The following is a 70,803-nucleotide window of genomic DNA, read 5'->3' as shown; positions in this document are numbered from 1 at the left end:
CCATTCAGCGCCGAGGTCGATGGTATTTGCAGAAGGAGGTGATGAAAGGTCTTTGCTCGAACATGTCTACAAGCTCCGTCGGTGCGTTTTGCAGGTGAGCTCTGTTGAAAGCTCAGGCTTGTCAAACGAGCTTTGAGCACTTCAGTTTCTTGCAGCTAAGAGAAACGGGACCTGCTAACAACAAAAGCGTGAGATTGACTACCATGCCGGTGTTATTCCCACCGCCGCAAAAGAAGGCGGTAGGGCTGCATAGTCCGCCATTGCGTATATCATTCAGCGCCGAGGTGGACGGTATTGGCAGAAGGTGGTGATGAAAAGTCTTTTCTCGAACCTGTCTACAAGCTCCGTCGGTGCGTTTTGCAGGTGAGCTCTGTTGAAAGCTCAGGCTTGTCAAACGAGCTTTGAGCACTTCAGTTTCTTGCAGCTAAAAGAAACGGGACCTGCTAACAACAAAAGCGTGAGATTGACTACCATGCCGGTGTTATTCCCACCGCCGCAAATGAAGGTGGTAGGGCTGCATAGTCCGCCATTGCGTATACCATTCAGCGCCGAGGTCGATGGTATTGGCAGAAGGTGGTGATGAAAGGTCTTTTCTCGAACCTGTCTACAAGCTCCGTCGGTGCGTTTTGCAGGTGAGCTCTGTTGAAAGCTCAGGCTTGTCAAACGAGCTTTGAGCACTTCAGTTTCTTGCAGCTAAGAGAAACGGGACCTGCTAACAACAAAAGCGTGAGATTGACTACCATGCCGGTGTTATTCCCACCGCCGCAAATGAAGGTGGTAGGGCTGCATAGTCCGCCATTGCGTATACCATTCAGCGCCGAGGTCGATGGTATTTGCAGAAGGAGGTGATGAAAGGTCTTTGCTCGAACATGTCTACAAGCTCCGTCGGTGCGTTTTGCAGGTGAGCTCTGTTGAAAGCTCAGGCTTGTCAAACGAGCTTTGAGCACTTCAGTTTCTTGCAGCTAAGAGAAACGGGACCTGCTAACAACAAAAGCGTGAGATTGACTACCATGCCGGTGTTATTCCCACCGCCGCAAATGAAGGCGGTAGGGCTGCATAGTCCGCCATTGCGTATACCATTCAGCGCCGAGGTCGATGGTATTTGCAGAAGGAGGTGATGAAAGGTCTTTTCTCGAACATGTCTACAAGCTCCGTCGGTGCGTTTTGCAGGTGAGCTCTGTTGAAAGCTCAGGCTTGTCAAACGAGCTTTGAGCACTTCAGTTTCTTGCAGCTAAGAGAAACGGGACCTGCTAACAACAAAAGCGTGAGATTGACTACCATGCCGGTGTTATTCCCACCGCCGCAAATGAAGGCGGTAGGGCTGCATAGTCCGCCATTGCGTATACCATTCAGCGCCAAGGTCGACGGTATTGGCAGAAGGAGGTGATGAAAGGCCTTTGCTCGAACATGTCTACAAGCTCCGTCGGTGCGTTTTGCAGGTGAGCTCTGTTGAAAGCTCAGGCTTGTCAAACGAGCTTTGAGCACTTCAGTTTCTTGCAGCTAAGAGAAACGGGACCTGCTAACAACAAAAGCGTGAGATTGACTACCATGCCGGTGTTATTCCCACCGCCGCAAATGAAGGCGGTAGGGCTGCATAGTCCGCCATTGCGTATACCATTCAGCGCCGAGGTCGACGGTATTGGCAGAAGGAGGTGATGAAAGGCCTTTGCTCGAACATGTCTACAAGCTCCGTCGGTGCGTTTTGCAGGTGAGCTCTGTTGAAAGCTCAGGCTTGTCAAACGAGCTTTGAGCACTTCAGTTTCTTGCAGCTAAGAGAAACGGGACCTGCTAACAACAAAAGCGTGAGATTGACTACCATGCCGGTGTTATTCCCACCGCCGCAAATGAAGGCGGTAGGGCTGCATAGTCCGCCATTGCGTATATCATTCAGCGCCGAGGTGGACGGTATTGGCAGAAGGTGGTGATGAAAAGTCTTTTCTCGAACCTGTCTACAAGCTCCGTCGGTGCGTTTTGCAGGTGAGCTCTGTTGAAAGCTCAGGCTTGTCAAACGAGCTTTGAGCACTTCAGTTTCTTGCAGATAAGAGAAACGGGACCTGCTAACAACAAAAGCGTGAGATTGACTACCATGCCGGTGTTATTCCCACCGCCGCAAATGAAGGCGGTAGGGCTGCATAGTCCGCCATTGCGTATACCATTCAGCGCCAAGGTCGACGGTATTTGCAGAAGGAGGTGATGAAAGGTCTTTTCTCGAACCTGTCTACAAGCTCCGTCGGTGCGTTTTGCAGGTGAGCTCTGTTGAAAGCTCAGGCTTGTCAAACGAGCTTTGAGCACTTCAGTTTCTTGCAGCTAAGAGAAACGGGACCTGCTAACAACAAAAGCGTGAGATTGACTACCATGCCGGTGTTATTCCCACCGCCGCAAATGAAGGCGGTAGGGCTGCATAGTCCGCCATTGCGTATATCATTCAGCGCCGAGGTGGACGGTATTGGCAGAAGGTGGTGATGAAAAGTCTTTTCTCGAACCTGTCTACAAGCTCCGTCGGTGCGTTTTGCAGGTGAGCTCTGTTGAAAGCTCAGGCTTGTCAAACGAGCTTTGAGCACTTCAGTTTCTTGCAGCTAAGAGAAACGGGACCTGCTAACAACAAAAGCGTGAGATTGACTACCATGCCGGTGTTATTCCCACCGCCGCAAATGAAGGTGGTAGGGCTGCATAGTCCGCCATTGCGTATATCATTCAGCGCCGAGGTGGACGGTATTGGCAGAAGGTGGTGATGAAAAGTCTTTTCTCGAACCTGTCTACAAGCTCCGTCGGTGCGTTTTGCAGGAGAGCTCTGTTGAAAGCTCAGGCTTGTCAAACGAGCTTTGAGCACTTCAGTTTCTTGCAGCTAAGAGAAACGGGACCTGCTAACAACAAAAGCGTGAGATTGACTACCATGCCGGTGTTATTCCCACCGCCGCAAATGAAGGTGGTAGGGCTGCATAGTCCGCCATTGCGTATACCATTCAGCGCCGAGGTCGACGGTATTGGCAGAAGGAGGTGATGAAAGGCCTTTGCTCGAACATGTCTACAAGCTCCGTCGGTGCGTTTTGCAGGTGAGCTCTGTTGAAAGCTCAGGCTTGTCAAACGAGCTTTGAGCACTTCAGTTTCTTGCAGCTAAGAGAAACGGGACCTGCTAACAACAAAAGCGTGAGATTGACTACCATGCCGGTGTTATTCCCACCGCCGCAAATGAAGGTGGTAGGGCTGCATAGTCCGCCATTGCGTATATCATTCAGCGCCGAGGTGGACGGTATTGGCAGAAGGTGGTGATGAAAAGTCTTTTCTCGAACCTGTCTACAAGCTCCGTCGGTGCGTTTTGCAGGTGAGCTCTGTTGAAAGCTCAGGCTTGTCAAACGAGCTTTGAGCACTTCAGTTTCTTGCAGCTAAGAGAAACGGGACCTGCTAACAACAAAAGCGTGAGATTGACTACCATGCCGGTGTTATTCCCACCGCCGCAAAAGAAGGCGGTAGGGCTGCATAGTCCGCCATTGCGTATATCATTCAGCGCCGAGGTGGACGGTATTGGCAGAAGGTGGTGATGAAAAGTCTTTTCTCGAACCTGTCTACAAGCTCCGTCGGTGCGTTTTGCAGGTGAGCTCTGTTGAAAGCTCAGGCTTGTCAAACGAGCTTTGAGCACTTCAGTTTCTTGCAGCTAAGAGAAACGGGACCTGCTAACAACAAAAGCGTGAGATTGACTACCATGCCGGTGTTATTCCCACCGCCGCAAATGAAGGTGGTAGGGCTGCATAGTCCGCCATTGCGTATACCATTCAGCGCCGAGGTCGATGGTATTGGCAGAAGGTGGTGATGAAAGGTCTTTTCTCGAACCTGTCTACAAGCTCCGTCGGTGCGTTTTGCAGGTGAGCTCTGTTGAAAGCTCAGGCTTGTCAAACGAGCTTTGAGCACTTCAGTTTCTTGCAGCTAAGAGAAACGGGACCTGCTAACAACAAAAGCGTGAGATTGACTACCATGCCGGTGTTATTCCCACCGCCGCAAATGAAGGTGGTAGGGCTGCATAGTCCGCCATTGCGTATACCATTCAGCGCCGAGGTGGACGGTATTGGCAGAAGGTGGTGATGAAAAGTCTTTTCTCGAACCTGTCTACAAGCTCCGTCGGTGCGTTTTGCAGGAGAGCTCTGTTGAAAGCTCAGCCTTGTCAAACGAGCTTTGAGCACTTCAGTTTCTTGCAGCTAAGAGAAACGGGACCTGCTAACAACAAAAGCGTGAGATTGACTACCATGCCGGTGTTATTCCCACCGCCGCAAATGAAGGTGGTAGGGCTGCATAGTCCGCCATTGCGTATACCATTCAGCGCCGAGGTCGACGGTATTGGCAGAAGGAGGTGATGAAAGGCCTTTGCTCGAACATGTCTACAAGCTCCGTCGGTGCGTTTTGCAGGTGAGCTCTGTTGAAAGCTCAGGCTTGTCAAACGAGCTTTGAGCACTTCAGTTTCTTGCAGCTAAGAGAAACGGGACCTGCTAACAACAAAAGCGTGAGATTGACTACCATGCCGGTGTTATTCCCACCGCCGCAAATGAAGGTGGTAGGGCTGCATAGTCCGCCATTGCGTATATCATTCAGCGCCGAGGTGGACGGTATTGGCAGAAGGTGGTGATGAAAAGTCTTTTCTCGAACCTGTCTACAAGCTCCGTCGGTGCGTTTTGCAGGTGAGCTCTGTTGAAAGCTCAGGCTTGTCAAACGAGCTTTGAGCACTTCAGTTTCTTGCAGCTAAGAGAAACGGGACCTGCTAACAACAAAAGCGTGAGATTGACTACCATGCCGGTGTTATTCCCACCGCCGCAAAAGAAGGCGGTAGGGCTGCATAGTCCGCCATTGCGTATATCATTCAGCGCCGAGGTGGACGGTATTGGCAGAAGGTGGTGATGAAAAGTCTTTTCTCGAACCTGTCTACAAGCTCCGTCGGTGCGTTTTGCAGGTGAGCTCTGTTGAAAGCTCAGGCTTGTCAAACGAGCTTTGAGCACTTCAGTTTCTTGCAGCTAAGAGAAACGGGACCTGCTAACAACAAAAGCGTGAGATTGACTACCATGCCGGTGTTATTCCCACCGCCGCAAATGAAGGTGGTAGGGCTGCATAGTCCGCCATTGCGTATACCATTCAGCGCCGAGGTCGATGGTATTGGCAGAAGGTGGTGATGAAAGGTCTTTTCTCGAACCTGTCTACAAGCTCCGTCGGTGCGTTTTGCAGGTGAGCTCTGTTGAAAGCTCAGGCTTGTCAAACGAGCTTTGAGCACTTCAGTTTCTTGCAGCTAAGAGAAACGGGACCTGCTAACAACAAAAGCGTGAGATTGACTACCATGCCGGTGTTATTCCCACCGCCGCAAATGAAGGTGGTAGGGCTGCATAGTCCGCCATTGCGTATACCATTCAGCGTCGAGGTGGACGGTATTGGCAGAAGGTGGTGATGAAAAGTCTTTTCTCGAACCTGTCTACAAGCTCCGTCGGTGCGTTTTGCAGGTGAGCTCTGTTGAAAGCTCAGCCTTGTCAAACGAGCTTTGAGCACTTCAGTTTCTTGCAGCTAAGAGAAACGGGACCTGCTAACAACAAAAGCGTGAGATTGACTACCATGCCGGTGTTATTCCCACCGCCGCAAAAGAAGGCGGTAGGGCTGCATAGTCCGCCATTGCGTATACCATTCAGCGCCGAGGTGGACGGTATTGGCAGAAGGTGGTGATGAAAAGTCTTTTCTCGAACCTGTCTACAAGCTCCGTCGGTGCGTTTTGCAGGTGAGCTCTGTTGAAAGCTCAGGCTTGTCAAACGAGCTTTGAGCACTTCAGTTTCTTGCAGCTAAGAGAAACGGGACCTGCTAACAACAAAAGCGTGAGATTGACTACCATGCCGGTGTTATTCCCACCGCCGCAAATGAAGGTGGTAGGGCTGCATAGTCCGCCATTGCGTATACCATTCAGCGCCGAGGTCGATGGTATTGGCAGAAGGTGGTGATGAAAGGTCTTTGCTCGAACATGTCTACAAGCTCCGTCGGTGCGTTTTGCAGGTGAGCTCTGTTGAAAGCTCAGGCTTGTCAAACGAGCTTTGAGCACTTCAGTTTCTTGCAGCTAAGAGAAACGGGACCTGCTAACAACAAAAGCGTGAGATTGACTACCATGCCGGTGTTATTCCCACCGCCGCAAATGAAGGCGGTAGGGCTGCATAGTCCGCCATTGCGTATACCATTCAGCGCCGAGGTCGACGGTATTGGCAGAAGGAGGTGATGAAAGGCCTTTGCTCGAACATGTCTACAAGCTCCGTCGGTGCGCTTTGCAGGTGAGCTCTGTTGAAAGCTCAGGCTTGTCAAACGAGCTTTGAGCACTTCAGTTTCTTGCAGCTAAGAGAAACGGGACCTGCTAACAACAAAAGCGTGAGATTGACTACCATGCCGGTGTTATTCCCACCGCCGCAAATGAAGGCGGTAGGGCTGCATAGTCCGCCATTGCGTATACCATTCAGCGCCGAGGTCGACGGTATTGGCAGAAGGAGGTGATGAAAGGCCTTTGCTCGAACATGTCTACAAGCTCCGTCGGTGCGTTTTGCAGGTGAGCTCTGTTGAAAGCTCAGGCTTGTCAAACGAGCTTTGAGCACTTCAGTTTCTTGCAGCTAAGAGAAACGGGACCTGCTAACAACAAAAGCGTGAGATTGACTACCATGCCGGTGTTATTCCCACCGCCGCAAATGAAGGTGGTAGGGCTGCATAGTCCGCCATTGCGTATATCATTCAGCGCCGAGGTGGACGGTATTGGCAGAAGGTGGTGATGAAAAGTATTTTCTCGAACCTGTCTACAAGCTCCGTCGGTGCGTTTTGCAGGTGAGCTCTGTTGAAAGCTCAGGCTTGTCAAACGAGCTTTGAGCACTTCAGTTTCTTGCAGCTAAGAGAAACGGGACCTGCTAACAACAAAAGCGTGAGATTGACTACCATGCCGGTGTTATTCCCACCGCCGCAAAAGAAGGCGGTAGGGCTGCATAGTCCGCCATTGCGTATATCATTCAGCGCCGAGGTGGACGGTATTGGCAGAAGGTGGTGATGAAAAGTCTTTTCTCGAACCTGTCTACAAGCTCCGTCGGTGCGTTTTGCAGGTGAGCTCTGTTGAAAGCTCAGGCTTGTCAAACGAGCTTTGAGCACTTCAGTTTCTTGCAGCTAAGAGAAACGGGACCTGCTAACAACAAAAGCGTGAGATTGACTACCATGCCGGTGTTATTCCCACCGCCGCAAATGAAGGTGGTAGGGCTGCATAGTCCGCCATTGCGTATACCATTCAGCGCCGAGGTCGATGGTATTGGCAGAAGGTGGTGATGAAAGGTCTTTTCTCGAACCTGTCTACAAGCTCCGTCGGTGCGTTTTGCAGGTGAGCTCTGTTGAAAGCTCAGGCTTGTCAAACGAGCTTTGAGCACTTCAGTTTCTTGCAGCTAAGAGAAACGGGACCTGCTAACAACAAAAGCGTGAGATTGACTACCATGCCGGTGTTATTCCCACCGCCGCAAATGAAGGTGGTAGGGCTGCATAGTCCGCCATTGCGCATACCATTCAGCGCCGAGGTGGACGGTATTGGCAGAAGGTGGTGATAAAAAGTCTTTTCTCGAACCTGTCTACAAGCTCCGTCGGTGCGTTTTGCAGGTGAGCTCTGTTGAAAGCTCAGCCTTGTCAAACGAGCTTTGAGCACTTCAGTTTCTTGCAGCTAAGAGAAACGGGACCTGCTAACAACAAAAGCGTGAGATTGACTACCATGCCGGTGTTATTCCCACCGCCGCAAAAGAAGGCGGTAGGGCTGCATAGTCCGCCATTGCGTATACCATTCAGCGCCGAGGTGGACGGTATTGGCAGAAGGTGGTGATGAAAAGTCTTTTCTCGAACCTGTCTACAAGCTCCGTCGGTGCGTTTTGCAGGTGAGCTCTGTTGAAAGCTCAGGCTTGTCAAACGAGCTTTGAGCACTTCAGTTTCTTGCAGCTAAGAGAAACGGGACCTGCTAACAACAAAAGCGTGAGATTGACTACCATGCCGGTGTTATTCCCACCGCCGCAAATGAAGGTGGTAGGGCTGCATAGTCCGCCATTGCGTATACCATTCAGCGCCGAGGTCGATGGTATTGGCAGAAGGTGGTGATGAAAGGTCTTTGCTCGAACATGTCTACAAGCTCCGTCGGTGCGTTTTGCAGGTGAGCTCTGTTGAAAGCTCAGGCTTGTCAAACGAGCTTTGAGCACTTCAGTTTCTTGCAGCTAAGAGAAACGGGACCTGCTAACAACAAAAGCGTGAGATTGACTACCATGCCAGTGTTATTCCCACCGCCGCAAAAGAAGGCGGTAGGGCTGCATAGTCCGCCATTGCGTATACCATTCAGCGCCGAGGTCGACGGTATTGGCAGAAGGTGGTGATGAAAGGTCTTTGCTCGAACATGTCTACAAGCTCCGTCGGTGCATTTTGCAGGTGAGCTCTGTTGAAAGCTCAGGCTTGTCAAACGAGCTTTGAGCACTTCAGTTTCTTGCAGCTAAGAGAAACGGGACCTGCTAACAACAAAAGCGTGAGATTGACTACCATGCCGGTGTTATTCCCACCGCCGCAAATGAAGGTGGTAGGGCTGCATAGTCCGCCATTGCGTATATCATTCAGCGCCTAGGTGGACGGTATTGGCAGAAGGTGGTGATGAAAAGTCTTTTCTCGAACCTGTCTACAAGCTCCGTCGGTGCGTTTTGCAGGTGAGCTCTGTTGAAAGCTCAGGCTTGTCAAACGAGCTTTGAGCACTTCAGTTTCTTGCAGCTAAGAGAAACGGGACCTGCTAACAACAAAAGCGTGAGATTGACTACCATGCCGGTGTTATTCCCACCGCCGCAAAAGAAGGCGGTAGGGCTGCATAGTCCGCCATTGCGTATATCATTCAGCGCCGAGGTGGACGGTATTGGCAGAAGGTGGTGATGAAAAGTCTTTTCTCGAACCTGTCTACAAGCTCCGTCGGTGCGCTTTGCAGGTGAGCTCTGTTGAAAGCTCAGGCTTGTCAAACGAGCTTTGAGCACTTCAGTTTCGTGCAGCTAAGAGAAACGGGACCTGCTAACAACAAAAGCGTGAGATTGACTACCATGCCAGTGTTATTCCCACCGCCGCAAATGAAGGTGGTAGGGCTGCATAGTCCGCCATTGCGTATACCATTCAGCGCTGAGGTCGATGGTATTGGCAGAAGGTGGTGATGAAAAGTCTTTTCTCGAACCTGTCTACAAGCTCCGTCGGTGCGTTTTGCAGGTGAGCTCTGTTGAAAGCTCAGGCTTGTCAAACGAGCTTTGAGCACTTCAGTTTCTTGCAGCTAAGAGAAACGGGACCTGCTAACAACAAAAGCGTGAGATTGACTACCATGCCGGTGTTATTCCCACCGCCGCAAATGAAGGTGGTAGGGCTGCATAGTCCGCCATTGCGTATACCATTCAGCGCCGAGGTCGATGGTATTGGCAGAAGGTGGTGATGAAAGGTCTTTGCTCGAACATGTCTACAAGCTCCGTCGGTGCGTTTTGCAGGTGAGCTCTGTTGAAAGCTCAGGCTTGTCAAACGAGCTTTGAGCACTTCAGTTTCTTGCAGCTAAGAGAAACGGGACCTGCTAACAACAAAAGCGTGAGATTGACTACCATGCCGGTGTTATTCCCACCGCCGCAAAAGAAGGCGGTAGGGCTGCATAGTCCGCCATTGCGTATATCATTCAGCGCCGAGGTGGACGGTATTGGCAGAAGGTGGTGATGAAAAGTCTTTTCTCGAACCTGTCTACAAGCTCCGTCGGTGCGTTTTGCAGGTGAGCTCTGTTGAAAGCTCAGGCTTGTCAAACGAGCTTTGAGCACTTCAGTTTCTTGCAGCTAAGAGAAACGGGACCTGCTAGCAACAAAAGCGTGAGATTGACTACCATGCCGGTGTTATTCCCACCGCCGCAAAAGAAGGCGGTAGGGCTGCATAGTCCGCCATTGCGTATATCATTCAGCGCCGAGGTGGACGGTATTGGCAGAAGGTGGTGATGAAAAGTCTTTTCTCGAACCTGTCTACAAGCTCCGTCGGTGCGTTTTGCAGGTGAGCTCTGTTGAAAGCTCAGGCTTGTCAAACGAGCTTTGAGCACTTCAGTTTCTTGCAGCTAAGAGAAACGGGACCTGCTAACAACAAAAGCGTTAGATTGACTACCATGCCGGTGTTATTCCCACCGCCGCAAAAGAAGGTGGTAGGGCTGCATAGTCCGCCGTTGCGTATACCATTCAGCGCCGAGGTCGACGGTATTGGCAGAAGGAGGTGATGAAAAGTCTTTTCTCGAACCTGTCTACAAGCTCCGTCGGTGTGTTTTGCAGGTGAGCTGTGTTGAAAACTCAGGCTTGTCAAACGAGCTTTGAGCACTTCAGTTTCTTGCAGCTAAGAGAAACGGGACCTGCTAACAACAAAAGCGTGAGATTGACTACCATGCCGGTGTTATTCCCACCGCCGCAAATGAAGGTGGTAGGGCTGCATAGTCCGCCATTGCGTATACCATTCAGCGCCGAGGTCGATGGTATTGGCAGAAGGTGGTGATGAAAGGTCTTTTCTCGAACCTGTCTACAAGCTCCGTCGGTGCGTTTTGCAGGTGAGCTCTGTTGAAAGCTCAGGCTTGTCAAACGAGCTTTGAGCACTTCAGTTTCTTGCAGCTAAGAGAAACGGGACCTGCTAACAACAAAAGCGTGAGATTGACTACCATGCCGGTGTTATTCCCACCGCCGCAAATGAAGGTGGTAGGGCTGCATAGTCCGCCATTGCGTATACCATTCAGCGCCGAGGTGGACGGTATTGGCAGAAGGAGGTGATGAAAAGTCTTTTCTCGAACCTGTCTACAAGCTCCGTCGGTGCGTTTTGCAGGTGAGCTCTGTTGAAAGCTCAGCCTTGTCAAACGAGCTTTGAGCACTTCAGTTTCTTGCAGCTAAGAGAAACGGGACCTGCTAACAACAAAAGCGTGAGATTGACTACCATGCCGGTGTTATTCCCACCGCCGCAAAAGAAGGCGGTAGGGCTGCATAGTCCGCCATTGCGTATACCATTCAGCGCCGAGGTCGATGGTATTGGCAGAAGGTGGTGATGAAAGGTCTTTGCTCGAACATGTCTACAAGCTCCGTCGGTGCGTTTTGCAGGTGAGCTCTATTGAAAGCTCAGGCTTGTCAAACGAGCTTTGAGCACTGCAGTTTCTTGCAGCTAAGAGAAACGGGACCTGCTAACAACAAAAGCGTGAGATTGACTACCATGCCGGTGTTATTCCCACCGCCGCAAATGAAGGCGGTAGGGCTGCATAGTCCGCCATTGCGTATACCATTCAGCGCCGAGGTCGACGGTATTGGCAGAAGGAGGTGATGAAAGGCCTTTGCTCGAACATGTCTACAAGCTCCGTCGGTGCGTTTTGCAGGTGAGCTCTGTTGAAAGCTCAGGCTTGTCAAACGAGCTTTGAGCACTTCAGTTTCTTGCAGCTAAGAGAAACGGGACCTGCTAACAACAAAAGCGTGAGATTGACTACCATGCCGGTGTTATTCCCACCGCCGCAAATGAAGGCGGTAGGGCTGCATAGTCCGCCATTGCGTATACCATTCAGCGCCGAGGTGGACGGTATTGGCAGAAGGAGGTGATGAAAAGTCTTTTCTCGAACCTGTCTACAAGCTCCGTCGGTGCGTTTTGCAGGTGAGCTCTGTTGAAAGCTCAGCCTTGTCAAACGAGCTTTGAGCACTTCAGTTTCTTGCAGCTAAGAGAAACGGGACCTGCTAACAACAAAAGCGTGAGATTGACTACCATGCCGGTGTTATTCCCACCGCCGCAAATGAAGGTGGTAGGGCTGCATAGTCCGCCATTGCGTATACCATTCAGCGCCGAGGTCGACGGTATTGGCAGAAGGAGGTGATGAAAAGTCTTTTCTCGAACCTGTCTACAAGCTCCGTCGGTGCGTTTTGCAGGTGAGCTCTGTTGAAAGCTCAGCCTTGTCAAACGAGCTTTGAGCACTTCAGTTTCTTGCAGCTAAGAGAAACGGGACCTGCTAACAACAAAAGCGTGAGATTGACTACCATGCCGGTGTTATTCCCACCGCCGCAAAAGAAGGCGGTAGGGCTGCATAGTCCGCCATTGCGTATACCATTCAGCGCCGAGGTGGACGGTATTGGCAGAAGGTGGTGATGAAAAGTCTTTTCTCGAACCTGTCTACAAGCTCCGTCGGTGCGTTTTGCAGGTGAGCTCTGTTGAAAGCTCAGGCTTGTCAAACGAGCTTTGAGCACTTCAGTTTCTTGCAGCTAAGAGAAACGGGACCTGCTAACAACAAAAGCGTGAGATTGACTACCATGCCGGTGTTATTCCCACCGCCGCAAATGAAGGTGGTAGGGCTGCATAGTCCGCCATTGCGTATACCATTCAGCGCCGAGGTCGATGGTATTGGCAGAAGGTGGTGATGAAAGGTCTTTGCTCGAACATGTCTACAAGCTCCGTCGGTGCGTTTTGCAGGTGAGCTCTGTTGAAAGCTCAGGCTTGTCAAACGAGCTTTGAGCACTTCAGTTTCTTGCAGCTAAGAGAAACGGGACCTGCTAACAACAAAAGCGTGAGATTGACTACCATGCCGGTGTTATTCCCACCGCCGCAAATGAAGGCGGTAGGGCTGCATAGTCCGCCATTGCGTATACCATTCAGCGCCGAGGTCGACGGTATTGGCAGAAGGAGGTGATGAAAGGCCTTTGCTCGAACATGTCTACAAGCTCCGTCGGTGCGTTTTGCAGGTGAGCTCTATTGAAAGCTCAGGCTTGTCAAACGAGCTTTGAGCACTGCAGTTTCTTGCAGCTAAGAGAAACGGGACCTGCTAACAACAAAAGCGTGAGATTGACTACCATGCCGGTGTTATTTCCACCGCCGCAAATGAAGGCGGTAGGGCTGCATAGTCCGCCATTGCGTATACCATTCAGCGCCGAGGTCGACGGTATTGGCAGAAGGAGGTGATGAAAGGCCTTTGCTCGAACATGTCTACAAGCTCCGTCGGTGCGTTTTGCAGGTGAGCTCTGTTGAAAGCTCAGGCTTGTCAAACGAGCTTTGAGCACTTCAGTTTCTTGCAGCTAAGAGAAACGGGACCTGCTAACAACAAAAGCGTGAGATTGACTACCATGCCGGTGTTATTCCCACCGCCGCAAATGAAGGCGGTAGGGCTGCATAGTCCGCCATTGCGTATACCATTCAGCGCCGAGGTCGACGGTATTGGCAGAAGGAGGTGATGAAAGGCCTTTGCTCGAACATGTCTACAAGCTCCGTCGGTGCGTTTTGCAGGTGAGCTCTATTGAAAGCTCAGGCTTGTCAAACGAGCTTTGAGCACTTCAGTTTCTTGCAGCTAAGAGAAACGGGACCTGCTAACAACAAAAGCGTGAGATTGACTACCATGCCGGTGTTATTCCCACCGCCGCAAAAGAAGGCGGTAGGGCTGCATAGTCCGCCATTGCGTATACCATTCAGCGCCGAGGTCGACGGTATTGGCAGAAGGAGGTGATGAAAGGCCTTTGCTCGAACATGTCTACAAGCTCCGTCGGTGCGTTTTGCAGGTGAGCTCTATTGAAAGCTCAGGCTTGTCAAACGAGCTTTGAGCACTTCAGTTTCTTGCAGCTAAGAGAAACGGGACCTGCTAACAACAAAAGCGTGAGATTGACTACCATGCCGGTGTTATTCCCACCGCCGCAAATGAAGGCGGTAGGGCTGCATAGTCCGCCATTGCGTATACCATTCAGCGCCGAGGTCGACGGTATTGGCAGAAGGAGGTGATGAAAGGCCTTTGCTCGAACATGTCTACAAGCTCCGTCGGTGCGTTTTGCAGGTGAGCTCTATTGAAAGCTCAGGCTTGTCAAACGAGCTTTGAGCACTTCAGTTTCTTGCAGCTAAGAGAAACGGGACCTGCTAACAACAAAAGCGTGAGATTGACTACCATGCCGGTGTTATTCCCACCGCCGCAAATGAAGGTGGTAGGGCTGCATAGTCCGCCATTGCGTATACCATTCAGCGCCGAGGTCGACGGTATTGGCAGAAGGAGGTGATGAAAGGCCTTTGCTCGAACATGTCTACAAGCTCCGTCGGTGCGCTTTGCAGGTGAGCTCCGTTGAAAGCTCAGGCTTGTCAAACGAGCTTTGAGCACTTCAGTTTCTTGCAGCTAAGAGAAACGGGACCTGCTAACAACAAAAGCGTGAGATTGACTACCATGCCGGTGTTATTCCCACCGCCGCAAATGAAGGTGGTAGGGCTGCATAGTCCGCCATTGCGTATACCATTCAGCGCCGAGGTAGATGGTATTGGCAGAAGGTGGTGATGAAAGGTCTTTGCTCGAACATGTCTACAAGCTCCGTCGGTGCGTTTTGCAGGTGAGCTCTATTGAAAGCTCAGGCTTGTCAAACGAGCTTTGAGCACTTCAGTTTCTTGCAGCTAAGAGAAACGGGACCTGCTAACAACAAAAGCGTGAGATTGACTACCATGCCGGTGTTATTCCCACCGCCGCAAATGAAGGTGGTAGGGCTGCATAGTCCGCCATTGCGTATACCATTCAGCGCCGAGGTCGATGGTATTGGCAGAAGGTGGTGATGAAAGGTCTTTGCTCGAACATGTCTACAAGCTCCGTCGGTGCCTTTTGCAGGTGAGCTCTGTTGAAAGCTCAGGCTTGTCAAACGAGCTTTGAGCACTTCAGTTTCTTGCAGCTAAGAGAAACGGGACCTGCTAACAACAAAAGCGTGAGATTGACTACCATGCCGGTGTTATTCCCACCGCCGCAAATGAAGGTGGTAGGGCTGCATATTCCGCCATTGCGTATACCATTCAGCGCCGAGGTCGACGGTATTGGTAGAAGGAGGTGATGAAAGGCCTTTGCTCGAACATGTCTACAAGCTCCGTCGGTGCGTTTTGCAGGTGAGCTCTATTGAAAGCTCAGGCTTGTCAAACGAGCTTTGAGCACTTCAGTTTCTTGCAGCTAAGAGAAACGGGACCTGCTAACAACAAAAGCGTGAGATTGACTACCATGCCGGTGTTATTCCCACCGCCGCAAATGAAGGTGGTAGGGCTGCATAGTCCGCCATTGCGTATACCATTCAGCGCCGAGGTCGATGGTATTGGCAGAAGGTGGTGATGAAAAGTCTTTTCTCGAACCTGTCTACAAGCTCCGTCGGTGCGTTTTGCAGGTGAGCTCTGTTGAAAGCTCAGGCTTGTCAAACGAGCTTTGAGCACTTCAGTTTCTTGCAGCTAAGAGAAACGGGACCTGCTAACAACAAAAGCGTGAGATTGACTACCATGCCGGTGTTATTCCCACCGCCGCAAATGAAGGTGGTAGGGCTGCATAGTCCGCCATTGCGTATACCATTCAGCGCCGAGGTCGATGGTATTGGCAGAAGGTGGTGATGAAAGGTCTTTGCTCGAACATGTCTACAAGCTCCGTCGGTGCGTTTTGCAGGTGAGCTCTATTGAAAGCTCAGGCTTGTCAAACGAGCTTTGAGCACTTCAGTTTCTTGCAGCTAAGAGAAACGGGACCTGCTAACAACAAAAGCGTGAGATTGACTACCATGCCAGTGTTATTCCCACCGCCGCAAAAGAAGGCGGTAGGGCTGCATAGTCCGCCATTGCGTATACCATTCAGCGCCGAGGTCGATGGTATTGGCAGAAGGTGGTGATGAAAGGTCTTTGCTCGAACATGTCTACAAGCTCCGTCGGTGCGTTTTGCAGGTGAGCTCTATTGAAAGCTCAGGCTTGTCAAACGAGCTTTGAGCACTTCAGTTTCTTGCAGCTAAGAGAAACGGGACCTGCTAACAACAAAAGCGTGAGATTGACTACCATGCCAGTGTTATTCCCACCGCCGCAAAAGAAGGCGGTAGGGCTGCATAGTCCGCCATTGCGTATACCATTCAGCGCCGAGGTCGATGGTATTGGCAGAAGGTGGTGATGAAAGGTCTTTGCTCGAACATGTCTACAAGCTCCGTGGGTGCGTTTTGCAGGTGAGCTCTATTGAAAGCTCAGGCTTGTCAAACGAGCTTTGAGCACTTCAGTTTCTTGCAGCTAAGAGAAACGGGACCTGCTAACAACAAAAGCGTGAGATTGACTACCATGCCGGTGTTATTCCCACCGCGGCAAATGAAGGTGGTAGGGCTGCATAGTCCGCCATTGCGTATACCATTCAGCGCCGAGGTCGATGGTATTGGCAGAAGGAGGTGATGAAAGGCCTTTGCTCGAACATGTCTACAAGCTCCGTCGGTGCGTTTTGCAGGTGAGCTCTGTTGAAAGCTCAGGCTTGTCAAACGAGCTTTGAGCACTTCAGTTTCTTGCAGCTAAGAGAAACGGGACCTGCTAACAACAAAAGCGTGAGATTGACTACCATGCCGGTGTTATTCCCACCGCCACAAAAGAAGGCGGTAGGGCTGCATAGTCCGCCATTGCGTATACCATTCAGCGCCGAGGTCGACGGTATTGGCAGAAGGAGGTGATGAAAGGTCTTTGCTCGAACATGTCTACAAGCTCCGTCGGAGCGTTTAGCAGGTGAGCTCTGTTGAAAGCTCAGGCTTGTCAAACGAGCTTTTAGCACTTCAGTTTCTTGCAGCTAAGAGAAACGGGACCTGCTAACAACAAAAGCGTGAGATTGACTACCATGCCGGTGTTATTCCCACCGCCACAAGAGAAGGCGGTAGGGCTGCATAGTCCGCCATTGCGTATACCATTCAGCGCCGAGGTCGACGGTATTGGCAGAAGGAGGTGATGAAAGGCCTTTGCTCGAACATGTCTACAAGCTCCGTCGGAGCCTTTAGCAGGTGAGCTCTGTTGAAAGCTCAGGCTTGTCAAACGAGCTTTTAGCACTTCAGTTTCTTGCAGCTAAGAGAAACGGGACCTGCTAACAACAAAAGCGTGAGATTGACTACCATGCCGGTGTTATTCCCACCGCCACAAAAGAAGGCGGTAGGGCTGCATAGTCCGCCATTGCGTATACCATTCAGCGCCGAGGTCGACGGTATTGGCAGAAGGAGGTGATGAAAGGTCTTTGCTCGAACATTTCTACAAGCTCCGTCGGAGCGTTTTGCAGGTGAGCTCTGTTGAAAGCTCAGGCTTGTCAAACGAGCTTTTAGCACTTCAGTTTCTTGCAGCTAAGAGAAACGGGACCTGCTAACAACAAAAGCGTGAGATTGACTACCATGCCGGTGTTATTCCCACCGCCACAAAAGAAGGCGGTAGGGCTGCATAGTCCGCCATTGCGTATACCATTCAGCGCCGAGGTCGATGGTATTGGCAGAAGGAGGTGATGAAAGGTCTTTGCTCGAACATGTCTACAAGCTCCGTCGGAGCCTTTAGCAGGTGAGCTCTGTTGAAAGCTCAGGCTTGTCAAACGAGCTTTGAGCACTTCAGTTTCTTGCAGCTAAGAGAAACGGGACCTGCTAACAACAAAAGCGTGAGATTGACTACCATGCCGGTGTTATTCCCACCGCCGCAAATGAAGGCGGTAGGGCTGCATAGTCCGCCATTGCGTATACCATTGAACGCCGAGGTCGACGGTATTGGCAGAAGGAGGTGATGAAAGGCCTTTGCTCGAACATGTCTACAAGCTCCGTCGGTGCGTTTTGCAGGTGAGCTCTATTGAAAGCTCAGGCTTGTCAAACGAGCTTTGAGCACTTCAGTTTCTTGCAGCTAAGAGAAACGGGACCTGCTAACAACAAAAGCGTGAGATTGACTACCATGCCGGTGTTATTCCCACCGCCGCAAATGAAGGCGGTAGGGCTGCATAGTCCGCCATTGCGTATACCATTCAGCGCCGAGGTCGATGGTATTGGCAGAAGGTGGTGATGAAAGGACTTTGCTCGAACATGTCTACAAGCTCCGTCGGTGCGTTTTGCAGGTGAGCTCTATTGAGAGCTCAGGCTTGTCAAACGAGCTTTGAGCACTTCAGTTTCTTGCAGCTAAGAGAAACGGGACCTGCTAACAACAAAAGCGTGAGATTGACTACCATGCCGGTGTTATTCCCACCGCCGCAAATGAAGGCGGTAGGGCTGCATAGTCCGCCATTGCGTATACCATTCAGCGCCGAGGTCGATGGTATTGGCAGAAGGAGGTGATGAAAGGCCTTTGCTCGAACATGTCTACAAGCTCCGTCGGTGCGTTTTGCAGGTGAGCTCTATTGAAAGCTCAGGCTTGTCAAACGAGCTTTGAGCACTTCAGTTTCTTGCAGCTAAGAGAAACGGGACCTGCTAACAACAAAAGCGTGAGATTGACTACCATGCCGGTGTTATTCCCACCGCCGCAAATGAAGGCGGTAGGGCTGCATAGTCGGCCATTGCGTATACCATTCAGCGCCGATGTCGACGGTATTGGCAGAAGGAGGTGATGAAAGGCCTTTGCTCGAACATGTCTACAAGCTCCGTCGGTGCGTTTTGCAGGTGAGCTCTGTTGAAAGCTCAGGCTTGTCAAACGAGCTTTGAGCACTTCAGTTTCTTGCAGCTAAGAGAAACGGGACCTGCTAACAACAAAAGCGTGAGATTGACTACCATGCCAGTGTTATTCCCACCGCCGCAAAAGAAGGCGGTAGGGCTGCATAGTCCGCCATTGCGTATACCATTCAGCGCCGAGGTCGACGGTATTGGCAGAAGGAGGTGATGAAAGGCCTTTGCTCGAACATGTCTACAAGCTCCGTCGGTGCGTTTTGCAGGTGAGCTCTATTGAAAGCTCAGGCTTGTCAAACGAGCTTTGAGCACTTCAGTTTCTTGCAGCTAAGAGAAACGGGACCTGCTAACAACAAAAGCGTGAGATTGACTACCATGCCGGTGTTATTCCCACCGCCGCAAATGAAGGCGGTAGGGCTGCATAGTCCGCCATTGCGTATACCATTCAGCGCCGAGGTCGACGGTATTGGCAGAAGGTGGTGATGAAAGGCCTTTTCTCGAACATGTCTACAAGCTCCGTCGGTGCGTTTTGCAGGTGAGCTCTATTGAAAGCTCAGGCTTGTCAAACGAGCTTTGAGCACTTCAGTTTCTTGCAGCTAAGAGAAACGGGACCTGCTAACAACAAAAGCGTGAGATTGACTACCATGCCGGTGTTATTCCCACCGCCGCAAATGAAGGCGGTAGGGCTGCATAGTCCGCCATTGCGTATACCATTCAGCGCCGAGGTCGATGGTATTGGCAGAAGGAGGTGATGAAAGGCCTTTGCTCGAACATGTCTACAAGCTCCGTCGGTGCGTTTTGCAGGTGAGCTCTGTTGAAAGCTCAGGCTTGTCAAACGAGCTTTGAGCACTTCAGTTTCTTGCAGCTAAGAGAAACGGGACCTGCTAACAACAAAAGCGTGAGATTGACTACCATGCCGGTGTTATTCCCACCGCCGCAAATGAAGGTGGTAGGGCTGCATAGTCCGCCATTGCGTATACCATTCAGCGCCGAGGTCGATGGTATTGGCAGAAGGTAGTGATGAAAGGTCTTTGCTCGAACATGTCTACAAGCTCCGTCGGTGCGTTTTGCAGGTGAGCTCTGTTGAAAGCTCAGGCTTGTCAAACGAGCTTTGAGCACTTCAGTTTCTTGCAGCTAAGAGAAACGGGACCTGCTAACAACAAAAGCGTGAGATTGACTACCATGCCAGTGTTATTCCCACCGCCGCAAAAGAAGGCGGTAGGGCTGCATAGTCCGCCATTGCGTATACCATTCAGCGCCGAGGTCGACAGTATTGGCAGAAGGATGTGATGAAAGGCCTTTGCTCGAACATGTCTACAAGCTCCGTCGGTGCGTTTTGCAGGTGAGCTCTACTGAAAGCTCAGGCTTGTCAAACGAGCTTTGAGCACTTCAGTTTCTTGCAGCTAAGAGAAACGGGACCTGCTAACAACAAAAGCGTGAGATTGACTACCATGCCGGTGTTATTCCCACCGCCACAAAAGAAGGCGGTAGGGCTGCATAGTCCGCCATTGCGTATACCATTCAGCGCCGAGGTCGAGGGTATTGGCAGAAGGATGTGATGAAAGGCCTTTGCTCGAACATGTCTACAAGCTCCGTCGGTGCGTTTTGCAGGTGAGCTCTGTTGAAAGCTCAGGCTTGTCAAACGAGCTTTGAGCACTTCAGTTTCTTGCAGCTAAGAGAAACGGGACCGGCTAACAACAAAAGCGTGAGATTGACTACCATGCCGGTGTTATTCCCACCGCCGCAAATGAAGGCGGTAGGGCTGCATAGTCCGCCATTGCGTATACCATTCAGCGCCGAGGTCGACGGTATTGGCAGAAGGAGGTGATGAAAGGCCTTTGCTCGAACATGTCTACAAGCTCCGTCGGTGCGTTTTGCAGGTGAGCTCTATTGAAAGCTCAGGCTTGTCAAACGAGCTTTGAGCACTTCAGTTTCTTGCAGCTAAGAGAAACGGGACCTGCTAACAACAAAAGCGTGAGATTGACTACCATGCCGGTGTTATTCCCACCGCCGCAAATGAAGGTGGTAGGGCTGCATAGTCCGCCATTGCGTATACCATTCAGCGCCGAGGTCGATGGTATTGGCAGAAGGTGGTGATGAAAGGTCTTTGCTCGAACATGTCTACAAGCTCCGTCGGTGCGTTTTGCAGGTGAGCTCTATTGAAAGCTCAGGCTTGTCAAACGAGCTTTGAGCACTTCAGTTTCTTGCAGCTAAGAGAAACGGGACCTGCTAACAACAAAAGCGTGAGATTGACTACCATGCCGGTGTTATTCCCACCGCCGCAAATGAAGGCGGTAGGGCTGCATAGTCCGCCATTGCGTATACCATTCAGCGCCGAGGTCGACGGTATTGGCAGAAGGATGTGATGAAAGGCCTTTGCTCGAACATGTCTACAAGCTCCGTCGGTGCGTTTTGCAGGTGAGCTCTATTGAAAGCTCAGGCTTGTCAAACGAGCTTTGAGCACTTCAGTTTCTTGCAGCTAAGAGAAACGGGACCTGCTAACAACAAAAGCGTGAGATTGACTACCATGCCGGTGTTATTCCCACCGCCACAAAAGAAGGCGGTAGGGCTGCATAGTCCGCCATTGCGTATACCATTCAGCGCCGAGGTCGACGGTATTGGCAGAAGGATGTGATGAAAGGCCTTTGCTCGAACATGTCTACAAGCTCCGTCGGTGTGTTTTGCAGGTGAGCTCTGTTGAAAGCTCAGGCTTGTCAAACGAGCTTTGAGCACTTCAGTTTCTTGCAGCTAAGAGAAACGGGACCGGCTAACAACAAAAGCGTGAGATTGACTACCATGCCGGTGTTATTCCCACCGCCGCAAATGAAGGCGGTAGGGCTGCATAGTCCGCCATTGCGTATACCATTCAGCGCCGAGGTCGACGGTATTGGCAGAAGGAGGTGATGAAAGGCCTTTGCTCGAACATGTCTACAAGCTCCGTCGGTGCGTTTTGCAGGTGAGCTCTATTGAAAGCTCAGGCTTGTCAAACGAGCTTTGAGCACTTCAGTTTCTTGCAGCTAAGAGAAACGGGACCTGCTAACAACAAAAGCGTGAGATTGACTACCATGCCGGTGTTATTCCCACCGCCGCAAATGAAGGTGGTAGGGCTGCATAGTCCGCCATTGCGTATACCATTCAGCGCCGAGGTCGATGGTATTGGCAGAAGGTGGTGATGAAAGGTCTTTGCTCGAACATGTCTACAAGCTCCGTCGGTGCGTTTTGCAGGTGAGCTCTATTGAAAGCTCAGGCTTGTCAAACGAGCTTTGAGCACTTCAGTTTCTTGCAGCTAAGAGAAACGGGACCTGCTAACAACAAAAGCGTGAGATTGACTACCATGCCGGTGTTATTCCCACCGCCGCAAATGAAGGCGGTAGGGCTGCATAGTCCGCCATTGCGTATACCATTCAGCGCCGATGTCGACGGTATTGGCAGAAGGAGGTGATGAAAGGCCTTTGCTCGAACATGTCTACAAGCTCCGTCGGTGCGTTTTGCAGGTGAGCTCTATTGAAAACTCAGGCTTGTCAAACGAGCTTTGAGCACTTCAGTTTCTTGCAGCTAAGAGAAACGGGACCTGCTAACAACAAAAGCGTGAGATTGACTACCATGCCGGTGTTATCCCCACCGCCGCAAAGAAGGCGGTAGGGCTGCATAGTCCGCCATTGCGTATACCATTCAGCGCCGAGGTCGATGGTATTGGCAGAAGGTGGTGATGAAAGGTCTATGCTCGAACATGTCTACAAGCTCCGTCGGTGCGTTTTGCAGGTGAGCTCTGTTGAAAGCTCAGGCTTGTCAAACGAGCTTTGAGCACTTCAGTTTCTTGCAGCTAAGAGAAATGGGACCTGCTAACAACAAAAGCGTGAGATTGACTACCATGCCGGTGTTATTCCCACCGCCGCAAATGAAGGTGGTAGGGCTGCATAGTCCGCCATTGCGTATACCATTCAGCGCCGAGGTCGATGGTATTGGCAGAAGGTGGTGATGAAAGGTCTTTGCTCGAACATGTCTACAAGCTCCGTCGGTGCGTTTTGCAGGTGAGCTCTGTTGAAAGCTCAGGCTTGTCAAACGAGCTTTGAGCACTTCAGTTTCTTGCAGCTAAGAGAAACGGGACCTGCTAACAACAAAAGCGTGAGATTGACTACCATGCCAGTGTTATTCCCACCGCCGCAAAAGAAGGCGGTAGGGCTGCATAGTCCGCCATTGCGTATACCATTCAGCGCCGAGGTCGACGGTATTGGCAGAAGGAGGTGATGAAAGGCCTTTGCTCGAACATGTCTACAAGCTCCGTCGGTGCGTTTTGCAGGTGAGCTCAGTTGAAAGCTCAGGCTTGTCAAACGAGCTTTGAGCACTTCAGTTTCTTGCAGCTAAGAGAAACGGGACCTGCTAACAACAAAAGCGTGAGATTGACTACCATGCCGGTGTTATTCCCACCGCCGCAAATGAAGGCGGTAGGGCTGCATAGTCCGCCATTGCGTATACCAGTCAGCGCCGAGGTCGACGGTATTGGCAGAAGGAGGTGATGAAAGGCCTTTGCTCGAACATGTCTACAAGCTCCGTCGGAGCGTTTTGTTGGTGAGCTCTGTTGAAAGCTCAGGCTTGTCAAACGAGCTTTGAGCACTTCAGTTTCTTGCAGCTAAGAGAAACGGGACCTGCTAACAACAAAAGCGTGAGATTGACTACCATGCCGGTGTTATTCCCACCGCCGCAAATGAAGGCGGTAGGGCTGCATAGTCCGCCATTGCGTATACCAGTCAGCGCCGAGGTCGACGGTATTGGCAGAAGGTGGTGATGAAAGGTCTTTGCTCGAACATGTCTACAAGCTCCGTCGGAGCGTTTAGCAGGTGAGCTCTGTTGAAAGCTCAGGCTTGTCAAACGAGCTTTGAGCACTTCAGTTTCTTGCAGCTAAGAGAAACGGGACCTGCTAACAACAAAAGCGTGAGATTGACTACCATGCCGCTGTTATTCCCACCGCCGCAAATGAAGGTGGTAGGGCTGCATAGTCCGCCATTGCGTATACCATTCAGCGCCGAGGTCGACGGTATTGGCAGAAGGTGGTGATGAAAGGTCTTTGCTCGAACATGTCTACAAGCTCCGTCGGAGCGTTTAGCAGGTGAGCTCTATTGAAAGCTCAGGCTTGTCAAACGAGCTTTGAGCACTTCAGTTTCTTGCAGCTAAGAGAAACGGGACCTGCTAATAACAAAAGCGTGAGATTGACTACCATGCCGGTGTTATTCCCACCGCCGCAAATGAAGGCGGTAGGGCTGCATAGTCCGCCATTGCGTATACCATTCAGCGCCGAGGTCGACGGTATTGGCAGAAGGTGGTGATGAAAGGTCTTTGCTCGAACATGTCTACAAGCTCCGTCGGAGCGTTCAGCAGGTGAGCTCTGTTGAAAGCTCAGGCTTGTCAAACGAGCTTTGAGCACTTCAGTTTCTTGCAGCTAAGAGAAACGGGACCTGCTAACAACAAAAGCGTGAGATTGACTACCATGCCGGTGTTATTCCCACCGCCGCAAATGAAGGCGGTAGGGCTGCATAGTCCGCCATTGCGTATACCATTCAGCGCCGAGGTCGACGGTATTGGCAGAAGGTGGTGATGAAAGGTCTTTGCTCGAACATGTCTACAAGCTCCGTCGGAGCGTTTTGTTGGTGAGCTCTGTTGAAAGCTCAGGCTTGTCAAACGAGCTTTGAGCACTTCAGTTTCTTGCAGCTAAGAGAAACGGGACCTGCTAACAACAAAAGCGTGAGATTGACTACCATGCCGGTGTTATTCCCACCGCCGCAAAAGAAGGCGGTAGGGCTGCATAGTCCGCCATTGCGTATACCATTCAGCGCCGAGGTCGACGAGTATTGGCAGAAGGTGGTGATGAAAGGTCTTTGCTCGAACATGTCTACAAGCTCCGTCGGAGCGTTTTGCAGGTGAGCTCTGTTGAAAGCTCAGGCTTGTCAAACGAGCTTTGAGCACTTCAGTTTCTTGCAGCTAAGAGAAACGGGACCTGCTAACAACAAAAGCGTGAGATTGACTACCATGCCGGTGTTATTCCCACCGCCGCAAATGAAGGCGGTAGGGCTGCATAGTCCGCCATTGCGTATACCATTCAGCGCCGAGGTCGACGGTATTGGCAGAAGGAGGTGATGAAAGGTCTTTGCTCGAACATGTCTACAAGCTCCGTCGGAGCGTTCAGCAGGTGAGCTCTGTTGAAAGCTCAGGCTTGTCAAACGAGCTTTGAGCACTTCAGTTTCTTGCAGCTAAGAGAAACGGGACCTGCTAACAACAAAAGCGTGAGATTGACTACCATGCCGGTGTTATTCCCACCGCCGCAAAAGAAGGCGGTAGGGCTGCATAGTCCGCCATTGCGTATACCATTCAGCGCCGAGGTCGACGGTATTGGCAGAAGGAGGTGATGAAAGGTCTTTGCTCGAACATGTCTACAAGCTCCGTCGGAGCGTTTTGCAGGTGAGCTCTGTTGAAAGCTCAGGCTTGTCAAACGAGCTTTGAGCACTTCAGTTTCTTGCAGCTAAGAGAAACGGGACCTGCTAACAACAAAAGCGTGAGATTGACTACCATGCCGGTGTTATTCCCACCGCCGCAAAAGAAGGCGGTAGGGCTGCATAGTCCGCCATTGCGTATACCATTCAGCGCCGAGGTCGACGGTATTGGCAGAAGGTGGTGATGAAAGGTCTTTGCTCGAACATGTCTACAAGCTCCGTCGGAGCGTTCAGCAGGTGAGCTCTGTTGAAAGCTCAGGCTTGTCAAACGAGCTTTGAGCACTTCAGTTTCTTGCAGCTAAGAGAAACTGAAGTGCTCAAAGCTCGTTTGACAAGCCTGAGCTTTCAACAGAGCTCACCTGCTGAACGCTCCGACGGAGCTTGTAGACTCCGTCGGAGCGTTCAGCAGGTGAGCTCTGTTGAAAGCTCAGGCTTGTCAAACGAGCTTTGAGCACTTCAGTTTCTTGCAGCTAAGAGAAACGGGACCTGCTAACAACAAAAGCGTGAGATTGACTACCATGCCGGTGTTATTCCCACCGCCGCAAATGAAGGCGGTAGGGCTGCATAGTCCGCCATTGCGTATACCATTCAGCGCCGAGGTCGACGGTATTGGCAGAAGGTGGTGATGAAAGGTCTTTGCTCGAACATGTCTACAAGCTCCGTCGGAGCGTTTTGTTGGTGAGCTCTGTTGAAAGCTCAGGCTTGTCAAACGAGCTTTGAGCACTTCAGTTTCTTGCAGCTAAGAGAAACGGGACCTGCTAACAACAAAAGCGTGAGATTGACTACCATGCCGGTGTTATTCCCACCGCCGCAAATGAAGGCGGTAGGGCTGCATAGGCCGCCATTGCGTATACCAGTCAGCGCCGAGGTCGACGGTATTGGCAGAAGGTGGTGATGAAAGGTCTTTGCTCGAACATGTCTACAAGCTCCGTCGGAGCGTTTTGCAGGTGAGCTCTGTTGAAAGCTCAGGCTTGTCAAACGAGCTTTGAGCACTTCAGTTTCTTGCAGCTAAGAGAAACGGGACCTGCTAACAACAAAAGCGTGAGATTGACTACCATGCCGGTGTTATTCCCACCGCCGCAAAAGAAGGCGGTAGGGCTGCATAGTCCGCCATTGCGTATACCATTCAGCGCCGAGGTCGACGGTATTGGCAGAAGGTGGTGATGAAAGGTCTTTGCTCGAACATGTCTACAAGCTCCGTCGGAGCGTTCAGCAGGTGAGCTCTGTTGAAAGCTCAGGCTTGTCAAACGAGCTTTGAGCACTTCAGTTTCTTGCAGCTAAGAGAAACGGGACCTGCTAACAACAAAAGCGTGAGATTGACTACCATGCCGGTGTTATTCCCACCGCCGCAAATGAAGGTGGTAGGGCTGCATAGTCCGCCATTGCGTATACCATTCAGCGCCGAGGTCGACGGTATTGGCAGAAGGTGGTGATGAAAGGTCTTTGCTCGAACATGTCTACAAGCTCCGTCGGTGCGTTTTGCAGGTGAGCTCTATTGAAAGCTCAGGCTTGTCAAACGAGCTTTGAGCACTTCAGTTTCTTGCAGCTAAGAGAAACGGGACCTGCTAACAACAAAAGCGTGAGATTGACTACCATGCCGGTGTTATTCCCACCGCCGCAAATGAAGGCGGTAGGGCTGCATAGTCCGCCATTGCGTATACCATTCAGCGCCGAGGTCGACGGTATTGGCAGAAGGTGGTGATGAAAGGTCTTTGCTCGAACATGTCTACAAGCTCCGTCGGAGCGTTTAGCAGGTGAGCTCTACTGAAAGCTCAGGCTTGTCAAACGAGCTTTGAGCACTTCAGTTTCTTGCAGCTAAGAGAAACGGGACCTGCTAACAACAAAAGCGTGAGATTGACTACCATGCCGGTGTTATTCCCACCGCCGCAAAAGAAGGCGGTAGGGCTGCATAGTCCGCCATTGCGTATACCATTTAGCGCCGAGGTCGACGGTATTGGCAGAAGGAGGTGATGAAAGGTCTTTGCTCGAACATGTCTACAAGCTCCGTCGGAGCGTTTTGCAGGTGAGCTCTGTTGAAAGCTCAGGCTTGTCAAACGAGCTTTGAGCACTTCAGTTTCTTGCAGCAAAGAGAAACGGGACCTGCTAACAACAAAAGCGTGAGATTGACTACGATGCCGGTGTTATTCCCACCGCCGCAAATGAAGGCGGTAGGGCTGCATAGTCCGCCATTGCGTATACCATTCAGCGCCGAGGTCGACAGTATTGACAGAAGGTGGTGATGAAAGGTCTTTGCTCGAACATGTCTACAAGCTCCGTCGGAGCGTTTTGCAGGTGAGCTCTGTTGAAAGCTCAGGCTTGTCAAACGAGCTTTGAGCACTTCAGTTTCTTGCAGCTAAGAGAAACGGGACCTGCTAACAACAAAAGCGTGAGATTGACTACCATGCCGGTGTTATTCCCACCGCCGCAAAAGAAGGCGGTAGGGCTGCATAGTCCGCCATTGCGTATACCATTCAGCGCCGAGGTCGACGGTATTGGCAGAAGGTGGTGATGAAAGGTCTTTGCTCGAACATGTCTACAAGCTCCGTCGGAGCGTTCAGCAGGTGAGCTCTGTTGAAAGCTCAGGCTTGTCAAACGAGCTTTGAGCACTTCAGTTTCTTGCAGCTAAGAGAAACGGGACCTGCTAACAACAAAAGCGTGAGATTGACTACCATGCCGGTGTTATTCCCACCGCCGCAAATGAAGGCGGTAGGGCTGCATAGTCCGCCATTGCGTATACCATTCAGCGCCGAGGTCGACGGTATTGGCAGAAGGTGGTGATGAAAGGTCTTTGCTCGAACATGTCTACAAGCTCCGTCGGTGCGTTTTGCAGGTGAGCTCTGTTGAAAGCTCAGGCTTGTCAAACGAGCTTTGAGCACTTCAGTTTCTTGCAGCTAAGAGAAATGGGACCTGCTAACAACAAAAGCGTGAGATTGACTACCATGCCGGTGTTATTCCCACCGCCGCAAATGAAGGTGGTAGGGCTGCATAGTCCGCCATTGCGTATACCATTCAGCGCCGAGGTCGACGGTATTGGCAGAAGGTGGTGATGAAAGGTCTTTGCTCGAACATGTCTACAAGCTCCGTCGGTGCGTTTTGCAGGTGAGCTCTGTTGAAAGCTCAGGCTTGTCAAACGAGCTTTGAGCACTTCAGTTTCTTGCAGCTAAGAGAAACGGGACCTGCTAACAACAAAAGCGTGAGATTGACTACCATGCCAGTGTTATTCCCACCGCCGCAAAAGAAGGCGGTAGGGCTGCATAGTCCGCCATTGCGTATACCATTCAGCGCCGAGGTCGACGGTATTGGCAGAAGGAGGTGATGAAAGGCCTTTGCTCGAACATGTCTACAAGCTCCGTCGGTGCGTTTTGCAGGTGAGCTCTGTTGAAAGCTCAGGCTTGTCAAACGAGCTTTGAGCACTTCAGTTTCTTGCAGCTAAGAGAAACGGGACCTGCTAACAACAAAAGCGTGAGATTGACTACCATGCCGGTGTTATTCCCACCGCCACAAAAGAAGGCGGTAGGGCTGCATAGTCCGCCATTGCGTATACCATTCAGCGCCGAGGTCGACGGTATTGGCAGAAGGAGGTGATGAAAGGCCTTTGCTCGAACATGTCTACAAGCTCCGTCGGTGCGTTTTGCAGGTGAGCTCTGTTGAAAGCTCAGGCTTGTCAAACGAGCTTTGAGCACTTCAGTTTCTTGCAGCTAAGAGAAACGGGACCTGCTAACAACAAAAGCGTGAGATTGACTACCATGCCGGTGTTATTCCCACCGCCGCAAATGAAGGCGGTAGGGCTGCATAGTCCGCCATTGCGTATACCATTCAGCGCCGAGGTCGACGGTATTGGCAGAAGGAGGTGATGAAAGGCCTTTGCTCGAACATGTCTACAAGCTCCGTCGGTGCGTTTTGCAGGTGAGCTCTGTTGAAAGCTCAGGCTTGTCAAACGAGCTTTGAGCACTTCAGTTTCTTGCAGCTAAGAGAAACGGGACCTGCTAACAACAAAAGCGTGAGATTGACTACCATGCCGGTGTTATTCCCACCGCCGCAAATGAAGGTGGTAGGGCTGCATAGTCCGCCATTGCGTATACCATTCAGCGCCGAGGTCGACGGTATTGGCAGAAGGAGGTGATGAAAGGCCTTTGCTCGAACATGTCTACAAGCTCCGTCGGTGCGTTTTGCAGGTGAGCTCTGTTGAAAGCTCAGGCTTGTCAAACGAGCTTTGAGCACTTCAGTTTCTTGCAGCTAAGAGAAACGGGACCTGCTAACAACAAAAGCGTGAGATTGACTACCATGCCGGTGTTATTCCCACCGCCGCAAATGAAGGTGGTAGGGCTGCATAGTCCGCCATTGCGTATACCATTCAGCGCCGAGGTCGACGGTATTGGCAGAAGGTGGTGATGAAAGGTCTTTGCTCGAACATGTCTACAAGCTCCGTCGGAGCGTTCAGCAGGTGAGCTCTGTTGAAAGCTCAGGCTTGTCAAACGAGCTTTGAGCACTTCAGTTTCTTGCAGCTAAGAGAAACGGGACCTGCTAACAACAAAAGCGTGAGATTGACTACCATGCCGGTGTTATTCCCACCGCCGCAAAAGAAGGCGGTAGGGCTGCATAGTCCGCCATTGCGTATACCATTCAGCGCCGAGGTCGACGGTATTGGCAGAAGGAGGTGATGAAAGGCCTTTGCTCGAACATGTCTACAAGCTCCGTCGGAGCGTTTTGCAGGTGAGCTCTGTTGAAAGCTCAGGCTTGTCAAACGAGCTTTGAGCACTTCAGTTTCTTGCAGCAAAGAGAAACGGGACCTGCTAACAACAAAAGCGTGAGATTGACTACGATGCCGGTGTTATTCCCACCGCCGCAAATGAAGGCGGTAGGGCTGCATAGTCCGCCATTGCGTATACCATTCAGCGCCGAGGTCGACGGTATTGGCAGAAGGTGGTGATGAAAGGTCTTTGCTCGAACATGTCTACAAGCTCCGTCGGAGCGTTTTGCAGGTGAGCTCTGTTGAAAGCTCAGTCTTGTCAAACGAGCTTTGAGCACTTCAGTTTCTTGCAGCAAAGAGAAACGGGACCTGCTAACAACAAAAGCGTGAGATTGACTACCATGCCGGTGTTATTCCCACCGCCGCAAATGAAGGCGGTAGGGCTGCATAGTCCGCCATTGCGTATACCATTCAGCGCCGAGGTCGACGGTATTGGCAGAAGGTGGTGATGAAAGGTCTTTGCTCGAACATGTCTACAAGCTCCGTCGGAGCGTTTTGCAGGTGAGCTCTGTTGAAAGCTCAGGCTTGTCAAACGAGCTTTGAGCACTTTAGTTTCTTGCAGCTAAGAGAAACGGGACCTGCTAACAACAAAAGCGTGAGATTGACTACCATGCCGGTGTTATTCCCACCGCCGCAAAAGAAGGTGGTAGGGCCGCATAGTCCGCCATTGCGTATACCATTCAGCGCCGAGGTCGACGGTATTGGCAGAAGGAGGTGATGAAAGGCCTTCGCTCGAACATGTCTACAAGCTCCGTCGGTGCGTTTTGCAGGTGAGCTCTGTTGAAAGCTCAGGCTTGTCAAACGAGCTTTGAGCACTTCAGTTTCTTGCAGCCAAGAGAAACGGGACCTGCTAACAACAAAAGCGTGAGATTGACTACGATGCCGGTGTTATTCCCACCGCCGCAAATGAAGGCGGTAGGGCTGCATAGTCCGCCATTGCGTATACCATTCAGCGCCGAGGTCGACTGTATTGGCAGAAGGTGGTGATGAAAGGTCTTTGCTCGAACATGTCTACAAGCTCCGTCGGAGCGTTTTGCAGGTGAGCTCTGTTGAAAGCTCAGGCTTGTCAAACGAGCTTTGAGCACTTCAGTTTCTTGCAGCTAAGAGAAACGGGACCTGCTAACAACAAAAGCGTGAGATTGACTACCATGCCGGTGTTATTCCCACCGCCGCAAATGAAGGCGGTAGGGCTGCATAGTCCGCCATTGCGTATACCATTCAGCGCCGAGGTCGACGGTATTGGCAGAAGGTGGTGATGAAAGGTCTTTGCTCGAACATGTCTACAAGCTCCGTCGGAGCGTTTTGCAGGTGAGCTCTGTTGAAAGCTCAGGCTTGTCAAACGAGCTTTGAGCACTTCAGTTTCTTGCAGCTAAGAGAAACGGGACCTGCTAACAACAAAAGCGTGAGATTGACTACCATGCCGGTGTTATTCCCACCGCCGCAAAAGAAGGCGGTAGGGCTGCATAGTCCGCCATTGCGTATACCATTCAGCGCCGAGGTCGACGGTATTGGCAGAAGGAGGTGATGAAAGGCCTTTGCTCGAACATGTCTACAAGCTCCGTCGGTGCGTTTTGCAGGCGAGCTCTATTGAAAGCTCATGCTTGTCAAACGAGCTTTGAGCACTTCAGTTTCTTGCAGCTAAGAGAAACGGGACCTGCTAACAACAAAAGCGTGAGATTGACTACCATGCCGGTGTTATTCCCACCGCCGCAAATGAAGGCGGTAGGGCTGCATAGTCCGCCATTGCGTATACCATTCAGCGCCGAGGTCGACGGTATTGGCAGAAGGTGGTGATGAAAGGTCTTTGCTCGAACATGTCTACAAGCTCCGTCGGAGCGTTTTGCAGGTGAGCTCTGTTGAAAGCTCAGGCTTGTCAAACGAGCTTTGAGCACTTCAGTTTCTTGCAGCTAAGAGAAACGGGACCTGCTAACAACAAAAGCGTGAGATTGACTACCATGCCGGTGTTATTCCCACCGCCGCAAAAGAAGGCGGTAGGGCTGCATAGTCCGCCATTGCGTATACCATTCAGCGCCGAGGTCGACGGTATTGGCAGAAGGAGGTGATGAAAGGCCTTTGCTCGAACATGTCTACAAGCTCCGTCGGTGCGTTTTGCAGGCGAGCTCTATTGAAAGCTCATGCTTGTCAAACGAGCTTTGAGCACTTCAGTTTCTTGCAGCTAAGAGAAACGGGACCTGCTAACAACAAAAGCGTGAGATTGACTACCATGCCGGTGTTATTCCCACCGCCGCAAATGAAGGCGGTAGGGCTGCATAGTCCGCCATTGCGTATACCATTCAGCGCCGAGGTCGACGGTATTGGCAGAAGGTGGTGATGAAAGGTCTTTGCTCGAACATGTCTACAAGCTCCGTCGGAGCGTTTTGCAGGTGAGCTCTGTTGAAAGCTCAGGCTTGTCAAACGAGCTTTGAGCACTTCAGTTTCTTGCAGCTAAGAGAAACGGGACCTGCTAACAACAAAAGCGTGAGATTGACTACCATGCCGGTGTTATTCCCACCGCCGCAAAAGAAGGCGGTAGGGCTGCATAGTCCGCCATTGCGTATACCATTCAGCGCCGAGGTCGACGGTATTGGCAGAAGGAGGTGATGAAAGGCCTTTGCTCGAACATGTCTACAAGCTCCGTCGGTGCGTTTTGCAGGCGAGCTCTATTGAAAGCTCATGCTTGTCAAACGAGCTTTGAGCACTTCAGTTTCTTGCAGCTAAGAGAAACGGGACCTGCTAACAACAAAAGCGTGAGATTGACTACCATGCCGGTGTTATTCCCACCGCCGCAAATGAAGGCGGTAGGGCTGCATAGTCCGCCATTGCGTATACCATTCAGCGCCGAGGTCGACGGTATTGGCAGAAGGAGGTGATGAAAGGTCTTTGCTCGAACATGTCTACAAGCTCCGTCGGAGCGTTTTGCAGGTGAGCTCTGTTGAAAGCTCAGGCTTGTCAAACGAGCTTTGAGCACTTTGTTTCTTGCAGCTAAGAGAAACGGGACCTGCTAACAACAAAAGCGTGACATTGACTACCATGCCGGTGTTATTCCCACCGGCGCAAATGAAGGCGGTAGGGCTGCATAGTCCGCCATTGCGTATACCATTCAGCGCCGAGGTCGACGGTATTGGCAGAAGGTGGTGATGAAAGGTCTTTGCTCGAGCATGTCTACAAGCTCCGTCGGAGCGTTTTGCAGGTGAGCTCTGTTGAAAGCTCAGGCTTGTCAAACGAGCTTTGAGCACTTCAGTTTCTTGCAGCTAAGAGAAACGGGACCTGCTAACAACAAAAGCGTGAGATTGACTACCATGCCGGTGTTATTCCCACCGCCGCAAAAGAAGGCGGTAGGGCTGCATAGTCCGCCATTGCGTATACCATTCAGCGCCGAGGTCGACGGTATTGGCAGAAGGTGGTGATGAAAGGTCTTTGCTCGAGCATGTCTACAAGCTCCGTCGGTGCGTTTTGCAGGTGAGCTCTATTGAAAGCTCATGCTTGTCAAACGAGCTTTGAGCACTTCAGTTTCTTGCAGCTAAGAGAAACGGGACCTGCTAACAACAAAAGCGTGAGATTGACTACCATGCCGGTGTTATTCCCACCGCCGCAAATGAAGGCGGTAGGGCTGCATAGTCCGCCATTGCGTATACCATTCAGCGCCGAGGTCGACGGTATTGGCAGAAGGTGGTGATGAAAGGTCTTTGCTCGAACATGTCTACAAGCTCCGTCGGAGCGTTTAGCAGGTGAGCTCTATTGAAAGCTCAGGCTTGTCAAACGAGCTTTGAGCACTTCAGTTTCTTGCAGCTAAGAGAAACGGGACCTGCTAATAACAAAAGCGTGAGATTGACTACCATGCCGGTGTTATTCCCACCGCCGCAAATGAAGGCGGTAGGGCTGCATAGGCCGCCATTGCGTATACCATTCAGCGCCGAGGTCGACGGTATTGGCAGAAGGAGGTGATGAAAGGCCTTTGCTCGAACATGTCTACAAGCTCCGTCGGTGCGTTTTGCAGGTGAGCTCTATTGAAAGCTCAGGCTTGTCAAACGAGCTTTGAGCACTTCAGTTTCTTGCAGCTAAGAGAAACGGGACCTGCTAACAACAAAAGCGTGAGATTGACTATCATGCCGGTGTTATTCCCACCGCCGCAAATGAAGGCGGTAGGGCTGCATAGGCCGCCATTGCGTATACCATTCAGCGCCGAGGTCTCGACGGTATTGGCAGAAGGAGGTGATGAAAGGCCTTTGCTCGAACACTTCTACAAGCTCCGTCGGTGCGTTTTGCAGGTGAGCTCTATTGAAAGCTCAGGCTTGTCAAACGAGCTTTGAGCACTTCAGTTTCTTGCAGCTAAGAGAAACGGGACCTGCTAACAACAAAAGCGTGAGATTGACTACCATGCCGGTGTTATTCCCACCGCCGCAAATGAAGGCGGTAGGGCTGCATAGGCCGCCATTGCGTATACCATTCAGCGCCGAGGTCGACGGTATTGGCAGAAGGAGGTGATGAAAGGCCTTTGCTCGAACATGTCTACAAGCTCCGTCGGTGCGTTTTGCAGGTGAGCTCTATTGAAAGCTCAGGCTTGTCAAACGAGCTTTGAGCACTTCAGTTTCTTGCAGCTAAGAGAAACGGGACCTGCTAACAACAAAAGCGTGAGATTGACTACCATGCCGGTGTTATTCCCACCGCCGCAAATGAAGGCGGTAGGGCTGCATAGGCCGCCATTGCGTATACCATTCAGCGCCGAGGTCGACGGTATTGGCAGAAGGAGGTGATGAAAGGCCTTTGCTCGAACATGTCTACAAGCTCCGTCGGTGCGTTTTGCAGGTGAGCTCTATTGAAAGCTCAGGCTTGTCAAACGAGCTTTGAGCACTTCAGTTTCTTGCGGCTAAGAGAAACGGGACCTGCTAACAACAAAAGCGTGAGATTGACTACCATGCCGGTGTTATTCCCACCGCCGCAAAAGAAGGCGGTAGGGCTGCATAGTCCGCCATTGCGTATACCATTCAGCGCCGAGGTCGACGGTATTGGCAGAAGGAGGTGATGAAAGGCCTTTGCTCGAACATGTCTACAAGCTCCGTCGGTGCGTTTTGCAGGTGAGCTCTATTGAAAGCTCATGCTTGTCAAACGAGCTTTGAGCACTTCAGTTTCTTGCAGCTAAGAGAAACGGGACCTGCTAACAACAAAAGCGTGAGATTGACTACCATGCCGGTGTTATTCCCACCGCCGCAAATGAAGGCGGTAGGGCTGCATAGTCCGCCATTGCGTATACCATTCAGCGCCGAGGTCGACGGTATTGGCAGAAGGTGGTGATGAAAGGTCTTTGCTCGAACATGTCTACAAGCTCCGTCGGAGCGTTTAGCAGGTGAGCTCTATTGAAAGCTCAGGCTTGTCAAACGAGCTTTGAGCACTTCAGTTTCTTGCAGCTAAGAGAAACGGGACCTGCTAATAACAAAAGCGTGAGATTGACTACCATGCCGGTGTTATTCCCACCGCCGCAAATGAAGGTGGTAGGGCTGCATAGGCCGCCATTGCGTATACCATTCAGCGCCGAGGTCGACGGTATTGGCAGAAGGAGGTGATGAAAGGCCTTTGCTCGAACATGTCTACAAGCTCCGTCGGTGCGTTTTGCAGGTGAGCTCTATTGAAAGCTCAGGCTTGTCAAACGAGCTTTGAGCACTTCAGTTTCTTGCAGCTAAGAGAAACGGGACCTGCTAACAACAAAAGCGTGAGATTGACTATCATGCCGGTGTTATTCCCACCGCCGCAAATGAAGGCGGTAGGGCTGCATAGGCCGCCATTGCGTATACCATTCAGCGCCGAGGTCGACGGTATTGGCAGAAGGAGGTGATGAAAGGCCTTTGCTCGAACATGTCTACAAGCTCCGTCGGTGCGTTTTGCAGGTGAGCTCTATTGAAAGCTCAGGCTTGTCAAACGAGCTTTGAGCACTTCAGTTTCTTGCAGCTAAGAGAAACGGGACCTGCTAACAACAAAAGCGTGAGATTGACTACCATGCCGGTGTTATTCCCACCGCCGCAAATGAAGGCGGTAGGGCTGCATAGGCCGCCATTGCGTATACCATTCAGCGCCGAGGTCGACGGTATTGGCAGAAGGAGGTGATGAAAGGCCTTTGCTCGAACATGTCTACAAGCTCCGTCGGTGCGTTTTGCTGGTGAGCTCTATTGAAAGCTCATGCTTGTCAAACGAGCTTTGAGCACTTCAGTTTCTTGCAGCTAAGAGAAACGGGACCTGCTAACAACAAAAGCGTGAGATTGACTACCATGCCGGTGTTATTCCCACCGCCGCAAATGAAGGCGGTAGGGCTGCATAGGCCGCCATTGCGTATACCATTCAGCGCCGAGGTCGACGGTATTGGCAGAAGGAGGTGATGAAAGGCCTTTGCTCGAACATGTCTACAAGCTCCGTCGGTGCGTTTTGCAGGTGAGCTCTATTGAAAGCTCAGGCTTGTCAAACGAGCTTTGAGCACTTCAGTTTCTTGCGGCTAAGAGAAACGGGACCTGCTAACAACAAAAGCGTGAGATTGACTACCATGCCGGTGTTATTCCCACCGCCGCAAAAGAAGGCGGTAGGGCTGCATAGTCCGCCATTGCGTATACCATTCAGCGCCGAGGTCGACGGTATTGGCAGAAGGAGGTGATGAAAGGCCTTTGCTCGAACATGTCTACAAGCTCCGTCGGTGCGTTTTGCAGGTGAGCTCTATTGAAAGCTCATGCTTGTCAAACGAGCTTTGAGCACTTCAGTTTCTTGCAGCTAAGAGAAACGGGACCTGCTAACAACAAAAGCGTGAGATTGACTACCATGCCGGTGTTATTCCCACCGCCGCAAATGAAGGCGGTAGGGCTGCATAGGCCGCCATTGCGTATACCATTCAGCGCCGAGGTCGACGGTATTGGCAGAAGGAGGTGATGAAAGGCCTTTGCTCGAACATGTCTACAAGCTCCGTCGGTGCGTTTTGCAGGTGAGCTCTGTTGAAAGCTCAGGCTTGTCAAACGAGCTTTGAGCACTTCAGTTTCTTGCAGCTAAGAGAAACGGCACCTGCTAACAACAAAAGCGTGAGATTGACTACCATGCCGGTGTTATTCCCACCGCCGCAAATGAAGGCGGTAGGGCTGCATAGGCCGCCATTGCGTATACCATTCAGCGCCGAGGTCGACGGTATTGGCAGAAGGAGGTGATGAAAGGCCTTTGCTCGAACATGTCTACAAGCTCCGTCGGTGCGTTTTGCAGGTGAGCTCTATTGAAAGCTCATGCTTGTCAAACGAGCTTTGAGCACTTCAGTTTCTTGCAGCTAAGAGAAACGGGACCTGCTAACAACAAAAGCGTGAGATTGACTACCATGCCGGTGTTATTCCCACCGCCGCAAATGAAGGCGGTAGGGCTGCATAGGCCGCCATTGCGTATACCATTCAGCGCCGAGGTCGACGGTATTGGCAGAAGGAGGTGATGAAAGGCCTTTGCTCGAACATGTCTACAAGCTCCGTCGGTGCGTTTTGCAGGTGAGCTCTGTTGAAAGCTCAGGCTTGTCAAACGAGCTTTGAGCACTTCAGTTTCTTGCAGCTAAGAGAAACGGCACCTGCTAACAACAAAAGCGTGAGATTGACTACCATGCCGGTGTTATTCCCACCGCCGCAAATGAAGGCGGTAGGGCTGCATAGGCCGCCATTGCGTATACCATTCAGCGCCGAGGTCGACGGTATTGGCAGAAGGAGGTGATGAAAGGCCTTTGCTCGAACATGTCTACAAGCTCCGTCGGTGCGTTTTGCTGGTGAGCTCTGTTGAAAGCTCAGGCTTGTCAAACGAGCTTTGAGCACTTCAGTTTCTTGCAGCTAAGAGAAACGGGACCTGCTAACAACAAAAGCGTGAGATTGACTACCATGCCGGTGTTATTCCCACCGCCGCAAATGAACGTGGTAGGGCTGCATAGTCCGCCATTGCGTATACCATTCAGCGCCGAGGTCGACGGTATTGGCAGAAGGAGGTGATGAAAGGCCTTTGCTCGAACATGTCTACAAGCTCCGTCGGTGCGTTTTGCTGGTGAGCTCTATTGAAAGCTCAGGCTTGTCAAACGAGCTTTGAGCACTTCAGTTTCTTGCAGCTAAGAGAAACGGGACCTGCTAACAACAAAAGCGTGAGATTGACTACCATGCCGGTGTTATTCCCACCGCCGCAAATGAAGGCGGTAGGGCTGCATAGGCCGCCATTGCGTATACCATTCAGCGCCGAAGTCGACGGTATTGGCAGAAGGAGGTGATGAAAGGCCTTTGCTCGAACATGTCTACAAGCTCCGTCGGTGCGTTTTGCAGGTGAGCTCTATTGAAAGCTCATGCTTGTCAAACGAGCTTTGAGCACTTCAGTTTCTTGCAGCTAAGAGAAACGGGACCTGCTAACAACAAAAGCGTGAGATTGACTACCATGCCGGTGTTATTCCCACCGCCGCAAATGAAGGCGGTAGGGCTGCATAGGCCGCCATTGCGTATACCATTCAGCGCCGAGGTCGACGGTATTGGCAGAAGGAGGTGATGAAAGGCCTTTGCTCGAACATGTCTACAAGCTCCGTCGGTGCGTTTTGCTGGTGAGCTCTATTGAAAGCTCAGGCTTGTCAAACGAGCTTTGAGCACTTCAGTTTCTTGCAGCTAAGAGAAACGGGACCTGCTAACAACAAAAGCGTGAGATTGACTACCATGCCGGTGTTATTCCCACCGCCGCAAATGAAGGCGGTAGGGCTGCATAGGCCGCCATTGCGTATACCATTCAGCGCCGAGGTCGACGGTATTGGCAGAAGGAGGTGATGAAAGGTCTTTGCTCGAACATGTCTACAAGCTCCGTCGGTGCGTTTTGCAGGTGAGCTCTATTGAAAGCTCAGGCTTGTCAAACGAGCTTTGAGCACTTCAGTTTCTTGCAGCTAAGAGAAACGGGACCTGCTAACAACAAAAGCGTGAGATTGACTACCATGCCGGTGTTAATCCCACCGCCGCAAATGAAGGCGGTAGGGCTGCATAGGCCGCCATTGCGTATACCATTCAGCGCCGAGGTCGACGGTATTGGCAGAAGGAGGTGATGAAAGGCCTTTGCTCGAACATGTCTACAAGCTCCGTCGGTGCGTTTTGCAGGTGAGCTCTGTTGAAAGCTCAGGCTTGTCAAACGAGCTTTGAGCACTTCAGTTTCTTGCAGCTAAGAGAAACGGGACCTGCTAACAACAAAAGCGTGAGATTGACTACCATGCCGGTGTTATTCCCACCGCCGCAAAAGAAGGCGGTAGGGCTGCATAGTCCGCCATTGCGTATACCATTCAGCGCCGAGGTCGACCGTATTGGCAGAAGGAGGTGATGAAAGGCCTTTGCTCGAACATGTCTACAAGCTCCGTCGGTGCGTTTTGCAGATGAGCTCTATTGAAAGCTCATGTTTGTCAAACGAGCTTTGAGCACTTCAGTTTCTTGCAGCTAAGAGAAACGGGACCTGCTAACAACAAAAGCGTGAGATTGACTACCATGCCGGTGTTATTCCCACCGCCGCAAATGAAGGCGGTAGGGCTGCATAGTCCGCCATTGCGTATACCATTCAGCGCCGAGGTCGACGGTATTGGCAGAAGGTGGTGATGAAAGGTCTTTGCTCGAACATGTCTACAAGCTCCGTCGGAGTGTTTAGCAGGTGAGCTCTATTGAAAGCTCAGGCTTTTCAAACGAGCTTTGAGCACTTCAGTTTCTTGCAGCTAAGAGAAACGGGACCTGCTAATAACAAAAGCGTGAGATTGACTACCATGCCGGTGTTATTCCCACCGCCGCAAATGAAGGCGGTAGGGCTGCATAGGCCGCCATTGCGTATACCATTCAGCGCCGAGGTCGACGGTATTGGCAGAAGGAGGTGATGAAAGGCCTTTGCTCGAACATGTCTACAAGCTCCGTCGGTGCGTTTTGCAGGTGAGCTCTATTGAAAGCTCAGGCTTGTCAAACGAGCTTTGATCACTTCAGTTTCTTGCAGCTAAGAGAAACGGGACCTGCTAATAACAAAAGCGTGAGATTGACTACCATGCCGGTGTTATTCCCACCGCCGCAAATGAAGGCGGTAGGGCTGCATAGTCCGCCATTGCGTATACCATTCAGCGCCGAGGTCGACGGTATTGGCAGAAGGTGGTGATGAAAGGTCTTTGCTCGAACATGTCTACAAGCTCCGTCGGTGCGTTTTGCAGGTGAGCTCTATTGAAAGCTCAGGCTTGTCAAACGAGCTTTGAGCACTTCAGTTTCTTGCAGCTAAGAGAAACGGGACCTGCTAACAACAAAAGCGTGAGATTGACTATCATGCCGGTGTTATTCCCACCGCCGCAAATGAAGGTGGTAGGGCTGCATAGTCCGCCATTGCGTATACCATTCAGCGCCGAGGTCGACGGTATTGGCAGAAGGAGGTGATGAAAGGCCTTTGCTCGAACATGTCTACAAGCTCCGTCGGTGCGTTTTGCAGGTGAGCTCTATTGAAAGCTCAGGCTTGTCAAACGAGCTTTGAGCACTTCAGTTTCTTGCAGCTAAGAGAAACGGGACCTGCTAACAACAAAAGCGTGAGATTGACTATCATGCCGGTGTTATTCCCACCGCCGCAAATGAAGGCGGTAGGGCTGCATAGTCCGCCATTGCGTATACCATTCAGCGCCGAGGTCGACGGTATTGGCAGAAGGAGGTGATGAAAGGTCTTTGCTCGAACATGTCTACAAGCTCCGTCGGAGCGTTTTGCAGGTGAGCTCTGTTGAAAGCTCAGGCTTGTCAAACGAGCTTTGAGCACTTCAGTTTCTTGCAGCTAAGAGAAACGGGACCTGCTAACAACAAAAGCGTGAGATTGACTATCATGCCGGTGTTATTCCCACCGCCGCAAATGTAGGTGGTAGGGCTGCATAGTCCGCCATTGCGTATACCATTCAGCGCTGAGGTCGACGGTATTGGCAGAAGGAGGTAATGAAAGGTCTTTGCTCGAACATGTCTACAAGCTCCGTCGGAGCGTTTTGCAGGTGAGCTCTGTTGAAAGCTCAGGCTTGTCAAACGAGCTTTCAGCACTTCAGTTTCTTGCAGCTAAGAGAAACGGGACCTGCTAACAACAAAAGCGTGAGATTGACTACCATGCCGGTGTTATTCCCACCGCCGCAAATGAAGGCGGTAGGGCTGCATAGTCCGCCATTGCGTATACCATTCAGCGCCGAGGTCGACGGTATTGGCAGAAGGAGGTGATGAAAGGTCTTTGCTCGAACATGTCTACAAGCTCCGTCGGAGCGTTTTGCAGGTGAGCTCTGTTGAAAGCTCAGGCTTGTCAAACGAGCTTTGAGCACTTCAGTTTCTTGCAGCTAAGAGAAACGGGACCTGCTAACAACAAAAGCGTGAGATTGACTATCATGCCGGTGTTATTCCCACCGCCGCAAATGTAGGTGGTAGGGCTGCATAGTCCGCCATTGCGTATACCATTCAGCGCCGAGGTCGACGGTATTGGCAGAAGGAGGTGATGAAAGGTCTTTGCTCGAACATGTCTACAAGCTCCGTCGGAGCGTTTTGCAGGTGAGCTCTGTTGAAAGCTCAGGCTTGTCAAACGAGCTTTGAGCACTTCAGTTTCTTGCAGCTAAGAGAAACGGGACCTGCTAACAACAAAAGCGTGAGATTGACTACCATGCCGGTGTTATTCCCACCGCCGCAAATGAAGGTGGTAGGGCTGCATAGTCCGCCATTGCGTATACCATTCAGCGCCGAGGTCGACGGTATTGGCAGAAGGAGGTGATGAAAGGTCTTTGCTCGAACATGTCTACAAGCTCTGTCGGTGCGTTTTGCTGGTGAGCTCTGTTGAAAGCTCAGGCTTGTCAAACGAGCTTTGAGCACTTCAGTTTCTTGCAGCTAAGAGAAACGGGACCTGCTAACAACAAAAGCGTGAGATTGACTACCATGCCGGTGTTATTCCCACCGCCGCAAATGAAGGCGGTAGGGCTGCATAGTCCGCCATTGCGTATACCATTCAGCGCCGAGGTCGACGGTATTGGCAGAAGGAGGTGATGAAAGGTCTTTGCTCGAACATGTCTACAAGCTCTGTCGGTGCGTTTTGCTGGTGAGCTCTGTTGAAAGCTCAGGTTTGTCAAACGAGCTTTGAGCACTTCAGTTTCTTGCAGCTAAGAGAAACGGGACCTGCTAACAACAAAAGCGTGAGATTGACTACCATGCTGGTGTTATTCCCACCGCCGCAAATGAAGGCGGTAGGGCTGCATAGTCCGCCATTGCGTATACCATTCAGCACCGAGGTCGACGGTATTGGCAGAAGGAGGTGATGAAAGGTCTTTGCTCGAACATGTCTACAAGCTCTGTCGGTGCGTTTTGCTGGTGAGCTCTGTTGAAAGCTCAGGCTTGTCAAACGAGCTTTGAGCACTTCAGTTTCTTGCAGCTAAGAGAAACGGGACCTGCTAACAACAAAAGCGTGAGATTGACTACCATGCCGGTGTTATTCCCACCGCCGCAAATGAAGGCGGTAGGGCTGCATAGTCCGCCATTGCGTATACCATTCAGCGCCGAGGTCGACGGTATTGGCAGAAGGTGGTGATGAAAGGTCTTTGCTCGAACATGTCTACAAGCTCTGTCGGTGCGTTTTGCTGGTGAGCTCTGTTGAAAGCTCAGGCTTGTCAAACGAGCTTTGAGCACTTCAGTTTCTTGCAGCTAAGAGAAACGGGACCTGCTAACAACAAAAGCGTGAGATTGACTACCATGCCGGTGTTATTCCCACCGCCGCAAATGAAGGCGGTAGGGCTGCATAGTCCGCCATTGCGTATACCATTCAGCGCCGAGGTCGACGGTATTGGCAGAAGGTGGTGATGAAAGGTCTTTGCTCGAACATGTCTACAAGCTCTGTCGGTGCGTTTTGCTGGTGAGCTCTGTTGAAAGCTCAGGCTTGTCAAACGAGCTTTGAGCACTTCAGTTTCTTGCAGCTAAGAGAAACGGGACCTGCTAACAACAAAAGCGTGAGATTGACTACCATGCCGGTGTTATTCCCACCGCCGCAAATGAAGGCGGTAGGGCTGCATAGTCCGCCATTGCGTATACCATTCAGCGCCGAGGTCGACGGTATTGGCAGAAGGAGGTGATGAAAGGTCTTTGCTCGAACATGTCTACAAGCTCTGTCGGTGCGTTTTGCTGGTGAGCTCTGTTGAAAGCTCAGGCTTGTCAAACGAGCTTTGAGCACTTCAGTTTCTTGCAGCTAAGAGAAACGGGACCTGCTAACAACAAAAGCGTGAGATTGACTACCATGCCGGTGTTATTCCCACCGCCGCAAATGAAGGCGGTAGGGCTGCATAGTCCGCCATTGCGTATACCATTCAGCGCCGAGGTCGACGGTATTGGCAGGTGGTGATGAAAGGTCTTTGCTCGAACATGTCTACAAGCTCTGTCGGTGCGTTTTGCTGGTGAGCTCTGTTGAAAGCTCAGGCTTGTCAAACGAGCTTTGAGCACTTCAGTTTCTTGCAGCTAAGAGAAACGGGACCTGCTAACAACAAAAGCGTGAGATTGACTACCATGCCGGTGTTATTCCCACCGCCGCAAATGAAGGCGGTAGGGCTGCATAGTCCGCCATTGCGTATACTATTCAGCGCCGAGGTCGACTTTATTGGCAGAAGGTGGTGATGAAAGGTCTTTGCTCGAACATGTCTACAAGCTCCGTCGGAGCGTTTTGCAGGTGAGCTCTGTTGAAAGCTCAGGCTTGTCAAACGAGCTTTGAGCACTTCAGTTTCTTGCAGCTAAGAGAAACGGGACCTGCTAACAACAAAAGCGTGAGATTGACTACCATGCCGGTGTTATTCCCACCGCCGCAAAAGAAGGCGGTAGGGCTGCATAGTCCGCTATTGCGTATACCATTCAGCGCCGAGGTCGACGGTATTGGCAGAGGGTGGCGATGAAAGGTCTTTGCTCGAACATGTCTACAAGCTCCGTCGGAGCGTTCAGCAGGTGAGCTCTGTTGAAAGCTCAGGCTTGTCAAACGAGCTTTGAGCACTTCAGTTTCTTGCAGCTAAGAGAAACGGGACCTGCTAACAACAAAAGCGTGAGATTGACTACCATGCCGGTGTTATTCCCACCGCCGCAAATGAAGGTGGTAGGGCTGCATAATCCGCCATTGCGTATACCATTCAGCGCCGAGGTCGACGGTATTGGCAGAAGGTGGTGATGAAAGGTCTTTGCTCGAACATGTCTACAAGCTCCGTCGGAGCGTTTAGCAGGTGAGCTCTATTGAAAGCTCAGGCTTGTCAAACGAGCTTTGAGCACTTCAGTTTCTTGCAGCTAAGAGAAACGGGACCTGCTAATAACAAAAGCGTGAGATTGACTACCATGCCGGTGTTATTCCCACCGCCGCAAATGAAGGCGGTAGGGCTGCATAGTCCGCCATTGCGTATACCATTCAGCGCCGAGGTCGACGGTATTGGCAGAAGGTGGTGATGAAAGGTCTTTGCTCGAACATGTCTACAAGCTCCGTCGGAGCGTTCAGCAGGTGAGCTCTGTTGAAAGCTCAGGCTTGTCAAACGAGCTTTGAGCACTTCAGTTTCTTGCAGCTAAGAGAAACGGGACCTGCTAACAACAAAAGCGTGAGATTGACTACCATGCCGGTGTTATTCCCACCGCCGCAAATGAAGGCGGTAGGGCAGCATAGTCCGCCATTGCGTATACCATTCAGCGCCGAGGTCGACGGTATTGGCAGAAGGTGGTGATGAAAGGTCTTTGCTCGAACATGTCTACAAGCTCCGTCGGTGCGTTTTGCAGGTGAGCTCTGTTGAAAGCTCAGGCTTGTCAAACGAGCTTTGAGCACTTCAGTTTCTTGCAGCTAAGAGAAACGGGACCTGCTAACAACAAAAGCGTGAGATTGACTACCATGCCGGTGTTATTCCCACCGCCGCAAAAGAAGGCGGTAGGGCTGCATAGTCCGCCATTGCGTATACCGTTCAGCGCCGAGGTCGACGGTATTGGCAGAAGGTGGTGATGAAAGGTCTTTGCTCGAACATGTCTACAAGCTCCGTCGGAGCGTTCAGCAGGTGAGCTCTGTTGAAAGCTCAGGCTTGTCAAACGAGCTTTGAGCACTTCAGTTTCTTGCAGCTAAGAGAAACGGGACCTGCTAACAACAAAAGCGTGAGATTGACTACCATGCCGGTGTTATTCCCACCGCCGCAAATGAAGGCGGTAGGGCTGCATAGTCCGCCATTGCGTATACCATTCAGCGCCGAGGTCGACAGTATTGGCAGAAGGTGGTGATGAAAGGTCTTTGCTCGAACATGTCTACAAGCTCCGTCGGAGCGTTTTGCAGGTGAGCTCTGTTGAAAGCTCAGGCTTGTCAAACGAGCTTTGAGCACTTCAGTTTCTTGCAGCTAAGAGAAACGGGACCTGCTAACAACAAAAGCGTGAGATTGACTACCATGCCGGTGTTATTCCCACCGCCGCAAAAGAAGGCGGTAGGGCTGCATAGTCCGCCATTGCGTATACCATTCAGCGCCGAGGTCGACGGTATTGGCAGAAGGTGGTGATGAAAGGTCTTTGCTCGAACATGTCTACAAGCTCCGTCGGAGCGTTCAGCAGGTGAGCTCTGTTGAAAGCTCAGGCTTGTCAAACGAGCTTTGAGCACTTCAGTTTCTTGCAGCTAAGAGAAACGGGACCTGCTAACAACAAAAGCGTGAGATTGACTACCATGCCGGTGTTATTCCCACCGCCGCAAATGAAGGCGGTAGGGCTGCATAGTCCGCCATTGCGTATACCATTCAGCGCCGAGGTCGACGGTATTGGCAGAAGGTGGTGATGAAAGGTCTTTGCTCGAACATGTCTACAAGCTCCGTCGGAGCGTTCAGCAGGTGAGCTCTGTTGAAAGCTCAGGCTTGTCAAACGAGCTTTGAGCACTTCAGTTTCTTGCAGCTAAGAGAAACGGGACCTGCTAACAACAAAAGCGTGAGATTGACTACCATGCCGGTGTTATTCCCACCGCCGCAAAAGAAGGCGGTAGGGCTGCATAGTCCGCCATTGCGTATACCATTCAGCGCCGAGGTCGACGGTATTGGCAGAAGGAGGTGATGAAAGGCCTTTGCTCGAACATGTCTACAAGCTCCGTCGGTGCGTTTTGCAGGTGAGCTCTGTTGAAAGCTCAGGCTTGTCAAACGAGCTTTGAGCACTTCAGTTTCTTGCAGCTAAGAGAAACGGGACCTGCTAACAACAAAAGCGTGAGATTGACTACCATGCCGGTGTTATTCCCACCGCCGCAAATGAAGGTGGTAGGGCTGCATAGTCCGCCATTGCGTATACCATTCAGCGCCGAGGTCGACGGTATTGGCAGAAGGTGGTGATGAAAGGTCTTTGCTCGAACATGTCTACAAGCTCCGTCGGAGCGTTTAGCAGGTGAGCTCTATTGAAAGCTCAGGCTTGTCAAACGAGCTTTGAGCACTTCAGTTTCTTGCAGCTAAGAGAAACGGGACCTGCTAACAACAAAAGCGTGAGATTGACTACCATGCCGGTGTTATTCCCACCGCCGCAAAAGAAGGCGGTAGGGCTGCATAGTCCGCCATTGCGTATACCATTTAGCGCCGAGGTCGACGGTATTGGCAGAAGGAGGTGATGAAAGGTCTTTGCTCGAACATGTCTACAAGCTCCGTCGGAGCGTTTTGCAGGTGAGCTCTGTTGAAAGCTCAGGCTTGTCAAACGAGCTTTGAGCACTTCAGTTTCTTGCAGCAAAGAGAAACGGGACCTGCTAACAACAAAAGCGTGAGATTGACTACGATGCCGGTGTTATTCCCACCGCCGCAAATGAAGGCGGTAGGGCTGCATAGTCCGCCATTGCGTATACCATTCAGCGCCGAGGTCGACGGTATTGGCAGAAGGTGGTGATGAAAGGTCTTTGCTCGAACATGTCTACAAGCTCCGTCGGAGCGTTTTGCAGGTGAGCTCTGTTGAAAGCTCAGGCTTGTCAAACGAGCTTTGAGCACTTCAGTTTCTTGCAGCAAAGAGAAACGGGACCTGCTAACAACAAAAGCGTGAGATTGACTACCATGCCGGTGTTATTCCCACCGCCGCAAATGAAGGCGGTAGGGCTGCATAGTCCGCCATTGCGTATACCATTCAGCGCCGAGGTCGACGGTATTGGCAGAAGGTGGTGATGAAAGGTCTTTGCTCGAACATGTCTACAAGCTCCGTCGGAGCGTTTTGCAGGTGAGCTCTGTTGAAAGCTCAGGCTTGTCAAACGAGCTTTGAGCACTTCAGTTTCTTGCAGCTAAGAGAAACGGGACCTGCTAACAACAAAAGCGTGAGATTGACTACCATGCCGGTGTTATTCCCACCGCCGCAAAAGAAGGTGGTAGGGCTGCATAGTCCGCCATTGCGTATACCATTCAGCGCCGAGGTCGACGGTATTGGCAGAAGGAGGTGATGAAAGGCCTTCGCTCGAACATGTCTACAAGCTCCGTCGGTGCGTTTTGCAGGTGAGCTCTGTTGAAAGCTCAGGCTTGTCAAACGAGCTTTGAGCACTTCAGTTTCTTGCAGCTAAGAGAAACGGGACCTGCTAACAACAAAAGCGTGAGATTGACTACCATGCCGGTGTTATTCCCACCACCACAAAAGAAGGCGGTAGGGCTGCATAGTCCGCCATTGCGTATACCATTCAGCGCCGAGGTCGACGGTATTGGCAGAAGGAGGTGATGAAAGGCCTTTGCTCGAACATGTCTACAAGCTCCGTCGGTGCGTTTTGCAGGTGAGCTCTGTTGAAAGCTCAGGCTTGTCAAACAAGCTTTGAGCACTTCAGTTTCTTGCAGCAAAGAGAAACGGGACCTGCTAACAACAAAAGCGTGAGATTGACTACCATGCCGGTGTTATTCCCACCGCCGCAAAAGAAGGTGGTAGGGCTGCATAGTCCGCCATTGCGTATACCATTCAGCGCCGAGGTCGACGGTATTGGCAGAAGGAGGTGATGAAAGGCCTTCGCTCGAACATGTCTACAAGCTCCGTCGGTGCGTTTTGCAGGTGAGCTCTGTTGAAAGCTCAGGCTTGTCAAACGAGCTTTGAGCACTTCAGTTTCTTGCAGCTAAGAGAAACGGGACCTGCTAACAACAAAAGCGTGAGATTGACTACCATGCCGGTGTTATTCCCACCACCACAAAAGAAGGCGGTAGGGCTGCATAGTCCGCCATTGCGTATACCATTCAGCGCCGAGGTCGACGGTATTGGCAGAAGGAGGTGATGAAAGGCCTTTGCTCGAACATGTCTACAAGCTCCGTCGGTGCGTTTTGCAGGTGAGCTCTGTTGAAAGCTCATGCTTGTCAAACGAGCTTTGAGCACTTCAGTTTCTTGCAGCTAAGAGAAACGGGACCTGCTAACAACAAAAGCGTGAGATTGACTACGATGCCGGTGTTATTCCCACCGCCGCAAATGAAGGCGGTAGGGCTGCATAGTCCGCCATTGCGTATACCATTCAGCGCCGAGGTCGACGGTATTGGCAGAAGGAGGTGATGAAAGGCCTTTGCTCGAACATGTCTACAAGCTCCGTCGGTGCGTTTTGCAGGTGAGCTCTATTGAAAGCTCATGCTTGTCAAACGAGCTTTGAGCACTTCAGTTTCTTGCAGCTAAGAGAAACGGGACCTGCTAACAACAAAAGCGTGAGATTGACTATCATGCCGGTGTTATTCCCACCGCCGCAAATGAAGGCGGTAGGGCTGCATAGGCCGCCATTGCGTATACCATTCAGCGCCGAGGTCGACGGTATTGGCAGAAGGAGGTGATGAAAGGCCTTTGCTCGAACATTTCTACAAGCTCCGTCGGTGCGTTTTGCTGGTGAGCTCTATTGAAAGCTCAGGCTTGTCAAACGAGCTTTGAGCACTTCAGTTTCTTGCAGCTAAGAGAAACGGGACCTGCTAACAACAAAAGCGTGAGATTGACTACCATGCCGGTGTTATTCCCACCGCCGCAAATGAAGGCGGTAGGGCTGCATAGGCCGCCATTGCGTATACCATTCAGCGCCGAGGTCGACGGTATTGGCAGAAGGTGGTGATGAAAGGTCTTTGCTCGAACATGTCTACAAGCTCCGTCGGTGCGTTTTGCTGGTGAGCTCTGTTGAAAGCTCAGGCTTGTCAAACGAGCTTTGAGCACTTCAGTTTCTTGCAGCTAAGAGAAACGGGACCTGCTAACAACAAAAGCGTGAGATTGACTACCATGCCGGTGTTATTCCCACCGCCGCAAAAGAAGGCGGTAGGGCTGCATAGTCCGCCATTGCGTATACCATTTAGCGCCGAGGTCGACGGTATTGGCAGAAGGAGGTGATGAAAGGTCTTTGCTCGAACATGTCTACAAGCTCCGTCGGAGCGTTTTGCAGGTGAGCTCTGTTGAAAGCTCAGGCTTGTCAAACGAGCTTTGAGCACTTCAGTTTCTTGCAGCAAAGAGAAACGGGACCTGCTAACAACAAAAGCGTGAGATTGACTACGATGCCGGTGTTATTCCCACCGCCGCAAATGAAGGCGGTAGGGCTGCATAGTCCGCCATTGCGTATACCATTCAGCGCCGAGGTCGACGGTATTGGCAGAAGGTGGTGATGAAAGGTCTTTGCTCGAACATGTCTACAAGCTCCGTCGGAGCGTTTTGCAGGTGAGCTCTGTTGAAAGCTCAGGCTTGTCAAACGAGCTTTGAGCACTTCAGTTTCTTGCAGCAAAGAGAAACGGGACCTGCTAACAACAAAAGCGTGAGATTGACTACCATGCCGGTGTTATTCCCACCGCCGCAAATGAAGGCGGTAGGGCTGCATAGTCCGCCATTGCGTATACCATTCAGCGCCGAGGTCGACGGTATTGGCAGAAGGTGGTGATGAAAGGTCTTTGCTCGAACATGTCTACAAGCTCCGTCGGAGCGTTTTGCAGGTGAGCTCTGTTGAAAGCTCAGGCTTGTCAAACGAGCTTTGAGCACTTCAGTTTCTTGCAGCTAAGAGAAACGGGACCTGCTAACAACAAAAGCGTGAGATTGACTACGATGCCGGTGTTATTCCCACCGCCGCAAATGAAGGCGGTAGGGCTGCATAGTCCGCCGAGGTCGACGGTATTGGCAGAAGGTGGTGATGAAAGGTCTTTGCTCGAACATGTCTACAAGCTCCGTCGGAGCGTTTTGCAGGTGAGCTCTGTTGAAAGCTCAGGCTTGTCAAACGAGCTTTGAGCACTTCAGTTTCTTGCAGCTAAGAGAAACGGGACCTGCTAACAACAAAAGCGTGAGATTGACTACCATGCCGGTGTTATTCCCACCACCACAAAAGAAGGCGGTAGGGCTGCATAGTCCGCCATTGCGTATACCATTCAGCGCCGAGGTCGACGGTATTGGCAGAAGGAGGTGATGAAAGGCCTTCGCTCGAACATGTCTACAAGCTCCGTCGGTGCGTTTTGCAGGTGAGCTCTGTTGAAAGCTCAGGCTTGTCAAACGAGCTTTGAGCACTTCAGTTTCTTGCAGCAAAGAGAAACGGGACCTGCTAACAACAAAAGCGTGAGATTGACTACGATGCCGGTGTTATTCCCACCGCCGCAAATGAAGGCGGTAGGGCTGCATAGTCCGCCATTGCGTATACCATTTAGCGCCGAGGTAGACGGTATTGGCAGAAGGAGGTGATGAAAGGTCTTTGCTCGAACATGTCTACAAGCTCCGTCGGAGCGTTTTGCAGGTGAGCTCTGTTGAAAGCTCAGGCTTGTCAAACGAGCTTTGAGCACTTCAGTTTCTTGCAGCCAAGAGAAACGGGACCTGCTAACAACAAAAGCGTGAGATTGACTACGATGCCGGTGTTATTCCCACCGCCGCAAATGAAGGCGGTAGGGCTGCATAGTCCGCCATTGCGTATACCATTCAGCGCCGAGGTCGACTGTATTGGCAGAAGGTGGTGATGAAAGGTCTTTGCTCGAACATGTCTACAAGCTCCGTCGGAGCGTTTTGCAGGTGAGCTCTGTTGAAAGCTCAGGCTTGTCAAACGAGCTTTGAGCACTTCAGTTTCTTGCAGCTAAGAGAAACGGGACCTGCTAACAACAAAAGCGTGAGATTGACTACCATGCCGGTGTTATTCCCACCGCCGCAAATGAAGGCGGTAGGGCTGCATAGTCCGCCATTGCGTATACCATTCAGCGCCGAGGTCGACGGTATTGGCAGAAGGAGGTGATGAAAGGCCTTTGCTCGAACATGTCTACAAGCTCCGTCGGTGCGTTTTGCAGGTGATCTCTATTGAAAGCTCATGCTTGTCAAACGAGCTTTGAGCACTTCAGTTTCTTGCAGCTAAGAGAAACGGGACCTGCTAACAACAAAAGCGTGAGATTGACTACCATGCCGGTGTTATTCCCACCGCCGCAAATGAAGGCGGTAGGGCTGCATAGTCCGCCATTGCGTATGCCATTCAGCGCCGAGGTCGACGGTATTGGCAGAAGGTGGTGATGAAAGGTCTTTGCTCGAACATGTCTACAAGCTCCGTCGGAGCGTTTTGCAGGTGAGCTCTGTTGAAAGCTCAGGCTTGTCAAACGAGCTTTGAGCACTTCAGTTTCTTGCAGCTAAGAGAAACGGGACCTGCTAACAACAAAAGCGTGAGATTGACTACCATGCCGGTGTTATTCCCACCGCCGCAAATGAAGGCGGTAGGGCTGCATAGTCCGCCATTGCGTATACCATTCAGCGCCGAGGTCGACGGTATTGGCAGAAGGTGGTGATGAAAGGCCTTTGCTCGAACATGTCTACAAGCTCCGTCGGTGCGTTTTGCAGGCGAGCTCTATTGAAAGCTCATGCTTGTCAAACGAGCTTTGAGCACTTCAGTTTCTTGCAGCTAAGAGAAACGGGACCTGCTAACAACAAAAGCGTGAGATTGACTACCATGCCGGTGTTATTCCCACCGCCGCAAAAGAAGGCGGTAGGGCTGCATAGTCCGCCATTGCGTATACCATTCAGCGCCGAGGTCGACGGTATTGGCAGAAGGAGGTGATGAAAGGTCTTTGCTCGAACATGTCTACAAGCTCCGTCGGAGCGTTTTGCAGGTGAGCTCTGTTGAAAGCTCAGGCTTGTCAAACGAGCTTTGAGCACTTCAGTTTCTTGCAGCTAAGAGAAACGGGACCTGCTAACAACAAAAGCGTGACATTGACTACCATGCCGGTGTTATTCCCACCGCCGCAAATGAAGGCGGTAGGGCTGCATAGTCCGCCATTGCGTATACCATTCAGCGCCGAGGTCGACGGTATTGGCAGAAGGTGGTGATGAAAGGTCTTTGCTCGAGCATGTCTACAAGCTCCGTCGGAGCGTTTTGCAGGTGAGCTCTGTTGAAAGCTCAGGCTTGTCAAACGAGCTTTGAGCACTTCAGTTTCTTGCAGCTAAGAGAAACGGGACCTGCTAACAACAAAAGCGTGAGATTGACTACCATGCCGGTGTTATTCCCACCGCCGCAAAAGAAGGCGGTAGGGCTGCATAGTCCGCCATTGCGTATACCATTCAGCGCCGAGGTCGACGGTATTGGCAGAAGGAGGTGATGAAAGGCCTTTGCTCGAACATGTCTACAAGCTCCGTCGGTGCGTTTTGCAGGTGAGCTCTATTGAAAGCTCAGGCTTGTCAAACGAGCTTTGAGCACTTCAGTTTCTTGCAGCTAAGAGAAACGGGACCTGCTAATAACAAAAGCGTGAGATTGACTACCATGCCGGTGTTATTCCCACCGCCGCAAATGAAGGCGGTAGGGCTGCATAGGCCGCCATTGCGTATACCATTCAGCGCCGAGGTCGACGGTATTGGCAGAAGGAGGTGATGAAAGGCCTTTGCTCGAACATGTCTACAAGCTCCGTCGGTGCGTTTTGCAGGTGAGCTCTATTGAAAGCTCCGGCTTGTCAAACGAGCTTTGAGCACTTCAGTTTCTTGCAGCTAAGAGAAACGGGACCTGCTAACAACAAAAGCGTGAGATTGACTATCATGCCGGTGTTATTCCCACCGCCGCAAATGAAGGCGGTAGGGCTGCATAGGCCGCCATTGCGTATACCATTCAGCGCCGAGGTCGACGGTATTGGCAGAAGGAGGTGATGAAAGGCCTTTGCTCGAACATGTCTACAAGCTCCGTCGGTGCGTTTTGCAGGTGAGCTCTATTGAAAGCTCAGGCTTGTCAAACGAGCTTTGAGCACTTCAGTTTCTTGCAGCTAAGAGAAACGGGACCTGCTAACAACAAAAGCGTGAGATTGACTATCATGCCGGTGTTATTCCCACCGCCGCAAATGAAGGCGGTAGGGCTGCATAGGCCGCCATTGCGTATACCATTCAGCGCCGAGGTCGACGGTATTGGCAGAAGGAGGTGATGAAAGGCCTTTGCTCGAACATGTCTACAAGCTCCGTCGGTGCGTTTTGCTGGTGAGCTCTATTGAAAGCTCCGGCTTGTCAAACGAGCTTTGAGCACTTCAGTTTCTTGCAGCTAAGAGAAACGGGACCTGCTAACAACAAAAGCGTGAGATTGACTACCATGCCGGTGTTATTCCCACCGCCGCAAATGAAGGCGGTAGGGCTGCATAGGCCGCCATTGCGTATACCATTCAGCGCCGAGGTCGACGGTATTGGCAGAAGGAGGTGATGAAAGGCCTTTGCTCGAACATGTCTACAAGCTCCGTCGGTGCGTTTTGCTGGTGAGCTCTATTGAAAGCTCAGGCTTGTCAAACGAGCTTTGAGCACTTCAGTTTCTTGCAGCTAAGAGAAACGGGACCTGCTAACAACAAAAGCGTGAGATTGACTATCATGCCGGTGTTATTCCCACCGCCGCAAATGAAGGCGGTAGGGCTGCATAGGCCGCCATTGCGTATACCATTCAGCGCCGAGGTCGACGGTATTGGCAGAAGGAGGTGATGAAAGGCCTTTGCTCGAACATGTCTACAAGCTCCGTCGGTGCGTTTTGCAGGTGAGCTCTATTGAAAGCTCAGGCTTGTCAAACGTGCTTTGAGCACTTCAGTTTCTTGCAGCTAAGAGAAACGGGACCTGCTAACAACAAAAGCGTGAGATTGACTACCATGCCGGTGTTATTCCCACCGCCGCAAATGAACGAGGTAGGGCTGCATAGTCCGCCATTGCGTATACCATTCAGCGCCGAGGTCGACGGTATTGGCAGAAGGAGGTGATGAAAGGCCTTTGCTCGAACATGTCTACAAGCTCCGTCGGTGCGTTTTGCTGGTGAGCTCTATTGAAAGCTCAGGCTTGTCAAACGAGCTTTGAGCACTTCAGTTTCTTGCAGCTAAGAGAAACGGGACCTGCTAACAACAAAAGCGTGAGATTGACTACCATGCCGGTGTTATTCCCACCGCCGCAAATGAAGGCGGTAGGGCTGCATAGGCCGCCATTGCGTATACCATTCAGCGCCGAAGTCGACGGTATTGGCAGAAGGAGGTGATGAAAGGCCTTCGCTCGAACATGTCTACAAGCTCCGTCGGTGCGTTTTGCAGGTGAGCTCTATTGAAAGCTCATGCTTGTCAAACGAGCTTTGAGCACTTCAGTTTCTTGCAGCTAAGAGAAACGGGACCTGCTAACAACAAAAGCGTGAGATTGACTACCATGCCGGTGTTATTCCCACCGCCGCAAATGAAGGCGGTAGGGCTGCATAGGCCGCCATTGCGTATACCATTCAGCGCCGAGGTCGACGGTATTGGCAGAAGGAGGTGATGAAAGGCCTTTGCTCGAACATGTCTACAAGCTCCGTCGGTGCGTTTTGCTGGTGAGCTCTATTGAAAGCTCAGGCTTGTCAAACGAGCTTTGAGCACTTCAATTTCTTGCAGCTAAGAGAAATGGGACCTGCTAACAACAAAAGCGTGAGATTGACTACCATGCCGGTGTTATTCCCACCGCCGCAAATGAAGGCGGTAGGGCTGCATAGGCCGCCATTGCGTATACCATTCAGCGCCGAGGTCGACGGTATTGGCAGAAGGAGGTGATGAAAGGTCTTTGCTCGAACATGTCTACAAGCTCCGTCGGTGCGTTTTGCAGGTGAGCTCTATTGAAAGCTCAGGCTTGTCAAACGAGCTTTGAGCACTTCAGTTTCTTGCAGCTAAGAGAAACGGGACCTGCTAACAACAAAAGCGTGAGATTGACTACCATGCCGGTGTTATTCCCACCGCCGCAAATGAAGGCGGTAGGGCTGCATAGGCCGCCATTGCGTATACCATTCAGCGCCGAGGTCGACGGTATTGGCAGAAGGAGGTGATGAAAGGCCTTTGCTCGAACATGTCTACAAGCTCCGTCGGTGCGTTTTGCAGGTGAGCTCTTTTGAAAGCTCAGGCTTGTCAAACGAGCTTTGAGCACTTCAGTTTCTTGCAGCTAAGAGAAACGGGACCTGCTAACAACAAAAGCGTGAGATTGACTATCATGCCGGTGTTATTCCCACCGCCGCAAATGAAGGTGGTAGGGCTGCATAGTCCGCCATTGCGTATACCATTCAGCGCCGAGGTCGACGGTATTGGCAGAAGGAGGTGATGAAAGGTCTTTGCTCGAACATGTCTACAAGCTCCGTCGGTGCGTTTTGCAGGTGAGCTCTTTTGAAAGCTCAGGCTTGTCAAACGAGCTTTGAGCACTTCAGTTTCTTGCAGCTAAGAGAAACGGGACCTGCTAACAACAAAAGCGTGAGATTGACTACCATGCCGGTGTTATTCCCACCGCCGCAAATGAAGGCGGTAGGGCTGCATAGGCCGCCATTGCGTATACCATTCAGCGCCGAGGTCGACGGTATTGGCAGAAGGAGGTGATGAAAGGTCTTTGCTCGAACATGTCTACAAGCTCCGTCGGAGCGTTTTGCAGGTGAGCTCTGTTGAAAGCTCAGGCTTGTCAAACGAGCTTTGAGCACTTCAGTTTCTTGCAGCTAAGAGAAACGGGACCTGCTAACAACAAAAGCGTGAGATTGACTATCATGCCGGTGTTATTCCCACCGCCGCAAATGAAGGTGGTAGGGCTGCATAGTCCGCCATTGCGTATACCATTCAGCGCCGAGGTCGACGGTATTGGCAGAAGGAGGTGATGAAAGGTCTTTGCTCGAACATGTCTACAAGCTCCGTCGGAGCGTTTTGCAGGTGAGCTCTGTTGAAAGCTCAGGCTTGTCAAACGAGCTTTGAGCACTTCAGTTTCTTGCAGCTAAGAGAAACGGGACCTGCTAACAACAAAAGCGTGAGATTGACTACCATGCCGGTGTTATTCCCACCGCCGCAAATGAACGTGGTAGGGCTGCATAGTCCGCCATTGCGTATACCATTCAGCGCCGAGGTCGACGGTATTGGCAGAAGGAGGTGATGAAAGGTCTTTGCTCGAACATGTCTACAAGCTCCGTCGGAGCGTTTTGCAGGTGAGCTCTGTTGAAAGCTCAGGCTTGTCAAACGAGCTTTGAGCACTTCAGTTTCTTGCAGCTAAGAGAAACGGGACCTGCTAACAACCTAAGCGTGAGATTGACTACCATGCCGGTGTTATTCCCACCGCCGCAAAAGAAGGCGGTAGGGCTGCATAGTCCGCCATTGCGTATACCATTCAGCGCCGAGGTCGACGGTATTGGCAGAAGGAGGTGATGAAAGGTCTTTGCTCGAACATGCCTACAAGCTCCGTCGGAGCGTTTTGCAGGTGAGCTCTGTTGAAAGCTCAGGCTTGTCAAACGAGCTTTGAGCACTTCAGTTTCTTGCAGCTAAGAGAAACGGGACCTGCTAACAACAAAAGCGTGAGATTGACTACCATGCCGGTGTTATTCCCACCGCCGCAAATGAAGGCGGTAGGGCTGCATAGTCCGCCATTGCGTATACCATTCAGCGCCGCGGTCGACGGTATTGGCAGAAGGTGGTGATGAAAGGTCTTTGCTCGAGCATGTCTACAAGCTCCGTCGGAGCGTTTTGCAGGTGAGCTCTGTTGAAAGCTCAGGCTTGTCAAACGAGCTTTGAGCACTTCAGTTTCTTGCAGCTAAGAGAAACGGGACCTGCTAACAACAAAAGCGTGAGATTGACTACCATGCCGGTGTTATTCCCACCGCCGCAAAAGAAGGCGGTAGGGCTGCATAGTCCGCCATTGCGTATACCATTCAGCGCCGAGGTCGACCGTATTGGCAGAAGGAGGTGATGAAAGGCCTTTGCTCGAACATGTCTACAAGCTCCGTCGGTGCGTTTTGCAGATGAGCTCTATTGAAAGCTCATGTTTGTCAAACGAGCTTTGAGCACTTCAGTTTCTTGCAGCTAAGAGAAACGGGACCTGCTAACAACAAAAGCGTGAGATTGACTACCATGCCGGTGTTATTCCCACCGCCGCAAATGAAGGCGGTAGGGCTGCATAGTCCGCCATTGCGTATACCATTCAGCGCCGAGGTCGACGGTATTGGCAGAAGGTGGTGATGAAAGGTCTTTGCTCGAACATGTCTACAAGCTCCGTCGGAGTGTTTAGCAGGTGAGCTCTATTGAAAGCTCAGGCTTGTCAAACGAGCTTTGAGCACTTCAGTTTCTTGCAGCTAAGAGAAACGGGACCTGCTAATAACAAAAGCGTGAGATTGACTACCATGCCGGTGTTATTCCCACCGCCGCAAATGAAGGCGGTAGGGCTGCATAGGCCGCCATTGCGTATACCATTCAGCGCCGAGGTCGACGGTATTGGCAGAAGGTGGTGATGAAAGGTCTTTGCTCGAACATGTCTACAAGCTCCGTCGGAGTGTTTAGCAGGTGAGCTCTATTGAAAGCTCAGGCTTGTCAAACGAGCTTTGAGCACTTCAGTTTCTTGCAGCTAAGAGAAACGGGACCTGCTAATAACAAAAGCGTGAGATTGACTACCATGCCGGTGTTATTCCCACCGCCGCAAATGAAGGCGGTAGGGCTGCATAGTCCGCCATTGCGTATACCATTCAGCGCCGAGGTCGACGGTATTGGCAGAAGGTGGTGATGAAAGGTCTTTGCTCGAACATGTCTACAAGCTCCGTCGGAGTGTTTAGCAGGTGAGCTCTATTGAAAGCTCAGGCTTTTCAAACGAGCTTTGAGCACTTCAGTTTCTTGCAGCTAAGAGAAACGGGACCTGCTAATAACAAAAGCGTGAGATTGACTACCATGCCGGTGTTATTACCACCGCCGCAAATGAAGGCGGTAGGGCTGCATAGGCCGCCATTGCGTATACCATTCAGCGCCGAGGTCGACGGTATTGGCAGAAGGAGGTGATGAAAGGCCTTTGCTCGAACATGTCTACAAGCTCCGTCGGTGCGTTTTGCAGGTGAGCTCTATTGAAAGCTCAGGCTTGTCAAACGAGCTTTGAGCACTTCAGTTTCTTGCAGCTAAGAGAAACGGGACCTGCTAATAACAAAAGCGTGAGATTGACTACCATGCCGGTGTTATTCCCACCGCCGCAAATGAAGGCGGTAGGGCTGCATAGTCCGCCATTGCGTATACCATTCAGCGCCGAGGTCGACGGTATTGGCAGAAGGTGGTGATGAAAGGTCTTTGCTCGAACATGTCTACAAGCTCCGTCGGAGTGTTTAGCAGGTGAGCTCTATTGAAAGCTCAGGCTTGTCAAACGAGCTTTGAGCACTTCAGTTTCTTGCAGCTAAGAGAAACGGGACCTGGTAATAACAAAAGCGTGAGATTGACTACCATGCCGGTGTTATTCCCACCGCCGCAAATGAAGGCGGTAGGGCTGCATAGGCCGCCATTGCGTATACCATTCAGCGCCGAGGTCGACGGTATTGGCAGAAGGAGGTGATGAAAGGCCTTTCTTTGCTCGAACATGTCTACAAGCTCCGTCGGTGCGTTTTGCAGGTGAGCTCTATTGAAAGCTCAGGCTTGTCAAACGAGCTTTGAGCACTTCAGTTTCTTGCAGCTAAGAGAAACGGGACCTGCTAACAACAAAAGCGTGAGATTGACTATCATGCCGGTGTTATTCCCACCGCCGCAAATGAAGGTGGTAGGGCTGCATAGTCCGTCATTGCGTATACCATTCAGCGCCGAGGTCGACGGTATTGGCAGAAGGAGGTGATGAAAGGCCTTTGCTCGAACATGTCTACAAGCTCCGTCGGTGCGTTTTGCAGGTGAGCTCTATTGAAAGCTCAGGCTTGTCAAACGAGCTTTGAGCACTTCAGTTTCTTGCAGCTAAGAGAAACGGGACCTGCTAACAACAAAAGCGTGAGATTGACTATCATGCCGGTGTTATTCCCACCGCCGCAAATGAAGGTGGTAGGGCTGCATAGTCCGCCATTGCGTATACCATTCAGCGCCGAGGTCGACGGTATTGGCAGAAGGAGGTGATGAAAGGCCTTTGCTCGAACATGTCTACAAGCTCCGTCGGTGCGTTTTGCAGGTGAGCTCTATTGAAAGCTCAGGCTTGTCAAACGAGCTTTGAGCACTTCAGTTTCTTGCAGCTAAGAGAAACGGGACCTGCTAACAACAAAAGCGTGAGATTGACTATCATGCCGGTGTTATTCCCACCGCCGCAAATGAAGGCGGTAGGGCTGCATAGTCCGCCATTGCGTATACCATTCAGCGCCGAGGTCGACGGTATTGGCAGAAGGAGGTGATGAAAGGTCTTTGCTCGAACATGTCTACAAGCTCCGTCGGAGCGTTTTGCAGGTGAGCTCTGTTGAAAGCTCAGGCTTGTCAAACGAGCTTTGAGCACTTCAGTTTCTTGCAGCTAAGAGAAACGGGACCTGCTAACAACAAAAGCGTGAGATTGACTATCATGCCGGTGTTATTCCCACCGCCGCAAATGTAGGTGGTAGGGCTGCATAGTCCGCCATTGCGTATACCATTCAGCGCCGAGGTCGACGGTATTGGCAGAAGGAGGTGATGAAAGGTCTTTGCTCGAACATGTCTACAAGCTCCGTCGGAGCGTTTTGCAGGTGAGCTCTGTTGAAAGCTCAGGCTTGTCAAACGAGCTTTGAGCACTTCAGTTTCTTGCAGCTAAGAGAAACGGGACCTGCTAACAACAAAAGCGTGAGATTGACTACCATGCCGGTGTTATTCCCACCGCCGCAAATGAAGGTGGTAGGGCTGCATAGTCCGCCATTGCGTATACCATTCAGCGCCGAGGTCGATGGTATTGGCAGGAGGAGGTGATGAAAGGTCTTTGCTCGAACATGTCTACAAGCTCCGTCGGAGCGTTTTGCAGGTGAGCTCTGTTGAAAGCTCAGGCTTGTCAAACGAGCTTTGAGCACTTCAGTTTCTTGCAGCTAAGAGAAACGGGACCTGCTAACAACAAAAGCGTGAGATTGACTATCATGCCGGTGTTATTCCCACCGCCGCAAAATAAGGCGGTAGGGCTGCATAGTCCGCCATTGCGTATACCATTCAGCGCCGAGGTCGACGGTATTGGCAGAAGGAGGTGATGAAAGGTCTTTGCTCGAACATGTCTACAAGCTCCGTCGGAGCGTTTTGCAGGTGAGCTCTGTTGAAAGCTCAGGCTTGTCAAACGAGCTTTGAGCACTTCAGTTTCTTGCAGCTAAGAGAAACGGGACCTGCTAACAACAAAAGCGTGAGATTGACTACCATGCCGGTGTTATTCCCACCGCCGCAAATGAAGGCGGTAGGGCTGCATAGTCCGCCATTGCGTATACCATTCAGCGCCGAGGTCGACGGTATTGGCAGAAGGTGGTGATGAAAGGTCTTTGCTCGAACATGTCTACAAGCTCCGTCGGAGCGTTTTGCAGGTGAGCTCTGTTGAAAGCTCAGGCTTGTCAAACGAGCTTTGAGCACTTCAGTTTCTTGCAGCTAAGAGAAACGGGACCTGCTAACAACAAAAGCGTGAGATTGACTACCATGCCGGTGTTATTCCCACCGCCGCAAATGAAGGCGGTAGGGCTGCATAGTCCGCCATTGCGTATACCATTCAGCGCCGAGGTCGACGGTATTGGCAGAAGGAGGTGATGAAAGGTCTTTGCTCGAACATGTCTACAAGCTCTGTCGGTGCGTTTTGCTGGTGAGCTCTGTTGAAAGCTCAGGCTTGTCAAACGAGCTTTGAGCACTTCAGTTTCTTGCAGCTAAGAGAAACGGGACCTGCTAACAACAAAAGCGTGAGATTGACAACCATGCCGGTGTTATTCCCACCGCCACAAAAGAAGGTGGTAGGGCTGCATAGTCCGCCATTGCGTATACCATTCAGCGCCGAGGTCGACGGTATTGGCAGAAGATGGTGATGAAAGGACTTTGCTCGAACATGTCTACAAGCTCTGTCGGTGCGTTTTGCTGGTGAGCTCTGTTGAAAGCTCAGGCTTGTCAAACGAGCTTTGAGCACTTCAGTTTCTTGCAGCTAAGAGAAACGGGACCTGCTAACAACAAAAGCGTGAGATTGACTACCATGCCGGTGTTATTCCCACCGCCGCAAATGAAGGCGGTAGGGCTGCATAGTCCGCCATTGCGTATACCATTCAGCGCCGAGGTCGACGGTATTGGCAGAAGGTGGTGATGAAAGGTCTTTGCTCGAACATGTCTACAAGCTCTGTCGGTGCGTTTTGCTGGTGAGCTCTGTTGAAAGCTCAGGCTTGTCAAACGAGCTTTGAGCACTTCAGTTTCTTGCAGCTAAGAGAAACGGGAGCTGCTAACAACAAAAGCGTGAGATTGACTACCATGCCGGTGTTATTCCCACCGCCGCAAATGAAGGCGGTAGGGCTGCATAGTCCGCCATTGCGTATACCATTCAGCGCCGAGGTCGACGGTATTGGCAGAAGGAGGTGATGAAAGGTCTTTGCTCGAACATGTCTACAAGCTCTGTCGGTGCGTTTTGCTGGTGAGCTCTGTTGAAAGCTCAGGCTTGTCAAACGAGCTTTGAGCACTTCAGTTTCTTGCAGCTAAGAGAAACGGGACCTGCTAACAACAAAAGCGTGAGATTGACTACCATGCCGGTGTTATTCCCACCGCCGCAAATGAAGGCGGTAGGGCTGCATAGTCCGCCATTGCGTATACCATTCAGCGCCGAGGTCGACGGTATTGGCAGAAGGAGGTGAGAAAGGTCTTTGCTCGAACATGTCTACAAGCTCCGTCGGAGCGTTTTGCTGGTGAGCTCTGTTGAAAGCTCAGGCTTGTCAAACGAGCTTTGAGCACTTCAGTTTCTTGCAGCTAAGAGAAACGGGACCTGCTAACAACCTAAGCGTGAGATTGACTACCATGCCGGTGTTATTCCCACCGCCGCAAATGAAGGCGGTAGGGCTGCATAGTCCGCCATTGCGTATACCATTCAGCGCCGAGGTCGACGGTATTGGCAGAAGGAGGTGATGAAAGGTCTTTGCTCGAACATGCCTACAAGCTCCGTCGGAGCGTTTTGCAGGTGAGCTCTGTTGAAAGCTCAGGCTTGTCAAACGAGCTTTGAGCACTTCAGTTTCTTGCAGCTAAGAGAAACGGGACCTGCTAACAACAAAAGCGTGAGATTGACTATCATGCCGGTGTTATTCCCACCGCCGCAAAATAAGGCGGTAGGGCTGCATAGTCCGCCATTGCGTATACCATTCAGCGCCGAGGTCGACGGTATTGGCAGAAGGAGGTGATGAAAGGTCTTTGCTCGAACATGTCTACAAGCTCCGTCGGAGCGTTTTGCAGGTGAGCTCTGTTGAAAGCTCAGGCTTGTCAAACGAGCTTTGAGCACTTCAGTTTCTTGCAGCTAAGAGAAACGGGACCTGCTAACAACAAAAGCGTGAGATTGACTACCATGCCGGTGTTATTCCCACCGCCGCAAAAGAAGGCGGTAGGGCTGCATAGTCCGCCATTGCGTATACCATTCAGCGCCGAGGTCGACCGTATTGGCAGAAGGAGGTGATGAAAGGCCTTTGCTCGAACATGTCTACAAGCTCCGTCGGTGCGTTTTGCAGATGAGCTCTATTGAAAGCTCATGTTTGTCAAACGAGCTTTGAGCACTTCAGTTTCTTGCAGCTAAGAGAAACGGGACCTGCTAACAACAAAAGCGTGAGATTGACTACCATGCCGGTGTTATTCCCACCGCCGCAAATGAAGGCGGTAGGGCTGCATAGTCCGCCATTGCGTATACCATTCAGCGCCGAGGTCGACGGTATTGGCAGAAGGTGGTGATGAAAGGTCTTTGCTCGAACATGTCTACAAGCTCCGTCGGAGTGTTTAGCAGGTGAGCTCTATTGAAAGCTCAGGCTTGTCAAACGAGCTTTGAGCACTTCAGTTTCTTGCAGCTAAGAGAAACGGGACCTGCTAATAACAAAAGCGTGAGATTGACTACCATGCCGGTGTTATTCCCACCGCCGCAAATGAAGGCGGTAGGGCTGCATAGGCCGCCATTGCGTATACCATTCAGCGCCGAGGTCGACGGTATTGGCAGAAGGTGGTGATGAAAGGTCTTTGCTCGAACATGTCTACAAGCTCCGTCGGAGTGTTTAGCAGGTGAGCTCTATTGAAAGCTCAGGCTTGTCAAACGAGCTTTGAGCACTTCAGTTTCTTGCAGCTAAGAGAAACGGGACCTGCTAATAACAAAAGCGTGAGATTGACTACCATGCCGGTGTTATTCCCACCGCCGCAAATGAAGGCGGTAGGGCTGCATAGTCCGCCATTGCGTATACCATTCAGCGCCGAGGTCGACGGTATTGGCAGAAGGTGGTGATGAAAGGTCTTTGCTCGAACATGTCTACAAGCTCCGTCGGAGTGTTTAGCAGGTGAGCTCTATTGAAAGCTCAGGCTTTTCAAACGAGCTTTGAGCACTTCAGTTTCTTGCAGCTAAGAGAAACGGGACCTGCTAATAACAAAAGCGTGAGATTGACTACCATGCCGGTGTTATTACCACCGCCGCAAATGAAGGCGGTAGGGCTGCATAGGCCGCCATTGCGTATACCATTCAGCGCCGAGGTCGACGGTATTGGCAGAAGGAGGTGATGAAAGGCCTTTGCTCGAACATGTCTACAAGCTCCGTCGGTGCGTTTTGCAGGTGAGCTCTATTGAAAGCTCAGGCTTGTCAAACGAGCTTTGAGCACTTCAGTTTCTTGCAGCTAAGAGAAACGGGACCTGCTAATAACAAAAGCGTGAGATTGACTACCATGCCGGTGTTATTCCCACCGCCGCAAATGAAGGCGGTAGGGCTGCATAGTCCGCCATTGCGTATACCATTCAGCGCCGAGGTCGACGGTATTGGCAGAAGGAGGTGATGAAAGGCCTTTGCTCGAACATGTCTACAAGCTCCGTCGGTGCGTTTTGCAGGTGAGCTCTATTGAAAGCTCAGGCTTGTCAAACGAGCTTTGAGCACTTCAGTTTCTTGCAGCTAAGAGAAACGGGACCTGCTAACAACAAAAGCGTGAGATTGACTATCATGCCGGTGTTATTCCCACCGCCGCAAATGAAGGCGGTAGGGCTGCATAGTCCGCCATTGCGTATACCATTCAGCGCCGAGGTCGACGGTATTGGCAGAAGGAGGTGATGAAAGGTCTTTGCTCGAACATGTCTACAAGCTCCGTCGGAGCGTTTTGCAGGTGAGCTCTGTTGAAAGCTCAGGCTTGTCAAACGACCTTTGAGCACTTCAGTTTCTTGCAGCTAAGAGAAACGGGACCTGCTAACAACAAAAGCGTGAGATTGACTATCATGCCGGTGTTATTCCCACCGCCGCAAATGTAGGTGGTAGGGCTGCATAGTCCGCCATTGCGTATACCATTCAGCGCCGAGGTCGACGGTATTGGCAGAAGGAGGTGATGAAAGGTCTTTGCTCGAACATGTCTACAAGCTCTGTCGGTGCGTTTTGCTGGTGAGCTCTGTTGAAAGCTCAGGCTTGTCAAACGAGCTTTGAGCACTTCAGTTTCTTGCAGCTAAGAGAAACGGGACCTGCTAACAACAAAAGCGTGAGATTGACAACCATGCCGGTGTTATTCCCACCGCCACAAAAGAAGGTGGTAGGGCTGCATAGTCCGCCATTGCGTATACCATTCAGCGCCGAGGTCGACGGTATTGGCAGAAGATGGTGATGAAAGGACTTTGCTCGAACATGTCTACAAGCTCTGTCGGTGCGTTTTGCTGGTGAGCTCTGTTGAAAGCTCAGGCTTGTCAAACGAGCTTTGAGCACTTCAGTTTCTTGCAGCTAAGAGAAACGGGACCTGCTAACAACAAAAGCGTGAGATTGACTACCATGCCGGTGTTATTCCCACCGCCGCAAATGAAGGCGGTAGGGCTGCATAGTCCGCCATTGCGTATACCATTCAGCGCCGAGGTCGACGGTATTGGCAGAAGGTGGTGATGAAAGGTCTTTGCTCGAACATGTCTACAAGCTCTGTCGGTGCGTTTTGCTGGTGAGCTCTGTTGAAAGCTCAGGCTTGTCAAACGAGCTTTGAGCACTTCAGTTTCTTGCAGCTAAGAGAAACGGGAGCTGCTAACAACAAAAGCGTGAGATTGACTACCATGCCGGTGTTATTCCCACCGCCGCAAATGAAGGCGGTAGGGCTGCATAGTCCGCCATTGCGTATACCATTCAGCGCCGAGGTCGACGGTATTGGCAGAAGGAGGTGATGAAAGGTCTTTGCTCGAACATGTCTACAAGCTCTGTCGGTGCGTTTTGCTGGTGAGCTCTGTTGAAAGCTCAGGCTTGTCAAACGAGCTTTGAGCACTTCAGTTTCTTGCAGCTAAGAGAAACGGGACCTGCTAACAACAAAAGCGTGAGATTGACTACCATGCCGGTGTTATTCCCACCGCCGCAAATGAAGGCGGTAGGGCTGCATAGTCCGCCATTGCGTATACCATTCAGCGCCGAGGTCGACGGTATTGGCAGAAGGTGGTGATGAAAGGTCTTTGCTCGAACATGTCTACAAGCTCTGTCGGTGCGTTTTGCTGGTGAGCTCTGTTGAAAGCTCAGGCTTGTCAAACGAGCTTTGAGCACTTCAGTTTCTTGCAGCTAAGAGAAACGGGACCTGCTAACAACAAAAGCGTGAGATTGACTACCATGCCGGTGTTATTCCCACCGCCGCAAATGAAGGCGGTAGGGCTGCATAGTCCGCCATTGCGTATACCATTCAGCGCCGAGGTCGACTGTATTGGCAGAAGGTGGTGATGAAAGGTCTTTGCTCGAACATGTCTACAAGCTCTGTCGGTGCGTTTTGCTGGTGAGCTCTGTTGAAAGCTCAGGCTTGTCAAACGAGCTTTGAGCACTTCAGTTTCTTGCAGCTAAGAGAAACGGGACCTGCTAACAACAAAAGCGTGAGATTGACTATCATGCCGGTGTTATTCCCACCGCCGCAAAATAAGGCGGTAGGGCTGCATAGTCCGCCATTGCGTATACCATTCAGCGCCGAGGTCGACGGTATTGGCAGAAGGAGGTGATGAAAGGTCTTTGCTCGAACATGTCTACAAGCTCCGTCGGAGCGTTTTGCAGGTGAGCTCTGTTGAAAGCTCAGGCTTGTCAAACGAGCTTTGAGCACTTCAGTTTCTTGCAGCTAAGAGAAACGGGACCTGCTAACAACAAAAGCGTGAGATTGACTACCATGCCGGTGTTATTCCCACCGCCGCAAATGAAGGCGGTAGGGCTGCATAGTCCGCCATTGCGTATACCATTCAGCGCCGAGGTCGACGGTATTGGCAGAAGGTGGTGATGAAAGGTCTTTGCTCGAACATGTCTACAAGCTCCGTCGGAGCGTTTTGCAGGTGAGCTCTGTTGAAAGCTCAGGCTTGTCAAACGAGCTTTGAGCACTTCAGTTTCTTGCAGCTAAGAGAAACGGGACCTGCTAACAACAAAAGCGTGAGATTGACTACCATGCCGGTGTTATTCCCACCGCCGCAAATGAAGGCGGTAGGGCTGCATAGTCCGCCATTGCGTATACCATTCAGCGCCGAGGTCGACGGTATTGGCAGAAGGAGGTGATGAAAGGTCTTTGCTCGAACATGTCTACAAGCTCTGTCGGTGCGTTTTGCTGGTGAGCTCTGTTGAAAGCTCAGGCTTGTCAAACGAGCTTTGAGCACTTCAGTTTCTTGCAGCTAAGAGAAACGGGACCTGCTAACAACAAAAGCGTGAGATTGACAACCATGCCGGTGTTATTCCCACCGCCACAAAAGAAGGTGGTAGGGCTGCATAGTCCGCCATTGCGTATACCATTCAGCGCCGAGGTCGACGGTATTGGCAGAAGATGGTGATGAAAGGACTTTGCTCGAACATGTCTACAAGCTCTGTCGGTGCGTTTTGCTGGTGAGCTCTGTTGAAAGCTCAGGCTTGTCAAACGAGCTTTGAGCACTTCAGTTTCTTGCAGCTAAGAGAAACGGGACCTGCTAACAACAAAAGCGTGAGATTGACTACCATGCCGGTGTTATTCCCACCGCCGCAAATGAAGGCGGTAGGGCTGCATAGTCCGCCATTGCGTATACCATTCAGCGCCGAGGTCGACGGTATTGGCAGAAGGTGGTGATGAAAGGTCTTTGCTCGAACATGTCTACAAGCTCTGTCGGTGCGTTTTGCTGGTGAGCTCTGTTGAAAGCTCAGGCTTGTCAAACGAGCTTTGAGCACTTCAGTTTCTTGCAGCTAAGAGAAACGGGAGCTGCTAACAACAAAAGCGTGAGATTGACTACCATGCCGGTGTTATTCCCACCGCCGCAAATGAAGGCGGTAGGGCTGCATAGTCCGCCATTGCGTATACCATTCAGCGCCGAGGTCGACGGTATTGGCAGAAGGAGGTGATGAAAGGTCTTTGCTCGAACATGTCTACAAGCTCTGTCGGTGCGTTTTGCTGGTGAGCTCTGTTGAAAGCTCAGGCTTGTCAAACGAGCTTTGAGCACTTCAGTTTCTTGCAGCTAAGAGAAACGGGACCTGCTAACAACAAAAGCGTGAGATTGACTACCATGCCGGTGTTATTCCCACCGCCGCAAATGAAGGCGGTAGGGCTGCATAGTCCGCCATTGCGTATACCATTCAGCGCCGAGGTCGACGGTATTGGCAGAAGGTGGTGATGAAAGGTCTTTGCTCGAACATGTCTACAAGCTCTGTCGGTGCGTTTTGCTGGTGAGCTCTGTTGAAAGCTCAGGCTTGTCAAACGAGCTTTGAGCACTTCAGTTTCTTGCAGCTAAGAGAAACGGGACCTGCTAACAACAAAAGCGTGAGATTGACTACCATGCCGGTGTTATTCCCACCGCCGCAAATGAAGGCGGTAGGGCTGCATAGTCCGCCATTGCGTATACCATTCAGCGCCGAGGTCGACTGTATTGGCAGAAGGTGGTGATGAAAGGTCTTTGCTCGAACATGTCTACAAGCTCTGTCGGTGCGTTTTGCTGGTGAGCTCTGTTGAAAGCTCAGGCTTGTCAAACGAGCTTTGAGCACTTCAGTTTCTTGCAGCTAAGAGAAACGGGACCTGCTAACAACAAAAGCGTGAGATTGACTACCATGCCGGTGTTATTCCCACCGCCGCAAATGAAGGCGGTAGGGCTGCATAGTCCGCCATTGCGTATACCATTCAGCGCCGAGGTCGACGGTATTGGCAGAAGGAGGTGATGAAAGGTCTTTGCTCGAACATGTCTACAAGCTCTGTCGGTGCGTTTTGCTGGTGAGCTCTGTTGAAAGCTCAGGCTTGTCAAACGAGCTTTGAGCACTTCAGTTTCTTGCAGCTAAGAGAAACGGGACCTGCTAACAACAAAAGCGTGAGATTGACTACCATGCCGGTGTTATTCCCACCGCCGCAAATGAAGGCGGTAGGGCTGCATAGTCCGCCATTGCGTATACCATTCAGCGCCGAAATCGACGGTATTGGCAGAAGGTGGTGATGAAAGGTCTTTGCTCGAACATGTCTACAAGCTCTGTCGGTGCGTTTTGCTGGTGAGCTCTGTTGAAAGCTCAGGCTTGTCAAACGAGCTTTGAGCACTTCAGTTTCTTGCAGCTAAGAGAAACGGGACCTGCTAACAACAAAAGCGTGAGATTGACTACCATGCTGGTGTTATTCCCACCGCCGCAAATGAAGGCGGTAGGGCTGCATAGTCCGCCATTGCGTATACCATTCAGCACCGAGGTCGACGGTATTGGCAGAAGGAGGTGATGAAAGGTCTTTGCTCGAACATGTCTACAAGCTCTGTCGGTGCGTTTTGCTGGTGAGCTCTGTTGAAAGCTCAGGCTTGTCAAACGAGCTTTGAGCACTTCAGTTTCTTGCAGCTAAGAGAAACGGGACCTGCTAACAACAAAAGCGTGAGATTGACTACCATGCCGGTGTTATTCCCACCGCCGCAAATGAAGGCGGTAGGGCTGCATAGTCCGCCATTGCGTATACCATTCAGCGCCGAGGTCGACGGTATTGGCAGGTGGTGATGAAAGGTCTTTGCTCGAACATGTCTACAAGCTCTGTCGGTGCGTTTTGCTGGTGAGCTCTGTTGAAAGCTCAGGCTTGTCAAATGAGCTTTGAGCACTTCAGTTTCTTGCAGCTAAGAGAAACGGGACCTGCTAACAACAAAAGCGTGAGATTGACTACCATGCCGGTGTTATTCCCACCGCCGCAAATGAAGGCGGTAGGGCTGCATAGTCCGCCATTGCGTATGCCATTCAGCGCCGAGGTCGACTTTATTGGCAGAAGGTGGTGATGAAAGGTCTTTGCTCGAACATGTCTACAAGCTCCGTCGGAGCGTTTTGCAGGTGAGCTCTGTTGAAAGCTCAGGCTTGTCAAACGAGCTTTGAGCACTTCAGTTTCTTGCAGCTAAGAGAAACGGGACCTGCTAACAACAAAAGCGTGAGATTGACTACCATGCCGGTGTTATTCCCACCGCCGCAAATGAAGGCGGTAGGGCTGCATAGTCCGCCATTGCGTATACCATTCAGCGCCGAGGTCGACGGTATTGGCAGAAGGAGGTGATGAAAGGTCTTTGCTCGAACATGTCTACAAGCTCTGTCGGTGCGTTTTGCTGGTGAGCTCTGTTGAAAGCTCAGGCTTGTCAAACGAGCTTTGAGCACTTCAGTTTCTTGCAGCTAAGAGAAACGGGACCTGCTAACAACAAAAGCGTGAGATTGACAACCATGCCGGTGTTATTCCCACCGCCACAAAAGAAGGCGGTAGGGCTGCATAGTCCGCCATTGCGTATACCATTCAGCGCCGAGGTCGACGGTATTGGCAGAAGGAGGTGATGAAAGGCCTTTGCTCGAACATTTCTACAAGCTCCGTCGGTGCGTTTTGCAGGTGAGCTCTGTTGAAAGCTCAGGCTTGTCAAACGAGCTTTGAGCACTTCAGTTTCTTGCAGCTAAGAGAAACGGGACCTGCTAACAACAAAAGCGTGAGATTGACAACCATGCCGGTGTTATTCCCACCGCCACAAAAGAAGGCGGTAGGGCTGCATAGTCCGCCATTGCGTATACCATTCAGCGCCGAGGTCGACGGTATTGGCAGAAGGAGGTGATGAAAGACCTTTGCTCGAACATGTCTACAAGCTCTGTCGGTGCGTTTTGCAGGTGAGCTCTGTTGAAACCTCAGGCTTGTCAAACGAGCTTTGAGCACTTCAGTTTCTTGCAGCTAAGAGAAACGGGACCTGCTAACAACAAAACCGTGAGATTGACAACCATGCCGGTGTTATTCCCACCGCCACAAAAGAAGGCGGTAGGGCTGCATAGTCCGCCATTGCGTATACCATCCAGCGCCGAGGTCGACGGTATTGGCAGAAGGTGGTGATGAAAGGTCTTTGCTCGAACATGTCTACAAGCTCTGTCGGTGCGTTTTGCTGGTGAGCTCTTTTGAAAGCTCAGGCTTGTCAAACGAGCTTTGAGCACTTCAGTTTCTTGCAGCTAAGAGAAACGGGACCTGCTAACAACAAAAGCGTGAGATTGACAACCATGCCGGTGTTATTCCCACCGCCACAAAAGAAGGCGGTAGGGCTGCATAGTCCGCCATTGCGTATACCATTCAGCGCCGAGGTCGACGGTATTGGCAGAAGGAGGTGATGAAAGGCCTTTGCTCGAACATTTCTACAAGCTCCGTCGGTGCGTTTTGCAGGTGAGCTCTGTTGAAAGCTCAGGCTTGTCAAACGAGCTTTGAGCACTTCAGTTTCTTGCAGCTAAGAGAAACGGGACCTGCTAACAACAAAAGCGAGAGATTGACAACCATGCCGGTGTTATTCCCACCGCCACAAAAGAAAGCGGTAGGGCTGCATAGTCCGCCATTGCGTATAACATTCAGCGCCGAGGTCGACGGTATTGGCAGAAGGTGGTGATGAAAGGTCTTTGCTCGAACATGTCTACAAGCTCTGTCGGTGCGTTTTGCTGGTGAGCTCTGTTGAAAGCTCAGGCTTGTCAAACGAGCTTTGAGCACTTCAGTTTCTTGCAGCTAAGAGAAACGGGACCTGCTA

The sequence above is a fragment of the Amblyomma americanum genome, chromosome 2 (genome assembly GCF_052857255.1).
Source record: "Amblyomma americanum isolate KBUSLIRL-KWMA chromosome 2, ASM5285725v1, whole genome shotgun sequence".
Lineage (NCBI taxonomy): Eukaryota > Metazoa > Arthropoda > Arachnida > Ixodida > Ixodidae > Amblyomma > Amblyomma americanum.
This window is presented reverse-complemented; position numbering follows the sequence as displayed.